Genomic DNA, 69,348 nt, shown 5'->3' on the forward strand with positions numbered 1-69,348 from the left:
TGTGACTCCCTCTCTCTCTGACCCTCCCCTGCTCACGCTGTCTCTCTCCCCTAAAAAAAAAAAAAATTAAAAAAAAAACACACACAAAAACCAAAAGGAATTCAGGCGTGCACAAGGGGTCCTCCGTCTACAGGAAGGTGTCTGCTGTTGCTCTATTTGGAAAATTAAAAACAGACACGGAAACCGTCCAAATAGGAAACAGTAGGAATCGGGTTTTTCCAAACAGTGTGTCTACACTTGCATTACTTCACCGGCATCTTTAAAGAGTCAGCTCTTGGACAAGTTTTTGATGATCTGGGGAAACGCTGACTGATGATCTGTCTCAGAGAGTGTTAAATGGGCCAAGGGAACAGCAGGACCTGACCAGTTTAAAAATGTCTGGAGACGCGTGCGCAGAGAAAGGCATGTGGAGAACGTGCCCCCGGAAGGCAGATCATGGTGGATTCTTCCCTCCTTCCCTACATCGCTTTTCTGTACCTTCTTCAAGGCCTCCGGGGCTCCTCACTGTGGGAGACGCCACGTGGGCCCGGGGGACCTCCGCACCCCTCGCAGCAGAGCCCGGGGACGGCGACTGGTCTCCCAGCTGACCCCCAAGTGCCCGGCGGCCACATTTCGGAGAGAGCTTGCGCCAGTGGGTGGAGCCTCCAGACACGTGGGCGACAGAGTAGACCCCTGGGTCACGGCCAGGACTGGGCGTCCCTGAACCCAGAGTTCCTGGCCTTGGCGGGTTCTGTGCTATCGTCCTGGGGTCACTCCTGAGGGCCAGCCCAGACTCCCACGGTGTTGTAAATATCCGATCCACACCCCCCGCCCGGATTAAATCCCTTCCTGCTTAAAACACCCACAGAGGCTTCAGTTTAGGCTTCGACCCCTGCCCCCCACAACCGTGCATTGCTGTTACACTCTGGCGATGAAGCCTGTGGGGAAAAGTTTGAACGCGTTGTCAGAGAAGAAATCAGGAGTTGAGCAGAGAGGTGGAGGGGTTTACACAAGGCCACGGGGTGTTGAAATTTGTCCTGTGCACTTTGTGTTTTACCAGGTGAACCACATTGATTGGCTTTCAAATGTTACAGTAGCGCTGCTGCCTGCACTAAACCCCACGTGGCCACGATGTACTTTACTGTGCTTTTTATGAACCGCTGACACGGAGTCGCTACACTTTTACTAAGGATTTGGTGGCTGCTCGTATGGGATACTGTAGTTTGCTTTCCTTTTTAAAAAAACTTTTTAATGCTTATTTATTTTTGAGAGTGAGAGCGAGTGAAGGGCAGAGAAAGAGGGAGACAGAGGATCTGAAGTGGGCTCTGTGTGACAGCGGGGCTCGAACTCACCAACCCTGAGATCAGGACCTGAGCTGAAGTTGGACACTCAACCGAGCGAGCCACTCAGGTGCCCCAGCAGTCTGTCTGCATTTTTTGGGATGTTCTGCCCTTTCAACAGAGCCGCAGAATTTACCAGAGTCAAGCGGTTCGCCACATCTCCCAATCGTTCTCATGTGTGTGGCGGGGTGGGGGCAGGGGCCCCAGGGGACAAGTGAGAGCCGTCATGGACCCCGCAGCAGGAATGGCCCTGGTGGCTGGGAGGGACATGGGCCCACGTCAGCGCTGACCCCCAACCCCCACCGGGCCCAGCTCTCTGACCGTGTAGACGGACATGCAGGCCTCCCTGGGGACAGGAGACAGCAGCAGCCACGGGAAGCCTGGGATCCGGAGTCCCTGCTTGGTCTCACCCGTCGCCCCGCCCCAGGACACCGCGGCTGGCCCAGGGCAGCGGGAAGCAGGGGGGCCACATGTGGGGGAGGACAAGGGGCCGCTGCCACTTTCCAGACGGGCGGGAGCAGGCCCAGGGGTCAGAGTCAGCACAGGAGACTTTATTCACTTCGCTCCCCTCTGTGACGGGGCCGGGCCGGACCTCACAGCCCCGGGCGGAGGCGGCGCGCTTGGACGGGAGTCCCTGTCCCCTCCCGACGGCCGGGCTCACACATGCTGCCTCCGGTGCCGCAGCAGCTCCGTGGGTGTGAACAGGAAGTCCTTCCCACAGGCCTCGCAGTGATAGGGCTTCTGCAGGACGGAAGTCGCCTTCGGGAGGGGCTCGGGGGCGGCCTCCTCGGCCCCTGGGGGAGGGGGGGAGAGGCTGTGGGGGGAGCTCCACAGTGGCTCCCAGCCCAAAGTGCAGGCACCTGCAGGGCCCAGGCTTCCCCCCGCCCGGGGAATCTGGCTGGGCCTCCTGCGGGGGAGCCTCCCTCAGTTCATACACGCACACAGGCAAGTCTTTACTGCGTCCCGCGCGGCGAGAGATGGGGAAGGAGGAGACAGAGCCCTGGGGTGGGGGGGGGACCAGTGCGGTGCACAGTGCTGGGGCCTGGCCACTGTGGTGTCCCCAGGGGTGACAAGAGGGTGGGTGTGGCTGAGACAGAGACAGCAGGACAGAGAAGAGAACAAGAGACACAGGAGAGGGAAGAAAAGAAAAGAGGGAGAGAGAGAGAGAGGAAGGGAGAAAGAGGGAGGGAAGGAGAGGGAGGGAGGGAGGGAGAGGGAGAGAGGCAGATCGAGGTCAGCACCACAGAGAGCCGGACACAAGGAAATGGGAGAGGTGGGGGTGAAGGCCCTCGCTCCCCGCCCCCCCCCCCCCCCCCCCCCCCGGCTCGGGGTCTCCGGGACAAAGCCTGTGGTGGCACCGACCAGGACTACAGCCATGGGGCCCCAGACCTCCAGCAAGCAAACGCCCGGGCCCACGGGAAACAGCCTTGGGGCGAGGGGGGGGGGACACGGTGCCCAGCACCCCCACACCCTCACCTGGGGGACTGTCCTGCGGGGCCTTGGGGCAGGTGTTCTCGTGCGCGATGCGCTCCAGGGGCGTCAGCGGCGTGTGCAGGCCGCAGTGGGGGCAGGTCCAGAAGGTACGGAGACAGTCGCTGTACAGGTCCGTGTCGCTCTGGGGAAGAAAGGCTGCGGTGGGATGCGGCCCCCTGGCAGCTCGCCGCCACCAGCCTGGGACCCGTCCCAGAATCCCCCGGGGCTGGCGGGGGGGCCCTCCCTCCTGAAACCGAATCCATGCACGAAGTGGGGGCGTGATTGGTGGGGAGGCGAAGACTTCCTTGAATCCCATCTTCGTGGCAGGGGGGAAGCGGTGAGGGGCCAAGGTGGGGTCCACGCTTACTGTGAGGCAGTTGTAGGTGAGGAAGTCAGTGACGGCGTAGCCCCCTTTGGTGGGGTGGGGGGACAAGGTGCAGCTCCCGAAGAGGCCAGGGAGACTGGGCGCAGCTGTGATGGTCTGGGGCCCCACATAGAGGTTTTGGACTTCCAGCCCCGTGAGCCGCCGGAGGCTGTAGGGGACCTGGGGGCGGGAAGACAGGAAAGAGGGGAGACAGACTCAGGGAGACATTGTTAGGGCACCCGGATCGAGCTGTACCTGAAACCCGACCCTGGATGGTTCAGTCACAAGGCCAGTTGCTAAGTCCAATCACAACGTGGTCTCGGACACTCCCGACCAAGGGCTTGTCTGAAACACGCCCGATGCCCGAGGCCCCTTCTCTGCTCCCTGGGGGACCACATCCGGACCTTCCATGGGCCACCTTGCCTGTCCTCGCCCAGCATGTCGATCTGTTCCCCTGGCCCTGGCTCCCTGGGCCTGCAGCTCCTCCAGAAAGTCACCCTGGCTCAAATAACGTCTCCACCCCATCCGCACGCAGTAGAATCAGGAGCAATTCGCAACTATCTGCTTAAGGGGTGGGGGACTGAACTCAAATCCGCTCGGCCCAATTCTTCCCAGACCCCCGTGAACGGACAGCTGCGTACAGCTTCCCTCGCTTGTCCCGTGCGCCTTTAACCGCTAACGAGGAGTAACACACGCCGGGAAACCTCTGCTGAATTCGAGCCTGCAGGGGCCAATGGGGGCGGGGCCTCTGGAGCCAGGCTCCTGGGGTCAAATCCCGGCTCCACCCCTCACCAGCCTTGAGACCTTGCCCTTGTCCTCAACTTGTCTGGTTTAGAAACCCACAAAGGTGTGACCCCGGAATGAGCAGGAAGCCAGGCCCTCTGGACTCTGGATCCGTGGGGCGGGCAGCCCTCTGGCCAAGGCGGGGGTGCCGCCCCGTGGGCAGGTACCTTGGATGCCGTGAACTTCAGCAGCTCCCTGCTCAGGTGGGCCACCTCCTTGCGGGCGACGGGATCCTCCTCCTCCTCTTCTTCTTCTCGGTCCACCTCCGGCAGCCGCCGCTGGGCCTGACGCGCCAGCTGCCGGTCCAGTGCACTTTCCCAGCGGGCACGGAGCCGCACGGAAGCCGCCAGGAGCCGGGCCGCGCTCTCACTGTCCGCAAGCTGGAGCTCCAGCCAGCCGTCAGCCACCAGGCGCGAGCAGTCCCCGTTGGTGTCCAGGGACCGGCTGAACAGCAAGAGGGACTGAAAGGGAGGACAGGGGACAGGGGGCGTCCACATGCCGCTCGCCTACTCTGTGCCAGGCACCCTTCCAGGTTCCGCTGTGAACGAGAGTCCCCGCGCCCACGGAGTGGACGTTCTACTTGGGAAAACAGAAGGACTGACATCAAAGAGGAAACTGCAATTCGTTCTAAGGGGCCAGGGCCGCCATCGTGCGTCAGAGGCTGATGGCCGAGGGAGACGCGCGTCCCCACGGGGTGGAGCCTACACGCACGGATGCCTCTGTCGACACTTCTCAGTGCACCTGCCGTGTGCACCTGTCGCTCTGCACCAGCTTCACCCTCGACACATATAAACACGTATCGGGTCCCAGTTAACGGGACGGATGTGGAAGCGTTTAAGGCTGAAAAGTACCGACGCCAGCAATTTACCCTGTAACTGTTTTTCATGTTTACTCATTTACTTTGAAAGAGAGAGAGAGAGAGACGAAGGGGCAGAGAGACAGAGACGATCCCAAGCAGGCTCTGTGCCGTCAGCGCAGAACCCAACGAGGGGCTCAATCCCCTGAACCGTGAGATCACAACCTGAGCCGAAGCCAAGAGTCAGCTGCTCAACCGTCTGAGCCTCCCGGGTCCCCCCAGCAACTGTCTTTAAAATGCATCAGGAGAACGAAAAAGAAAAGCCAATTAAAGAGCAGACTGACGGGTGGACAGAGGGACAGATCTATGATAAGGCAAAAAGACAGGAGGCTGTGTGTAGGCTCTCGTGAGCAGGAACGTCACGTGTTCACTGTTTGCTCCTTCCAACTTCCCATTTGAGAGCGGTCACGGCCATGGCCACGTATGGGGAAAATGCTACGGGGCGGGTGGGCCGGGTGCAAGCAGGTCCGGCCATGGTCAACGGTTTGGGGGCTCAGTGATGGAACAGGAGAGCTCTGTCTGCTATCTTGTGTGTGTGTTTAAAATTCACCATCAGAAACTAATGGTACGGGCAGGGGGAGGGGTGCTGGCTGGGGGGCTCAGTCGGTTAAGTGTCTGACTTTAGCTCAGGTCATGATCTCGTGGTTTGTGAGTCTGAGCCCCGCGTCATGTTCTGTGCTGACAGCTCAGAGCCTGGAGCCTGTTTCAGATTCTGTGTCTCCCTCTCTCTCTGCCCCTCCCCCACTCATGCTTGCTCTCGCTCTCTCAAAAATAAATAAGCACTGAAAGAAAGAAAAGAAAGAGAGAGAGAAAGAGAGAGAAAGAAAGAAAGAAAAGAAAGAAAAGAAAGAAAAGGAAAGGAAAGAAAGAAAAGAAAAGAAAAGAAAAGAAAAGAAAAGAAAAGAAAAGAAAAGAAAAGAAAAGAAAAGAAAAGAAAAGAAAAGAAAAGAAACCAATAATCCTACAGAGGAGAGGCCCTGACCAGGCAGCACCCTTGGCTAGTAAAGGTTTGCCTCCTCCCTGAGTCTACTAACCGCCACCACTCTGTCCCTGCACTGCTTTGTTCTTTCTCTCCAGCCGCGAGGAGAATCCGGTGTTACCGTTTCTATTTATTTGTGTTTCTGTTTGGCGTCTGCCTCCCCCATGCATACAGGGGCCCAGGAGTTGTGCGGATTCTGATCGCGACGGCACCCCCGGCACCCAGGACAGGAATTGGCGCCCTGTGCGAGGCACCCGCTCAAGAAATGTCTGAGCAAACGTGTGACTGGGCAGGTCCGAGTGAGCTGTCACGGGGCGGGTAGAAATGGCAGTGTCCCCCTCACTCCCTGGGGCTTGTCTTCTCCCCCACAAAGCGAGAATCACGGCAGCCCTCGAACCGCAGGGAGACACGCAGAACTCACGGGCCGTGACCGCTAAGACTGCCAGGGCTCCCGCTTCCAGGATGCAGACACACAGGCGAATCTGTCTGCAGCCTAAGCGAGTCCTCCGCTGCCACCCTCCCCCACCTGGATGGAACAGTCACTTCCTTGCTGGGGCTCCCTGCTTCCGCCCAGCAGGCCCTGACCCAGATCTGTCCCGACCTTCCCCGGGCTGGCGGCCCCAGTCTCTCCTACTCCTCTGACCTCATCTCCAGCCATTCTCCCCTTCACCAATGCTGGTCCAGCTGTTCCCTGTGTGGGGCCTGTGTGTGCCTCAGGGCCTTTGCACTTGCTGTTTCCTCTACGAAACTCTTCTCCCAAAGTATCCCACGGGTCCTTCCCTGCTCACCTTATTTCCTACTACAGCCTGTCCCCCGCCCTCAACCCGCCCCTCCCCAATCCCCTTACCCTATTCTTCTCATTTGCCCCAAGTACTTCTCACCCGCAAACACAGCATGCGATGCTTTACAGTCCTTACCGCCATCCGCTGTTCCCGACATGCAGCAGGTGCAGCAAGTGCTGAGGGAAGGTGACTCGCAGGCCCAGCCCCCACCTCCTGCCCTGGGGACACCCCTGCCCCGGCGACCGGGACACAGTCGCCACACCCCGGGACGCACCTGGAGAGCTGGGATGCGGACGCAGTTCACCAGGTAGGCCTTGTTGGTCTCCAGCAGAGAGACGAAGCTGAGGAGCTGGTGCCTGCTGCTCATCTGGTCCTTGTCACCTGCAATGGTCAGGACGACAGCTCAGGGCACCCCTGCTACCCCATCTCCCAGCCATGGCCCCCCACCCCATATGGGTCCGTTCCCAGGGGTGGCCGTCCCACCAGGGCATTTACACATCCGTGTAAAACACACATTCATGCAGAGCGCCTGGGGGGCTAGGTCAGTTAAGGGTCCGACTCTGGATCTCAGCTCAGTCATAATGTCACAGTTTGTGGGATCGAGCCCCACGTTGGGCTCTGTGGTGACAGCAAGGAGCCTGCTTGGGGTTCTCTGTCTCCCTCATCCTCTCCCCACTCCTGCTCTGTCTCTCAAAAATAAATAAACTCTTAAAACTTATTTACTGGGGCGCCTGGGTGGCTCAGTCGGTTAAGCGTCCGACTTCGGCTCAGGTCATGATCTCACAGTTCATGGGTTCGAGCCCCGCACTGGGCTCTGTGCTGACAGCTAGCTCAGAGCCTGGAGCTTGTTTCAGATTCCGTGTCTCCCTCTCTCTCTGACCCTCCCCTGCTCATGCTCTGTCTCTCAAAAAGTGAATAAACATTTAAAAAAATTTTTTTTAATTATTTATTTAGCGAAGGAGAGAAAGAGAGCATGAGTGGGGAGGGGCAGAGAGGGGGAGGGAGAGAATCCCAAGCAGGCTCCACACCGTCAGTGCAGACCCGGTTGCAGGGCTCGAATCCACATACCGTGAGATCATGACCTGGGCCAAAACCAAGAGTCAGATGCTTAACTGAGCCGCCCAGGTAAGCCAAAAATTAAACTTAAAAAATACGTGTGTCTATGTATACATATATATATATATAAGCTCAGATGAGTAGCGATAGAGTGTGACTTATATGTAAATACTTGTCATAATGAATATGACTTTCACTATTCATTATTAGATATTAAGCAATACTGGTTTTTGGTTTTGGTTTTTAAAGAAATACTGCTAATTTCATTAGAAGCGATAGCGGCATCGAAGTACTGCAAAAAATCAGCCTGTAGCGTTTTAGGCGTTTCTAAATGACACGACATCTGGGATCTGCTCTACATCCAACAGAAAGGAGAAAAACAGGAGGTGACGTAAGACACAGCGCACAGGGTGGCCGCGGGGGCCGGAGGAAGGTACGGAGGGTCGGTCCTACTCTCCACTTGGAAGACGTCTGGAATTTTCAAAATTAAAAAACAAAGAAGAAAAACAATAGAGCAGAAAGAAGGTTAAGGGGCCAGGGATTTACCGGCAGTGAAAGGCTTGAGACAAGTTGCAACTTCTGTCTTAAATGTGTCCCGTTCTCACCCTGACCCTTCAGGGGGACACGGTGTCCTACCTCACGGTACTTTACTCACAAACACGGGGAGAGACCGTTGTGTCCCAGAGCTCACACGGGGCGCGTGGCCATACCGCAGCCACCCAGAGACCGTGGGTTCTGCACCGAACGTTCTGGAGGGCCCCGGCCCGGCCCTGCTGACACAGCTAGTCCGAGAACGCTGCGACTTTCCCCACGGGGCCTGTGGCGCCCCCGGGCAGGACTGAGCCTGGGGGGCTCACAGAGCTCACAGGATGGGTCCCCCCTACTCACGAAAGGCTCTGGCCCGAGGAGTGGCCTCAGAGCCGCATCCGCCACCCCTGCAGCCCTCGGTCAGGAGGGCGGGGCTCAGCGTGGCCGGGGATTTGCCAAAGTCACCCAGGGAGGTCTGGCCCTTGGGACCTCCGTGCCTGCAGGTTCCGCGTCAGTAACCCCAGCAAAGGCAGAGTGTGAGGGGAGAAGGGGGTAACTGCGAATAGTGAGGGCCACCCTGAGGTCACCGTCCCTGCCCCGCCCCTCACACCCCAAGGGGTCGGCCCCTCCCCACCTGGACTCACGGTACCTCGGCTCCCTGCGGCGCCCCCAGCCTCTTGCTCCTGCGAGTGCAGTACCTCCGAGGTGCTGGCGAAGACGGAAGTGGGGTGCGGCACAGTACCCTGCTTGGACTGGGTGTGGAAAATCTGCCAGGGGACAGAGGTGCTCGGACCTACTCTCTCGCTGCCCAGAACCCTTTTCCTCCATGCCCTTGGCCAGATTCCCCCAGCCGTGTGTCCCCTCTGAAGTCTCCTCCTCCAGGAAGCTTTCCCTGACCGCGGCCCAGGCTGGCCAGGAACTCCCCCATGTCCCCCGATCCCAACCGCCAGCACCCTGGGACATCTGGGCACGGGTCTGCCCCCACACGCTGGCCTGCAGCAGGGCCAGGGCCGTTCCCATAACTGCTGCGTCCCCAGCACGGGGCAGGGAAGGGAGGGCGTGCTGAGGGACAAAACCCCGCCGGCCCGGTGAGCACGAGGAGACCCACCTGGTCCGAGTCCTTCCGGCTGCTGTTGAACGGGTCCGGGAAGGCGAACTGGGGGTAGAGGCCCCGGCCCAGCACCAGCTTGAGCAGGGCCACCTGGTCGCGCGTCAGGTCCTGGGCCGCGGTGGCGGCCGCCTGCAGCTGATCCAGGCTGTGCCGCAGCTTGAACTTGACATCCTGGAGGGAATGTTGCAGGGCAGGGTTCCTAGGGGGCCCACACCAATACCCACGCAGTTCGTGCTAGGACACGCGGAGCCAGGGGTGCCGCGCACAGCGGTGGCGGGCTCCTGAGGGAGGGAAGCACCTCCCCCCCACCCCCCACCCCCGCTCAAGTGCGCCCAGGCCGCCCCGGGCTCCCACCTGGATGTCCACACTGTCGCTGGCGCCCGGGTCCTCTTCGCTGGAGTAGCCGCCTGCGTCATCCTGCAGCCGCAGCACCTTGCGGCCGCGTCCCCCGCCCTCCTCGTGTTGGCGCTTCAGCCGGTGCAGGGCCCGGCGCTCCCGGCGCCGCTGCAGCCGGCTGTGGCTGTCCCCTGGCTGTGAGGTGTGGGCCCTGGCCAGCAGCCCGTGGTCCTCCAGCAGCTCCTGGGGGCGGCCGGGGCCGCGTGAGGCACGCAGGGCAGGGACATGGGCTCGGACTGGGGCCTGTCCCCCGCGACCCCTCTGCATCGGGGGCGCCACGTGGGTGTGTGACAGACATGAGGACCGCGCCTTCCGCTGCCCCCTGGGGGTCTGCGCGCCCGCGAGAGCGGAGCCTCTGCTCTAGAAGCCGGTGAGGCTGGGGGTGCTGAGAGCCATCAGGACGCCAGCGGTGCCCACTACGGGGACACCAGCAAGTGCACGCCGGGCCCAGGACACCCACGCTGGGCCTCCACATGCCCAAGTTCAACCACAAGGAGGGGGTTACTTGTCCCCACGGCAGCCGCATGGCCACTGGAAGGCGTGGCGAGGCACCCGTGGACAGAGGCAGGCTGCAGATCCACGTCACAAATGTGGCCAAGGCTCGTATCGCCCCACCTGTGCGCCTGGCCCTGTTCTAAACGCTCTACGTGGATTAACTCACTTAATCCCCCCAGGACGGCTGTTCCCATCGTCCCCATTTCCTCACTGAGAGCGGAGGCTCCGAGCAGCATGGCGCAGGGATCCACCATCAGGACATGCACGCGGGGGCCCCGCCCATCACCCCACGCTGCCTCTCAGAGCTCAGCCCGCGTGACCAGCTGGGCACCCCTGATCCAGGTGGTGTGGTTCCTCATGAGGAGGTAGCACGTGACTGCTAACCCTGGCCACTTCTACAGGAAGCCCTCCTGGATTTCTACCCCTTTGAGCCACCCAGGGCACATGACATCTGAGGGTGTGATGGGGGAGGGGGATGGGTGGGTGCGGGCGGGACCCCAGCGCATCAGAGAAGAAAGGTTGTGCCATGGCACGTGCTCACACGCACTCACTCTGCACCCTCCCCCCGGCCTCGCCAGGTCTGTTCCTGGCCCCCACCCCCGGCCCCGAGCCTCACCTTGAACTGGCGCCGTACGTTGGCCATCTCGTACAGCCGATGCTCCTCTATGCCACGATGGCGGCACCACCTGCGTGAGCTCCTGCTCCGTTCAGATTTCACCTGGTGCAAATCAGAGACCAGGGCGTCCAGGCCTGTCCAGCTGGGGGATGAGGAGGGGGCTGACCCACTGCCCAGACGCCCCCAGCGTGGGCCCAAACAGCAGCCCCCTGGCAGAATATGAGGCAGGTGGAGATCCGTCACGGCGCCCTCAGGGACACCTGCTCTCCTCCTCCTTCCACGTCTCAGACCCTCTGCCCCCTCCTGCAGGAAGCCCTCCCAGGCCACACCAGGTCAGACATAACCCTCTGGGCTCTCTCTCTCTCTCAGCTCTTTGGACTCCTCATCACAGCCCGTACTGAGTGGTCACTGTCTAAGTCTGCCTCCCTGCACTGGCCTGTGAGACCCAGGAGAGCAGGGCCAGGCGGTTTCAGCCACGACTGGGTCCCCAGCACTGCCCAGCACGGGGCCAGGCACACAGCACGGGCTCGGGGAGCACATGTTAGATATACAGGTACCCCCGAAGGGTGTGGGCTCTGTCCAGTGGGTAGTGGGTCCGTTCAGTGCTTTAGGAACCCCAGCCTCTCCTCGAGGAGGGGACCCAGCACGTGCTGGCCCCACGCCCCCCGGAATGAGTGGTGGGCACAGGGGCCGGTCCCGCCTGCAGAGGGCACAGTGGCCCTCCCTGGCGCAGCGGGCCTCCCCGGACCCTGGGCAGAATGACACACTCAGGGATGACGCCACCCCCAGCCTCACCTGCACCCAGGCATTGAAGACGTTGAAGAGCGTGAAGGGGTCGCCGTGGTCACTGTCCAGGGGCCGCCGCGCTCCCGCACTCTCAGGCTTGCTCTGGGCGCTGCGGGTGAAGGGCGACTGGACACTGAGCGCAGCCGCGATGGTGAGCACGGGCTCCGCCAGGTGGAACATGGAGCCAAGGATCAGCATCTTCCCTGGGGGTGGGGGGACGCCGAGCTGAGCCTCCTGGGCCCCCCACATCCTGCCCCAGCCCCTCTCCATCTTGCCCACAAGGGGCCCCGGGAGCCGGACAGGATCAAGTCCACACTCTGTGCTCTGCGGTCATGTGAGCCTGGGTGAGGCCTCAGTTTCCCCAGGTGTAGGCTGGAGGTCACTGCAGTTCCCGCCTCCTGGGGCACGAGGGGGGCACGAAGGGGTAGCTGCTACTAGCGGCCCCGCCCACCCGGCTCTCCTCCCTACAACTGGCTCCCCTGCACCCCGCCCCCTCCTAGCTTTATTTCCCTTCCTGGCACACACTCTGCCTCCCCGCCACGGTATCCCTCTCCTCCCTCTAGGATGGGAGTCCACGCGAGCGGTAAACGGCCTGCCTGGCACAGCACGGGCTCCATGTGCCACCTCAGGATGAACCCTGCCCTGCCATCCTCGTTTCACGCAAGGTGGAGATGATGGGGGCGGGGGAAGGGGGGTAGAGAGTGCTCTTCAGCAGGAACCGAGCCCTTCCCTGCTCTGGCCCCACAGTCAGTGGCCTGCATATCATGCATCTGACACCCTCACCATTCCCCTGGGCCGCCTTTCTGGAAAGTTCCAGTAACACGTCTAGCCTTGTACAATGCAGGTGGGCAATAAAACGAGGCTGTCCCAGAACCCTGTAGCTCTGTCCCTGAGACGAGCCACTCTACTTCTCTGTGCCTCCATTTCCCCGTCTGGGAAATGGGCCCAGCCCATCTGCCTGCCAGGAGACTGAACCATGGTCCTGTGAAACACGCGGTGCTCCGGCCGGCACAGAGTGAGAACGGCGATGGAGCCACCGGGCCCAGGGTTATCTGCACCTCCTGCCCCACAGGGCGGTGTGGCTGGGGAGCACCTCCCGGCTCTGCCAACCGCGTGACCCTGTGCAAGTGCGTGATCAAATCCAGGCCCTACTGCCTTGTTCCGTGCCCCGGAGCGTGTACCTCTGTCCCTGGCCAAGCGTCAACTCCCCCACCACAGAGCAGGTGACTGGAGGCCCTCCCCTCACCAGGTGAGCATGAAACCACAGAAGGCCCGTAAAGCCTTTCACTGAGACACAACCAGAGCTCTCGGAACATTCCCTTTCTTCTCAGGTCTGATTCCCCTGCTCTCGGCCCGTCTCCTAAAACAAATGATAAGAACCAGCTTCCCAACCACGAGAGGTCCTCGGGGTCGCTTGTATGCAGCCCGGCGTCCCCGCCACAGCCCCAGGGTGTGGCAGTGATGGGGACCTTCCTGACATGAACACAAGCAGGGGATTCTGTTGAAAATGGCGCCACGAAGAGCCATGCTCTGCCGGGGGATGGTCCGTGGGCCACAAGCAACGTCGCTGAGTCACAAGAATCAGACCACGAACCTCGGTCACGAACTTCTCAGAAACGAGCAGGAAGAGGTAGGAGGTACTGACACCCTTATGACACCCGCAGAGAGGACACCGGGGTGGAGCTGGGGACAGGCTGTGTGGAGGAGGGGTGCCCGTCCGTGGCCTCCTGAACTCCCGGGGCCCAGCACAGAACCAGGCACGGAGACCTGTGAAGGAACGCACTTGCCTACGGGTCACCCAGAGCGTGAGCGGTCCCCCGGCCGCTCGGGGGCCCTGCGTGATCGCCCCCAGAGGAGGTCCTCACCGATTACGACGTCCACAGGAAGCTGGGCCAGCAGAGAGCCGATGGGGGTGAGGGCCTCTGAGCTGTCCAGGGCGCCCTGGTCCCGGAGGTAGAGGATGGCCGTTTCCAGGCTGGCCGGTGGTGGGGGCTCGATGAAGGGGAAGGTTCGCGGGTCCCCCACGCTCATGCTCTTCATCTGGAATGACAGCGGAGTCCCCCGGGAACAGGGATGCAGGAGCCACTGTGGGGCACTGTCAGGGGGGCTCATGGATCACAAGCTCCTAATACCTCAAAACTCTCAATGTCAAGGCCCATCACACTGTCTGTCTGTGGACCCAATGCGGTCTTCTCCGAGACCCTGGCCACAGAGCCAGCCATGTGCCCTGAGCTAGACCCATGTGGGGTTCTTAGCCCCTCGACAGCAACCGGCGAAGAGGGAGCACGTGCCCTGAGCAGGTCCCATCGGGATCCTCCCCAGGACTCTGCCCACCGAGGCTGACAGAGGGAGGTCCAGCCATCATCCTCTCTGGTCGTGAAGGGCCAGTGTGGAAGCCCGGAGCTGCTGGGCCACTTGTCCAGCGAGGGCGCCCAGAGGTGAGCCCGCAACAGCGGACAGAGGAGTCCTTAATCGTTCCCAAGCCAGACCTCCCCCGACCCCGAAGGATGCGGCACCTCGTGAAATCCCCTCTCCTGCATACGGTGGCTTGAGCTGGGTTTCTCTCGCCGTGGACCAAAGAACCCTAATTCAGCAGCCCAGGGGGCGGTAGGCTGTGGGGACATTGATGCGAAACACCCGCCAGCCGCCGGGCCTGACAAGCCGTAAACCGTCAACCACTCTAGGAAGCAGGTGAGGGATAGGCTGGCACGGAGGCTCGCGTGGCCGTGGGAGAGGACGAGGAAAGCTCAGAGGGCCTGGGGGGCTCGGTCAGCCTCCCAAAGAGGTGACCTGCTCGCCTGGGCCTCTTCCGGGGCGCAGGGTGCAATACAAGCTCTGGGACACCCACCCGGCAACCAGCCTGTCCACCTTCCCCCCTGCTCCCCAAACCTTGATAACGCGTGGACAACACTCAGTTCTCATTTAAAAACCTTTAAATTAGGGGCACCTGGGTGGCTTAGTCGGTTAAGCGTCCGACTTTCGCTTAGGTCATGATCTCGCGGTTCGAGGGTTCGAGCCCCGCGTCGGGTTCTGTGCTGACTGCCAGCTCAGAGCCTGGAGCCTGTTTCAGTCTGTGACTCCCTCTCTCTCTGACCCTCCCCTGCTCACGCTGTCTCTCTCTCTCCTAGAAATAAATTTTAAAAAAGATTAAAAAAAAACACAAAACTTTAAATTAGGGGCGCCTGGGGGGCTCAGTCAAGCTTCTGACTTCAGCTCAGGTTATGAGCTCATAGTTCGTGGGTTCGAGCCCTGCATCCAGCTCTGTGCTGACAGCTCGGAGCCTGGAGCCTGTTTTGGATCCTGTGTCTCCCTGTCTGCCCCCGCTCCCCCCTCATGCTCTCTCTCTCTCTCAAAGATAAACATTAAAAAAAATTTTTAAATAATAAATTTAAAAAATGAAATGAAAAAGAAACTATCATAGTGCATCATGCACAGAAAGGGGAGTGGCCTGTGCCACTGGCCACTCCTGGGGGGGACCTGCTGTGGAAGCCATCCGCCCTCCCCACCTCGCTCAGCTTTTCGTCTTCTGCGGACCACAGAGCCTATGCTGGCCAGGGTCCCCAGGTGAGGTGTGGCCACAGGTCGCGGCGCTCACCAGGGCAAGGGGGACAGAGGGACCCGCAAACCCTCCCACGCCCTCACCCTCACCAGCAGGATGATGGTGGAGGAGCACAGGGAGGGGGCGTGGATCCTCTCACATAAAACTGCCCCCCACCCCACCCGAGAACTCCACCTCTGTGACCCTGGCCACTCCGTGATCACGCCCACTGCATCCAGCAGCCTAATCCAATCAAAGCTCACTAATTAAGAGTCGTGACATAAAACATGTGGCGATACCCCCATTTTACAGGCCACCTGTTGATGGGTTTTCTTTGACAGCTGAAAGCTCTCCCAATGGCATCACGAGGTTTCTCCCATGAGCCTGTAGATCCAGGGGGGGCAACCCCCCCACACACACTTGGAAGGGAAGAGCCCCCCTCCACAGCCCAGCCAGCCCTGCCCTTCCTGCTCCGAAACTCTGGCACCGGTCCCGTCAGGGTCCCCCCAGGCTCCTCCTGGCCCGCGCCTCACCTGCAGCACCAGCGCGTCCAGGGCCACCCTCCGGATCTCGGGGACAGGGTAGGGGGCGAAGGCATCATAGTCCGATTCGGCGTAGAGGCGGAAGCAGACGCCGGGGCCCGTGCGGCCCGCCCGGCCCTTGCGCTGCTCGGCGCTGGCCTGACTGATCCAGAACTCTTGCAGCCGCTGCAGCTTGGCCTGGGGGTCATAGCCCATCTCCTTCACCTTCCCTGGGGGGAGGGGTGGGAAAGGGGGGACACTGTGTGTGCGGTGGCCGTGCGGGCCCTCCACCTTGCCACCGGCTCCCGGACACCCGCGCTTCCTCCTTTACTCCATCAGCACCGACCCAGAGCTCACTGTGGCCGCGACCCTGACGTGTCGTTGACCTACCCTTTGTGTCTTCTTCCTGTCCCAGCCTCTGTGCCCTCGGAAGCCCAGCCATCCACCCGGTATTAGTGAGCACCTGCCAGGGGCCGGGCACGGGCCGGGCGTAGCCGTGAACAAAGTCCCCACCCTCACGGGCTGAACAGAACACAGTGCATCGATTCCCCGTCTCTGAGAGGGGGGCACCCTGAAGGCAACGGCATGTCAGTGTTCAACGAACACTGCTTCTAGGGGCGCCTGGGGGGCTCGGCCAGTTGAGCATCTGACTCTTGGCTCAGGTCACGATCTCACGGTTTGTGGGTTCGAGGCCAGCATTGGGCTCTGTGCTGACGTCAGCACAGAGCCACCCTGGGATTCTCTCTCTCCCCTCCCTGCCCCTCCCCTGCTTGCACTCCAGTACTCCTTTTCAAAAATGAATAAACGTTAAAAAGTGTTTTGAAATGTTTAAACTCTAACCCTCACAACCTGAAGGAGGCTCTGCTACTACTGCCTATTTTACCAACGAGCACACTGACGAACACGGCGTCAGTAAAGCACGACCCCGGTCACGCAGCCAGGCTGCTCCAGTGACTCCTCACCACTATGTGACGCTGATTTCCCAGAGAACAGAAGGCAAAAACTAAACAGATCAACGGATGTAAAATATCATGCCCGTACTCTGAGGGAAAACAGTGACTCGTAAGGGAGACCATGGCGGCAGGAGGAGAGGGAGATCACAAAAGTGGATGAGGTGGGTCTCTCTGATGGGGAGACATTTACACAGGCCCTGCAGTGAGATGAGGGAGTGAGCCCTGCGGACATGTGGAGAAAGATCACTCTCAGCGGGGACAACAGTAAGTGCAAAGGGCCCGAGGCAGGGACAAGTTTGGAATGTCTGAGGATTATGATGTTGCCACTGCTCTGCAGCCCTGAAGGCCAACTACTCCCCGCTTCGGTCTGGAGGTCCTTCACTACGTTCGCCCATCTCCGAACCCCACACTTCCCTCTAGGTCTGGGGGTGGCGGCCGGGAGCAGCCCTTACCAGAATCTACTACGAAACGTATCCCATCGATGGTGACTGAAGTCTCAGCGATGTTGGTGGAGAGGATGCATTTCCGGACTCCAGGGGGGGCCACATCGAACACCTTTGGGCAAAGGTGAGGCAGTGACAGCCCAGGCTACCTCAGCCCCTCCTGACCGGGGAGGGGGGAGGGCCTCTCTGTCGCCCTCTGGATGGGCCCACAGGCCCTTCACACCCACCCGCGATGTATAGAATAGCCTCTGCGGCTTCCACGGGACACTCCCTCTCCCGAGTCCCCATCTCGGAGGTGGCTTAGCATCCACCGTGCCCCGTGGGCCAGAAACCTAGGCTGTCCTGGTGTTCCTTCTCCCCTCCCCCGCCAGCCACACCCACACATCTCAAACATTTATGGAATGTATGTACTCCCCTCTCCCCAAAACCACAGCACTGCCCTGGCCTGGGCCCTTCCTCCCCACCCGGGTCCTGCTCCGGCCTCCTCCCCGCTCTCTGGTCCGGGATCACACACAGCAGAGGGATCTGCTGAAGCAAGCTGGCACTGCTCTCCACCTCGCTCAGAAGCCTCCTGTGGCTCCCAGGTGCCCTCGGGGCGAAACCCAGCCACCACACTGGGCCCTTAGGAGCCCTGTGGTCTAGGCCTGCTTTCCGCATCACAGCCTGGTCTCCCAGCGGCCCTGCCTCTCCCTCACCCACCGCAGGCCCTTTGCACGAGCACTTTTCTTGCGCCCAAGGGACAGTCAAGCACAGTGGTCAAGAGGGGGTCAGCAACTAGGCCTGGGGGCCCGATCCAGCCTCCTGCCTGTTGTAAATCAACTGTTAACACAGCACAGCCTCTCCTGTCAGTCTATGGCTGCTTTCCTACCCTAGCGGTGGAACTGAGTAGTTGAGCCAGAGACAAACCAACTCCCAAAACCTCCCACTCTGTACTCCCTGGTCCTCTCTGGTTCAGAGCATGGGCTCCGGTACCAAACCACTCAGTTCCAAAGCTGCCTCTGCCGCGCATGTGACTTTGCACAGGTGCCTTGGCCTCTGGATCCGCGTCTGTTCTGGGTAATAACAGTGGCAGCCGCAGCCGCTGGGAGGGCTAGATAAGGTGAGGAGGACGCCTGGGTGGCTTAATGGGTTAAGCATCCGACTTCGGCTCAGGTCATGATCTCGAGGCCTGTAAGTTCAAGCCCCACATTGGGCTCTGTGCTCACAGCTGGGAGCCTGGAGCCTGTTTCTGATTCTGTGTCTCCCTCTCTCTCTGCCCCTCCCCCGTTCACTAGTCTCTCAAAAACGGATAAAGGTTAAAAAACCAATTTAGACAAGGCAAGGCGCATGCGGAACTCAGAACTCCGGCCAGCACGCAGCAGCATTAGCTGGGGCGCTCTTCCCCCTGCCCCCTTCCTAGACTGGGGCTTTCTTGGGTCTCACTTTGGGAAACTGCTTCCTCCAGGAAGGCTTCCCTGAATCCACTAGGACTGTGCTCTCGCATATCCAGAGCCTTCCTCTACCACCTATAAATTACCGGCTGCTTGCCCTTTCCCCCAACAGCTACTGAGGGGAAGCCACATCGCGGCTCCCGGTGTGTCCCAAGGAGCCGCTGAGGTGCAAGGGAAAGCAGTAAGGAGGCGCTCACAGGTTGTTTCTTCAATCAGCAAACAACTGAGCGGGACCGAAGGGACTCAGGGTATGCGACCAACGTGAGGGTGGTGGTCGGCCTCCACGTGGGTCCCTATGCATCTCGCCTCCTGGGATTCACACCCTCAACCTGTGCCATGGACAGAGCAGACCAGGTTCTCGAACGGGCAGGCTACCGAGGGTTGTGACTTCCAAGGCGAGGCCCTAAAAGACGTTGCGGCTTCCGCTGTGGTCCCCTGGGGAGGGGCCGTGTTGGGAGAACGCTCAGCGAGCCAGGAGGGGCACTGTGGCCCCCAGCCAACAGCCCCCGAGCCATCTTGGAGGGGACCTTCCAGCCCCAGTCAAGCCCTCCGATGGCAGCGGCCCCAGCCACCATGGGACCTGTGCTCCTGGGAGGGCCCAGAGTGCCCTACGCCTCTCCCCAGGCCCCGCCCTTCAGAGACGACGCCAGATGGCCGATACTTACTGCTGCAAACGGCCAAGTTTGGGGGGGAGGTAATTTGTCACACAGCAACAAATAACTGACAGAGTGACCCAAAAGCCTCCTCCCGGCACCCCTCCCCACAAGAGGCTCGCCGATTCCCACCTCCACACCTCTGCTGGAGGTTGGGCCTCCCCCGCCCCCACCCCGATGGCCTTCCTCCCTCTCCTACCCAGAATCCTCCTGGTGTTTCAACGCTCAGCTCCGGGGCCTCCCATGGAGGCTCGCCCTGGCGTGTACTCCCCTCTCCTCCAGGATGGCGCGAGCACCCCTCTGGGCCCGCAGCCCTGCCCTGGTGGAATCACATCCCGGACACCCTCCTTCCCCCCCCAACCTGGTCAGACGCCGCCCGCCCCACCCCGCCGTACCTTGTCCTGGTCCGCCACCGAGAGGGCGCTGTGCAGCGGCAGCACCACCCAGCGCTGTGTGCGGCAGGCGTAGGTCTGGGCCGCCTCGAGCACCGCGCTGATCTCGGCCATGCCGCTGAGGAAGACGAGCAGGTCGCCCCGCTCCTCGGGCGGGTACTTGTTGTCGATGGCCTCCAGCACCCTCAGGAAAGGCCGAGGGTCCAGCTTCTCCGACTTGGGCGCCGGCGGCTCGGCCTCCTGTGGCTGGTACACGACCTGCGGGGAGAGACCCCGGGCAGGGGGCACCCAGTCACCCAAGCGCTCGGCCCGCCCCGGCCGCCAGGGATCAGTCAGGTGGCAGGCCGCACCCCCAACCAGGTCAATCTGAGGAGGGTGCCATCGAAGGGCAGAGCATCGAGGTAACTGGAAAGCTTCCAGGTGCTGGTCGTGTCATCCAGGCTACGTGATTTGGGAAAATCAGTTGAGCTTTACGCGTGGTGTGTGTGTATTCTTTCGGGTCTGGAGGGAAACTTCAACAACATCAGAGTTTCAAAGGGCAGAGCCAGGAGCGCAACCTGAGATGGGGGCGTCTGGAGGGCTCAGCTGGTTGGGCAGCCAACTTGGGCTCCGGTCATGATCTCGGGGTTCACGAGTTCTAGCCCCGGGTTGGGCTCTGTGGTGACAGCTCAGAGCCTGGAGCCCGCTTCCGATTCTATGTCTCCCTCTCTGTCTGCCCCTCCCCTGTTCACGGTCTTTCTCTCTCACTCTCTCAAAAATAAATAAACGGTTAAAATTTTTAAAAAACCACACACAAAAAGAGAGCGGGTGCAGACCGTCTTGAAGGGCCGACGGGACGCCAGACGCCAGGCGGGAAGCCACTCCCTGAGCTCTTCTGTGTCGGCGGCAGAGCACGCGGTCAGGCTCAGCCAATGTCAGCTGTCACCAGCTTCCCTATGATTGTTGAGGACATGTGTCCGCAAGCCCCAGCCAATACGCCGAGCAAATGGGGCAAAGTCCAGGGCAGAAGTAGCCGCCGGGAGATGGATGGAGAAAACCCATCCCGTGAGATGGGCGAACAGGAGGAAAGAGAAGCCCGGGTCCCCGAGCAACCGCACAGAACAGAGCTGCCCGCCGGCCTGGACCAGCACGGCTGTCACACGAGAGGGATGACCTGTGACCTTCCCCCTTCCGGTCCCCTGCAGCACGCGATGGGCACCCAGGGCAGCACTCAGGGAGCGTTCGGGAAATGGGAGCTTTGAGAGCGCGTGAGCAACACTGTCCTTAACTGCACGGTGGGAGTCTGAGCGGGACAGAGGGGACGGGATGAATCCGGGTTGGCCGGAGGGCGGGCGGGGGGTGGGGGGGTTGGGGAACGTGGGGGTGGCACTGACCGTGATGGGGAACAGCCTCCCTGGCACCTGCACCACAGGCGCCCCGCCGAAGTAGCTGGAGAAGAGCGAGATGTTGATGGTGGCCGACATGAGGACGACCTTGAGGTCAGGCCGCTGGGGCAACAGGCGCCGCAGGACGCCCAGCAGGAAGTCGTTGTGCAGATGGCGCTCATGGACTTCGTCCACAATCAGCACCTGGTACTGGGGCAGGCTGGGCTCCTGCTGCATCTGCCTCAGGAGCAGCCCCACCGTCAGGAACACGATCTTGGTGGCCGCCGTCCGCGTGCTCTCAAAGCGGATCTGGTAGCCGACCTGAGGGCGGGAGTGGCGATCAGGAGGGGAGCTCGGGCCCGGATCCAGAAAATCTGAGCCAATGCCCCGCCCCCATCCAACTCTGGAGCCCCGCACGCCGGGGTCCAGAGGCCACCTCGGACACTGAGTGCCACCGGCCCCAGGCGAGCAGTCCCATCCCTCAGAGACACCTCGTCCCCTAGGTAACAACAGCATGTGCTGACGCACATAGGTATTGGGCATAGAGCCAGGTGTACAGCTAATACCGACCGATTATAACGGCAACCGTTCCCCTTTCTCGGAGCCCCTACTCTGCCTGGAACTACTCGAAGCACTGAATGTGTGCCACCCTCACGGACACCCTGAGAAGCAAGAACCACTCTTCTCACCTCACCAGTGGGGAAACTGAGGTCACGCCTCCAAGGTACAACACAGTTAAAAAGTGGTATTGAGAGGACACGATCTGTGTGTGTATGTTCTAATATTTTATTTATGTTTTTGAGAGAGTGTGAGCAGGGGAGGGGCAGAGAGAGAAAGAGGGAGACACAGAATCGGAAGCAGGCTCCAGGCTCCAAGCTGTCAGCACAGAGCCCGACGCAGGGTTCGAACCCACACACTGTGAGATCGTGACCTGAGCCTAAGTCAGAGGCTTAATGGACTGAGCCCCCCAGGCGCCCCTTAAGAGGAAAATGACCTTAACCCCTACCCCACATCACACACCTGCACACGCACGTGTATATGCATGCACACACACCTCCATTTCTGATAAATTACGGCTTTAAGTGCAAAAATCTTTACGAAAAAATATAGGATGTCTTTATGGGCCTCAGAGTAGTAAAATTCCTTAAACAGAACCCAAAGAGTGCCAATCATAAAAAGAAAAGGACAGGGCTACCTGGCTGGCTCAGTCAATGGAGCATGTGACTCTTGATCTTGATCTTGATCTGTGCTGGTGGCATGGAGCCTACTGAGGACTCTCTCTCTCTCCCTCTCCCCTGCTCACACACACACGCACTTTCTCTCAAAATAAACATTTTTTAAAAAACAGCTTCTAAAAAACTATGACAGGGCGCCTGGGTAGCTAAGTCGGTTAAGCATCTGACTTCAGGTCAGGTCTCATGAGTTCAGGCCCTGCATCGGGCTCTACGCTGACAGCTCAGAGCCTGCTTTGGGTTCTGCATCTCCCTCTCTCTCTGCCCCTCCCCCTCTCTCTGCCCCTCCCCACTCGCATTCTGTCTGTCTTCAAAAATAAACATTAAAAAACAATGACAGACTGGATAACATTGAAATGAAAAGACGCCATCATCAAAAGACACCATTCAGAAAATGAAAAACAACTCACAGGGCAGGTGACGAGATCTGCAATACATAAACCCTACAAAGGACTCTTCTCCAGAATCTATAAAACCCTATACATTGAGAACAAAAAGACAACTAGGGAAAAACACTTGAACAGACACTTCAGAAAAGAGGATCTCCAAATGGCCAATGAAATGCAAATTAAAATCAACAACGCACAGGCTCTGAGCTGACAGTGCATAGCCTGCATGGGATTCTCTCTCTCTCCCTCTCTCTCTGCCCCTCCCCCACTGGCTCTGTCTCTCTCAAAACAAAAAAAATAAACCAAAAAATAAAAATAAAATAAAAGCAACAAATACAAATTAAAACATGACACCACTATGCGCCCACTCCAGAAAAGCTAACATGAGAAAGACTAACCATAACAAGTGTTGGGGACACTGTGGGACGTGGCCCCGTTTGGAGCACAAACTGGAATTTTTTATCTGGGTGCTGGTTACATCAATGAATTCAATCTGTGAATATTCACTGAGCTACATACTTAGGGTACGTACATTTTTCTGTTCAGAGTATTATAACTGGAATGACAATTTTTAAGTGGTACGGCCTGGATTAGAACCCTAGAGGGACGCCTGGGGGGCTTGGTTGAGTGTCCCACTTCAGCTCAGGTCATGGTCTCATGGTCAGTGAGTTCAAGCCCCGCGTCAGGCTCTGTGCCAGCAGCTCAGAGCCCGGAGTCGGCTTCGGATTCTGTGTCTCCCTCTCTCTCCACCACTGCCCTGCTCATGCTCGGTCTCTCTCTCAAATACGAATAAACATTAAAAAAATAATTAAAAACAAAAAAAGAAGAGTCCTCGTTCTTTTTTAAAGACACTTCCAATTTTTTTCCCTTGAAGGGGAATGCTAGGGGCTTTCTCATTTGAACCATATCCGGGTCCGTCTGTGGATCAATTTCTAGAAGACTCATCGCTGAGTCAAAGGGTATCACTGCTAAGTGCTCTGGGGACTCTTAAGGCTACTGCCTGACAGGCACCAACCTAAGCCTCGGCGTCAGGCCGGGAGGAGCCGGAAAGCCGGTCAGGTCCCACTCACCCGCGAACCATACTGACTGAGGCTCTCGAAGCTGACGCGCTTGGCCAGGGAGATGCAGGCGATGCGCCGGGGCTGGGTGCACGCCACGTGGCTGAAGCCAGCGGCCAGCAGGTACTGTGGCACCTGTGTGGACTTGCCGCAGCCCGTGTCCCCCGCCACCACCACCACCTGGTGCTCCTTCAGGGCCTGCAGGATGCGGGCCCCGTACTGGGCGATGGGAAGGGCCGCCCGCTCCTGCTGCAGCTTGGCCAATCGCCCAAACGCCTGCTTCTGGCTGAAGTCCAGGTAGTGCAGCAGGGCTCGGCGGAACTCGGCCACTCTCCCCGGGGGCGGCCGGCCCAGCCCCCGTGGGCCCCAAGCATCGGGGCCCACGATCGAGAAGTTGATGCGGTAACGGGGGTCGTAAGCGTGAGGCAGGTTGGCCAGCGCCGGGCTGCTGTGCCTGGGCCGCCCAGGGTCCCTGTCCCCCTTCCCGGAGCTCCTGAGGTTCTGGAATCTCTGCAGGCGTTCAAAGAAGGTCCAGAATTTCTTGCACTCTTCAGAACCCTGGCGGATATAATCCTCATCACGGAAGAAGGCGTCCTCGAAGAGGCGGCGGGTCTCTGGGCAGTTCCAGTCCCATTTCCCAGGGGCCTCCTCCTCACCGGGATCCCAGGGTCGGCCTCTATCATCCCTGCCCTCCGTCGTTCTGGGAGGCGGCATGTCCCGGGCATTCACGATGTGGTCTCAAAGGTGCAGTGAGAGCCCAATGCCCGCGAGGAGGAACCCTTTCTCTTCAAAAAGCCAAGTTTGCTCCGCACAGATGGCACGGGACGATGACAGGCAACGACACAGCAAGTGGCCAGGGGCCCAGGGCAAGCTGGTGACACACAGGGCGCCTCACGAGTCCTGCAGTGATCTGTGTGACAAACACAAGCCCATCCTGGGTCTTCCCGGCCCCGAATGCCTGGAGGAGAGAACAGAAGACATTCGTTTTTAGAAGCATCTCCTGAAAGGCTGTGGCTTCGCAAACATGGGGCACAGAGGATGGATGGTAACGAGGAAGGCCACCCTGAGCCCTCACAGGTGGTCCTGGTCCCATGCGAGGGACAGAAATTTCACCGGACAATCCAGTGACTGGGCTGTGGGAGCCCAAAGGAGCTGCCTGACCTTGCTTGGGAGTCAGGGAAGGGTCCCCAGAGACGTCTGATCTTCAGAGAATTCTGAAGGAGTGTAGGTCACTGGCCATCATGAGCCGCAGTAACACAAGGTGGGGTATAAAAACAAGAGTTCATTTTTTAAAATATTTATTTTTGAGATAGAGAGAGAGAGAGAGAGAGAGAGAGAGCGCAAAAGCATGAGTGGGGCAGGGGCAGAGAAAGAGGGGAACAGAGGATCTGAAGGAGGCTCTGCGCTGATAGCAGCAAGCCTGTTGCAGGGCTCGAACCCACCAACTATGAGATCATGACCTGAGCTGAAGTCGGACGCTCAACTGACTGAGCCACCCAGGCGCCCCTAGGCAGCAGTTCTTAATCTGGGGTCCACTGGGCTTCAGGACACCTAGGAACCCTTTGAAATCAAGCGCACAATTTTGCAAGTGTTCTCTTATGCCCTGCTTTCTGCCGGTCTGGCAATCTCCTCCTTCCTTTTCCGTTAACGGCACTCACCCTCCTTTGAAGAGCAGCCCTTCCTGGATCCCACAAAGGCTCTGACAGCCTTTAAGTGGGAGAACTCCTATTGATTACAGAAGCAACAAACATCTGGCCAATCACGGTCCCCTGCTCCTCCTTCACCCACTGATTGGTGTGAGACGTGGACTCGTGATCCGTGGAGAGCCAGTCATGGCTTTTCTCAGGAAGTTTACGGCTAGGTTGCCAGGAGAGAAAAGCCCTAGTGTTATCTATCCGGGCTCTGCAAGGATGATATAAACACAGAGGAGTCTGTGGCAGCTCTTACACAGGATTGTCTTTTCTAGAAATACGTCCTAGAGGAATGCCCACACGTGGGCACAGTAAAGCACACACCAGAATGGCCACTGAGCAACTTCAAACACAGAGGTGGGGGGAGGGAGAGCGGACAAGGCTGGCAGCGTCATTTCGTGCTGGAGACCTAGTTCCCTCCAGCCCTCATTTCCCGGCTACACGAGAAAACGTCTTTGCTCCAAATTCGGTTTTCGACTGGCAGCCGCAGAAGTCCTAATAACAGACGGCAACATCCTTGTACATACCATTTTCTGAAGTTCATCGCTTAGATTCTTAACGTTTATGACCTTCAAAGGATCCAGAGGCTTTGAAGCCTGATCTTTTGGGGTCAAGCAGATTTGGGTTCGAATGTCTGCTGCATCTTTAGGTGTGTGACCACTGGCAAATTAACTTTGTCTATAAAATGGAGACAATACCACCTTCCCAACACTGCAGCACTGATTGCCTAGCCTGGCATGGAGGAGCAAAATAGTAACTAGAATTCAAGTCCAGTCTGTCTTTCCGTGATGGCTAACAGAGGGAAAACAGCAAGAGGAATCAGGGGTCTGTCAGCGGGAAAATTACACTCAAGAGGCCACCACCGGCCTTCGTGTGGAATTAGCAATGCTTTCTCTTACTCTGCCTTGTCTCTGGGGGCCATCACGGAACTGATTCGACCGCTGCGGTCTCATGGGGCACTCAGGCCATCCCTGGGAGTTATCAGAGCCAAAGAGGGGTTTCTGCAGAGGAGGATGCACTTGCGAGCTGACAGAGTGGTTTCCCACGGGAACAGGTGCCTGGGCACATCGTAAACACCCGGGCTGGTGATGCTTGAGTGGCTCCAGATGGAATTCGTGTTGTCGGGGAGGCTGCAAACTCCCTGTGTGCACGTGGGCCCAACTGAGCAGAAACCATGGCTCTCCGGCGGTCTCTTCTCAGGGCGCCTGGCTGCCTCGGCCGATGGAGCACGTGACTCTTGATTTTAGGGTTGTGAGTTTGAGTCCCACATTGGATGGAGAGATTACTTAAAAATAAAATCTTAAAAAACAACAATTTCAGGGCGCCTGGGGGGCTCAGTCGGTTGAGTGTCCAACTTCAGCTCAGGTCATGATTTCACGGTTCATGGGTTCGAGCCCCATGTCGGGCTCTGTGCTGACAGCTGGCTCAGAGCCTGGAGCCTGTTTCGGATTCTGTGTCTCCCTCTCTCTCTGACCCTCCCCTGCTCATGCTGTCTCTCTCTCTCAGAAATAAAACATTAAAAAAATTAAAAACAGGGGCGCCTGAGTGGCTTAGTCGTTTAAGCGTCCGACTTTCGCTTAGGTCATGATCTCGCGCTTCGTGGGTTCGAGCCCCGCGTCGGGCTCTGTGCTGACTGCCGGCTCAGAGCCTGGAGCCTGTTTCTGAGTCTATGTCTCCCTCTCTCTCTGACCCTCCCCTGCTCACGCTGTCTCTCTCTCTCTCTCTCCTAGAAATAAATAAAAATATTTAAAAAAAAAATTTAAAAACAACAACCATCTCTTAGGCTACTTTGTAGATTTCTGGGATCCTTTGGCTGCTCCTAACTGTGTCTCCGGGCCTCTCGATGGTGACTTTCAGAGGTTTCCTCCTCTGGCTGTCCATCCTCACGTCTCAGCCCATCTCTTCCAGCTCACCACGCTCAGCCTTCTTCCTCTGCTTCAGAGCCTGGTCCCGTCTCTCGTTTCTCCGATTTTCTGGCCTAACATTCTCCCTAACCATCTTTCTCCCTTTGACCCTCTCCATTCCTCATCAGTTCTCCATCTGCGTTTCTCATTGGCTCTTCCTCGTTTCTGATGCTCCGTTTCGGTCTCTCTCCGGTTCCCAGTCTCTCCCTCCATCATGACTATTTCTTCATCTCCATTTCTTTTTTTTTTTAATTTATTCATTTATTTTTTTTTTGAGAGAGAGACACAGACACCGTGAGCAGGGGAGGGTCACAGAAAGAGAGAGACACAGAATCAGAAGCAGCCTCCAGGCTCTGAACTAGCTGTCAGCACAGAGCCTGATGTAGGGCTTGAACCCACAAACCGTGAGATCATGACCTGAGCCTAAGTCAGACGCTTAACCGACTGAGCCACCCAGGCGACCCTCATCTCCATTTCTCCACCTAATATTTTGCCTCCCAGTTGTCTGGCGCGCTTTAATAAGTTAGTGTTCGCTCATGTATCAGGTACTATTCTAAATCACCTGTGCATACGTATACGTGCAACTATAAACATACACGCACCTACAGTTTCCTCCTAACGTTCAGAAGGTGCTATCACCACTCCCTATTGTACTGAACCAAAGACAGGTTAAACACGTGGCAAGTCAGACAAGGAATTCAAATCTAGGGATTTGATTGAATTGAATTTCTCCCCCCCACCCCCACTGACGGCCCCCTCTGTGGGTCTGCCCTCATCAGAGCATCCATCTCACTCACTTCCCACCTCCGGCTCTTTCCGTCAGCTGGCTCTTCCCCTCTCAGTCCCTCTGTCAGCTCTTGCCAGTTTCTCTGTTTCCGCTTCTGCCATCTCTCTGGATCTGTATCAGTCTCTCCCCATGACTCAGTCTTGTGAATTAATGAAGAGACATCTCACTAAGTCGGAGTTGTGAGGCCACAAGGGTGAGGGAGAGTTCTCTGGGGGTACCATGCAAGGTCAGTCACGTGAAAGAATTGTTATTATAGGCTCCAAGAGAACTGTCCATAGCAAAGAATTTTCCGTGACAGGCCACCACAGGGAAGGAGGTTCGGTTGCATCTTCAAGAACTCCACCACCCAGGAGCCCCCAGGTGCCTCAGAGGGTTGAGCAACCAACTCTTGATTTCCACTCACGTCATGATCCCAGAGCCAAGGGATAGAGCCCCATGATTCTCTCTCTGTGTCCCCTACCCCGCTTGCACTCTCACTCTCTCAAATTAAAAAAAAAAAAAAAAAAATTCTTGTGCTTTAAAAAAAAAAAAAAAACGAAAACGAAAGAAATCGACCACCCTGGCAACTCAGCCAATGAGAAGCCATCATCACCCTGAATTCCTGCTTTCTCCAAATCAAAGGGCTTTCGTTCAAAACAACCCCTCCCCACGTCCTCCCTCTCCTCCATCAAATTCTCTTCTCCCTTGTTGGACTAGCCTGTGGCTTTTGCCGTAGCCGGCTTGTCTCAAATTGCAACTCTTGATTACCTCCAAGTGAACCCCATTTTTGCTAGTAAGATGACTTTTATTTTGAAGGCCAACACGTGTCCTAAGTCTCTCTCGGTCCACCTATTTCCACTCTGATCTTCCTACTCTTCTCCCACCCCCCACCCCCACCTCAAGTTCATGGTGCGACCACATTTCTCTGCAGTTTCTGCAAGGCGCTCTGGGGGGCCCCATCGGCTCCTCCTCTCCCCCCATCTCTCCAGTTTCCGGCTTTCATCCTCTCAACCTCCCCGTCTCTCAGTCCCTCAGCTTCTCCAAGCTTCTCCTCGTGATTCCCGTTTCCTCCAGTCTCGCCCCGGGACTCCAGGGGCGCTCAGGCTCCAGCTCCGTCCGCTTCTCTCGGCCTCTCTGTCTCCTCCAACACACTTCCTCGTCTTGGGCTTTCCCTCTCGACCCCTCGGCTCGCTCCCCCGCTACCCTACCCGGTCCCACTCGCGCCACCGTCGCCGCCACGGCCCCGCGCAGCCGCCACGCCCTCCTCACCTCACTAACCGGCCGCGTTCCCTTCGACTTCCGGTCCCCAGCGCCTCTCACGCGCCCGAAGCCTGTTCTACGCCTGCGCACGCCGCCGCGTTCAGGGCCCGGCCCCACCCCGCCGAGGGCAGAGAAGCCGGTGCGCAACTGTGAGCGTCCAAAACCCACTCTGCGCCTGCGCACAGCACGCTCCGGCTCCGCCTCTAGGCAAGTGGAGCCAGGAGTGACGCTGCGCCCTCTAGGGGCGAGTGGTAGCCGCAGTGGAAACTTGGAAGCGCCTTCTCCCAGCTCACTCTACCCTCCCCTTGACCGTCACTTGCACCTGGGATGCCATGACGCCAGGGAGAAAGCTAACAGAAGCCCAGACGCTATTAAACCGCTCCCGCGATTTAGTCACTATGATTCATAATTTTTAATGCATGATTCTGCTAACGTAAAATTGACCCTGGCAATGCACTAATAAATCAATCAGCTCAACTCCGCAGCCTCTTGAAGGCAGGGGGCATTCCAGCCCTGGAAGTCGCATAGGTCCCATGTTCTCCAGCGTCCACCACAAGGATCAGAGAGTCGGTAAATATCTGTTGAATGAATGACTAAATGACTAGTCCTAGGTACCCCAGTCATTGTGGGTTTGAGCCTCAGTTTCCCTATTTATAACATGAGGATAATATCTACTTTTCAAGACTGTTGGGGAAAGTAAGTGAAAATGTAAACATAAGGCAATGCATTGCTTTTTTTTTTACTACTGTACATAGTAGGCACTCAATAAATGTTAGAGCTTTCATTGTTATGTTCTCCTGTCATAAGATATCACCATTGAGAAGGTACAGCCTTCAGTTCTAGACCCAGTTCTAGACACTGACTGAGCATACAGTAGTGAACAAAAAAACAAAGCAGGAAAGGGGCAAAGAGTGCTGTGATTTTTTAAAAAATTTTTTTTAATGTTTTATTTATTTCTAGGAGAGAGAGAGAGAGCGTGAGCAGGGGAGGGTCAGAGAGAGAGGGAGTCACAGACTCTGAAACAGGCTCCAGGCTCTGAGCTGGCAGTCAGCACAGAGCCCAATGCGGGGCTCGAACCCACGAACCGCAAGATCATGACCTAAGCGAAAGTCGGACGCTTAGCCGACTAAGCCACCCAGGCGCCCCAAGAGTGCTGTGATTTTAAGTAGCGTGATCAGAGAGGATCCTCCAACGAAGTAGCATTTGAGCAGAGAGATGAAACAACGTGAGACAGCAAGCGAGCTCCCTGGAGGTAAAGGAAATAGCAAATGCAGAGACTTCCATGGCAGCAAAGCTGATAGTTCCAAGGTCAGCAAGCAGGCTTGTGTGGAGGCAGTGAGGGAGGGGGAACCAGCAGGGAATGAGGTGAGGAAAGAAGGAAGGGAGATGGGTACACTATGCTGAGGATTTTGGCTTCTCATCTGAGGGAGATGGGAGCCATGAGAGGAATTTGAGCAGAGGAGAGACCTGAGACATGATCTGACTTCGATTTTAACAGAATCCTCTGGCTCGTGGGTGAGAAACAGACTACAGGGTATTGAGATGAGGAAAGAGGACCACGGGGGGCCACTGACCCAATAAAGTAAAGATTGTGGGCCAAGATGATGACAGAGAGGATGGCAAGGAGTAGTCGGATTCTGTGGCTATCTTAAGGTAGAATGAGGCATACGGGATCCCGTGGATATCTTAAAATAGAATGAGCCATCAGGGATCCCTAATGTGCCTGGAAATATGCGGTTGCCATTAACTGAGATCAGGAAAATAGGAGGGCAGGGCTCAGAGAGAAAACCAGAGTTTCACTGCGAGTGAATTAGTCAGCTATGTGTTGGACGTCAAGTTGGGAGGTCAAGAGGGAAGTTGGATGTAATCATAAACCTTTGAAAACAATCTGAACACAGAGATGCCAATTCATGTGTCATTATCAAAAGAAGGGGAAGAAACTGACTAAGAACTTCTTAAAATCTGCAAAAAAGAACAATTTATTTTTTTATTTTTTTTTTAAATTTTTTTTTTAATGTTTTATTTCTAGGAGAGAGAGAGAGACAGCGTGAGCAGGGGAGGGTCAGAGAGAGAGGGAGTCACAGATTGAAACAGGCTCCAGGCTCTGAGCCGGCAGTCAGCACAGAGCCCGACGCGGGGCTCGAACCCACGAACCGCGAGATCATGACCTAAGTGAAAGTCGGACGCTTAACCAACTAAGCCACCCAGGCGCCCCAAGAACAATTTATTTTTAAAGAAAAATGGGAGAAAGTAAACAAATACAAAGTCAAGATGTGAGTCACAAAATACCGGCACTAGGAATGGGTTAGAAAACTTGGAACTAGTTCTTGGAAAAATAGTTTAAAACCTGGCTGATCAGAAATAAGGAAATCAACGTGTTCAAAGAACAAACAAGATTAAGAACAGAAAAGGGGATGTTATAAAAAACAAAAAGCAAGATTATTTTTAATGATCCGGTAGCACAGAAATACCTTTGAAGGCTTACGTGAAATTTATTCTTCTTTCAAAAAAAAGGAAAGCTGACACAGTAATCAATGACAATAAATTCCAAAAGCCACAAAAGTCTTTTGATGAACATGCCAAAGAAAATCTCTCCTAAATGGCACCTGGCCCCAGTGGATTTCCCCTAACTTTTCATGATGCTCTGTAAGTTGTCACAGGGCATAATTCATTTTGCAAGGGCATATTGGTCTTAATAACTCATGCATATCAGTCCTGAATGAAACACCAGCAATAAAATATGTATGGTTGAGGACCTACAGTGCCAGATAAAGAAAACAGAGACAGGAAGAAAGAGATCCTAATCACATTGGAGAGCTCACGGCCTGTTTGGAAAACAGGGTGTAGACAAAGATCATTTTGATGTTTCTAAGGCCTGGGGTGAGTGGAAGAGAAACAAAAATTAAAATGGCGCACTTGTTGCCCATTGGGGAATTCACAGTTTTCCTGGGAACTTGTGTTCTAGAAACTCAACTCAGAGAAGAGAACACTACCCCCTCATCTGGAGGAGAATGAATCAGAGAGGGTTCTCTTTCCGAGCATGGGCACTGGAGTCAAGGGAACGTGGGATCAAATCTCAGCTCTATAATTGCATTGCTGTGTGATCGTGGGCAAATGACCTCCCCTCTCTGGGCCTCAGCTTATAAAATGAAGCATCTCTGCTTCCTTCCTTGTGTTGTTGTAGGAATTGCCGTAAAGGAGAAACTATGTGTAAGAGGCTGTGCTAGAGTAATAACTCTTCATCTAAGTGCCACTACTTCAACTACTTCGGGACTTAAAAGACATGAGCAGGTGAGATTCTCGAGGAGCCCTGCCTAGTAAAACTAGTAGTGATGGAAAGGTTCAATATCCGCACCACACAATATGGTAGCCACCAGCGACCTGTGGCTATTGAAGCCAGTGCAACTGAGAAACTGAATTTTGTATTTGAATGCATTTGAATTTGAATAGATTGGGCACCACAGATGCAAAGGGCATTCTGGGCAATGGCACCAGCTTGGGGGAGAGGCCCAGATGCATGAGATAATCTAGCTCAGAGGATCTGTGTGAGTTTCCTGTGGCTGCTGTGAGAAGTGATCACAAATTTAGTGACTTAAAACCATACACATGTATTCCATACGTTTTGGAGGTCAGAGGTCTAAAATCAAGGTGTCGGCAAGCGCCTTCTGGGGCCACATTCTGTCTCCAGTCACTGCCATCTGCTTCTATTGTTACATCTCTTGCTACTGACTTTTACCGACCCCCCCCAACTTCCTCCCTCTGAGAAGGACCCTCATGATTCCCTGGGCCCACCCAGATAATCTGGGATACTCTCCCTGCCCCCAAGATCCTTAATCACATACGCAAGTTTCTCTTGCAGGTCACATAGTCACAGGCTCAGGGGAATTAGGATGTGGACCTCATTAGGGGCCATTATTCTGTCTGCTACAAGGGTCTAAACAGCTAGAATGTAGGCAGGTCCAGCGGTGGGAGAAGCCTCGAATGCCAAGCCAGGGAGCTCGGACATAGCCTTTCCTTCAAAATACACCCATAATGTCACCTTCTCACTACCTCTGCTCTCACCCTGACCCAAGTCACTGTCACTTTTTGCTCAGACTATTACAGTCGTCTCCACTGTTGCAATAGCTCCTCGTGTCCCTCCCCGCCCCTCCCCCACAGCCCCGTCTCCACCAGCAACTAGAAGGATCCTGTTAAAATCGAAGTCAAATCAAGACATTTCTCTGCTCAGAAGAGGGTTGCCTGATTTAGATTTAAAAAAAAAAAAATTTACAGGGGCGCCTGGGTGGCTCAGTCGGTTAAGGGTCTGGCTCTTGGTTTTCGGCTCAGCTCATGATCACATGGTTCATGGGATCAAGCCCCACAGCAGGCTCTGCACTGACAGCACGGAACCTGCTTGGGATTCTCTCTTTCTCTCTCCCTCTCTCTGCCCCTCCCCCGCTTGCACTCTCTCAAAATAAATACACAAATAATTTACAGAATGCTCACTTAAATTTGAATTTCAGGTAAACAACAAATCAACTCTTAAAGTATGTCTCAAATATTGCACAGGACATACTCATGCTAAAAAAAAAAACAACCTTTTTTAAAAAAACGTTTTTTAAAGACTTTATTTTTAAGTAATCTTTACACCCAGTGTGGGGCTTGAACTCACAACCCTGAGATCAAGAGTCACACGCTCCGCTGACGGAGCCCACCAGGTGCCCCTAAAAAAACCTTTTCTTATTGTTTACCTGAAACTCAGATTTATTGGGTCTTGTGTATTTTAGCTGATAAAACAGCTCAGAACATTCCCATGGATCCCCAAACACTTGCTAGGGCCTGAAAGGCTTTCAAATCCGGCCCCCACTATCTCCCTCCCTTTGTCTCACCCCACTTTCTTTCCCTCTTGCTCCCTCCACACCGGCCTCTTTATCTTCCTGGAATAATGCCAAGCACAATGTGCCTCAGGGCCTTTGTACTTGCCGCTCCCTGTGCTTAGCATGCTTTAAGCATGACCTCTCCCTCCCTTCCTCAGGTCTTGGCTAAAATATCACCTTACCCAACGGGTCTTGCCTGGCTGACCTATATCCCTGCCCCACTCAGCCCTTTTTGTCCCCTGTAGATTTCTTAACATTTATCACAACTTGATATAGTCCATATTCACTTTTCCTTTGCTTATTGTCTGTCTCCGTCCATGAGAATGTTGTCTGTCTTCGTCCACTAGAATGTCAGCTCCCTGAGGGCAGGGATTGGTGTCTGTTTCCATCACTGCCACTTCCTCGGCACCTATAATAGGCCCTCACACATAGCAGGTGCATAACGAATGAATGTTGAATGAATACAGAAAATAAACGATGATATCATTGAGCCCCTGGATCCAGCCATGCCTGAAGCTAGCGCTGTGAAATTGGACAGAAGAACACAAACCCGTCTCCTTCTAGCCTACACCTCCGCCTCCGAGACTAGGTCATGGCTGGTGGATTTCTTGCTGGCCACACTTGCATCCTTGCTCTGCGACTCTTTCAGGGCCCAGCGACATGCGGCCGGCAGTGACCTGCGCAGCTGAGTCCTCCCGAAATACAGAAAGAGCATGGGATTGAGGCAGCTGTGAGCCAGAGCGAGGCCGGTGACCAGGGGCTCGGCCCGCAGGGCCCGCGCCAGGAGCCTGGAGTGTGGGGCCGCCACGGTGATGACCAGCCCCAGCGCGTGGTAGGGGGCCCAGCACACAAAGAAGCCCACCACGACGGCGGTGCCCAGCAGCCAGCGGTGTCGGGCCGCACGGCACAGAAGGGCGCCGTGGCAGGCGGCCACCACCACCAGCGGGCCCAGGAAGCCGAAGATAAAGCGGGTGGCGGTCACTGTGTTCTCAACCGCCGCGGAGCCGCCGTAGTCCAGCACGCACTGCAGCCGGCGAGGGAAGTGCTCCTGGTGCAGCCGGCGATAGAAGGCCGAGGGCGCGGTGAGCAGCACGGCCACCGCCCAGGCGCCCCCGCAGGCCACGCGCACCCCGCGCGCCCGCCCGGCGGCCGCCCCCCAGCCGGGCCTGAGCGCCCCCAGGCACAGGTCTACGCTGAGAGCGGCCAGGAGAAGCACGCCGGCGTACATGGACAGCAGGATGGCCGACGACAGGGCCCGACAGCCCAGCGCCCCGAACGGCCAGTGGCCCCCGAGGGCGAGGGGCACCGCCAGCAAGGGGAGCGACAGACAGCAGAGCAGGTCCGCCACCGCCAGGTGGAGGAACCAGGTGGCGCCGGCCCTGCGGCGGGCCTCTCTCCCGGCCACCCAGGCCACCACTGCGTTGCCTGGCACGCCCACCAGGAACACGGCCGCGTAGAGCAGGAACGGGGCGGTGCTCAGCGGGTGGGTGGAGCCGCAGGGGGCGTCCACGCAGTCCACGGGGAGGTCCGGAACCCCCGCGTAATCCCCGTACTCGTAGCTGAGAGTCGCGTTCTCCATCCAGGCTCCAGACACCTGAACAGGAGAGAAAGGCGTGGAAAGTCAGGAGAGCAATCAGGCCCCTGGAACCCTCGGGTGTGGGACCCCCACCCGCGGCTTGGAAACCAGCCGACGTTGAGACCTCGGAACTGCCCCGCGGTCTGACCTTGGACCTCGCGGGGTAAGCCTGTTGGCCTTCGAGAATCGTGCAAGGTCAGAACGCCAGCCGGTTAGCACCCTGGAATTCTAGAACGCCCCAAGTGTTAGGACGCTAGCTCCGAGCATCCTGGGGTTCCAGAACATCACAGTGTTGGAATGCAGGCTTCTTAGCATCCTGGGATTCTAGAACAGTACAGTGTCACAACATGATCATGATCGTGGCGCCTGAGTGGCTCAGTCCGTGAGGCGACGGACTCTGGACCTCGGCTCAGATCGTGATCTCAGGGTTCCCGGGTGCCCTGCGCTGGGCTCTGCACTGACAGTGCAGAGCCTGCTTGGGATTCTCTCTCCCCTCTCGCTCTGCCCCTCCCCCACTCACACACACACTCTCTCTCCCTCTCCCTCTTTCTCAATAAATAATCATGGTTAACTGCTACCCGGTCAACAGCAGCTACTGGAGAATTTGAAATGGGGCCTGGGGGGACACACCAACATTTTCAACTTTACTTAAATATAAATAGCCACACGTGGCTAATGGCTATCTTATCAGGGGGTGCCATTCTAGAGCACCCAAGGAATGAAATGTTAGGACACTGGCCAGTTCTACAGTTTAAAATATCGGAATGTGAATACCCATCAAGAGGAAGAAATGTTCATACGTTTCCACAGCAAAAGGGCTGATTTTGGTGTTTCTTCACCAATATTATTGAATCTGGGCACAGCAAAAAGGTACCTCAGGAGAAATGCCATTTCGTTGTTTACGTAAACTAGATCATAAATATAGACAGCAACGTGCGCCCATCACACATGGGAACAGCTCGCAGGGCTTCGTGACCTGAATGCAGCCAGTAACAGGCACCCAGATTGAGATGGAACATTTCTAGAACACTCCTAGAACAAATTTTAAGTTTTTTAAATGTTTTTTATTTGTTTTGTTTTTGAGAGAGAGAGGAAGCAGGGGAGGGGCACAGAGAGGGAGAGACAGAAGATCCAAAGCAGGCTCTGCACTGATAAGCTGACAATAGTGACCCCAATGTGGGGCTCGACCTCACCAACCTCGAGATCGAGACCTGAGCGGAAGTCAGACGCTCAAAAGACTGAGCCCCCCCCCAGACGCCCCCTGATGGAGCAATTTTGTAAGGTCATGATAGTGTTAGGAAAACAGGAAAAATAGAATGTGAATTCTCCAAGGAGATTCATTCATTCATTCATTCATTTCATGCATTCATTCATTCAAGAAAGCCCCTGAGTACGCTATCTGTTCCAGGCACTGAAGGCACAGCAGGGGAAGAGGCAGATAAAAACCTCTTTTCTCTTGGAGCTGACATTCTAGGTGGACAGAGTCAGACAGGGACGGAATAAGTCACACAAGGAATAAAAGAAGCCAAATACAGTATCTTAGAAGGTGATAAATGCTATGGCAAAAAAAAAAAAATCACACAGGGAGGTTTTTAAATGAGTGATCAAAGAGGGCCTCTCTGAGATGGTGACATTTGAGCAAAGCCATAAAGGAGGCGAGAGGGATGAGCCGTGGGGGGATCCGAGAGAAGAGAGTTCCAGGCAGAGGAAACAGCCAGTGCAAAGGTCCTGAGGTGAGAACATGGCCGGTTATGTTCAAGAAACAGTGAGGACGGACGCTGGTGTGACTGGAATGGAGTAGGCAAGGGAAAGGGAAAGGTAAGAAGGGAGAGGGACCACAAGGAGGCATCACAGGGACATTTTCTCCCCCCCCCGCCCCTCCCCTGCAGGAAGGTGCTGAGAAGCCAAGTGGTGCAGCAGAAGAAATAATAACTATTAGTAGTAGCAGTAGTAGTAGTAGAAGCCATCGAACACTTTCTGTTATGTGTTGGACGTTGCTCCAAACACCCTTAAACCTTACATCATTTGATCCTTATAACAACCCTCTGATTCTACTGCTGTTATACCCACTCTGCAGACATGAAAACCGAGGCACCGAGAAGTAAGCTCCTTAAGACCATTCAGCTAAGTTGGGGCGCCTGGGTGGCTTAGTCGGTTAAGCGTCCGACTTTCGCTTAGGTCATGATCTCACGGTTCGTGGGTTCGAGCCCCGCGTCAAGCTCTGTGCTGACTTCCAGCTCAGAGCCTGGAGCCTGTTTCAGTCTGTGACTCCCTCTCTCTCTGACCCTCCCCTGCTCACGCTGTCTCTCTCTCTCTCTCTCCTAGAAATAAATAAAAACATTAAAAAATTAAAAAAAAAAAAAGACCATTCAGCTAAGCAAGTAACAGAGCTGAGGCTTGAACTGTGTTAGTCCCACTCCGGAATTCCGGACCCTAGATTATATTCACCCCCAAATCTTAGATTCAGGGAGACTCCGAAGGCAGGGCAGCCCCTGGCCCAGACCAGACCCGGGCTCTGTAACTGAGTTTCAGCTGGCTTTCTCTCTCAGTTTCCTCATCTGAGAAATGAGTCACAGAGGTGAACCTACCTCACCAGTTTGGGGCGGGGTGAGGCCTTGAGGAGTTGATGGGTGTAAATCACGTGGCCCAGACAAAGGGCTCAGGTAGATGGATGGTGGGCCGTCCCCCATAAGGTCAGAGTGATGTAACCCTGTGGCAGGGTCTGCTGACCCTCAGGGGCTGGCTGGCGCTACCCCGAGCTCCATCTGGCATTGATGCAACAGGAAGAGCAGAGGGGAAGTTGGGACACTGCCTTCTGCCCCCTCCACCCTGCCAGCTAGCTGCTAAGAGGCCTGGCCACTGTGTGTGTACGTGTGTGTGTGCTTGTGTGTGTGTGTGAGTGCGCGCGCGCGTGCACAGTTTGGCCCACCGTTTGCATATTATTTTCATCACTAGAGTAAAATATGTGCGGGCTTTAAAAATTCGAACCCTAGGGGCGCCTGGGTGGCTTAGTCGGTTAAGCGTCCGACTTTCGCTTAGGTCATGATCTCGCGGTTCGTGGGTTCGAGCCCCGCGTCGGGCTCTGTGCTGACTGCCAGCTCGGAGCCGGGAGCCTGTTTCGGTCTGTGACTCCCTCTCTCTCTGACCCTCCCCTGCTCACGCTCTCTCTCTCTCTAGAAATAAATAAAAAAAAAATAATAAAACCTTAAAAAAAAAAATTCGAACCCTAAGGGGTGCCTGGGTGGCTCAATCAGTTGAGTGTCCGACTACAGCTCAGGTCATGATCTCATGGTTTGTGGGTTTGAGCCCCGCGTCAGGCTTTGCGCTGACAGCTAGCTCAGAGCCTCGGGCCTGTTTTGGATTCTGTGTCTCCCTCTCTCTCTGACTCTCCCCTGCTCACGCTGTCTCTCTCTCTCTCTCTCTCTCAGAAATAAATAAAACACTTAAAAAAACTGAAAAATTCGAACCCTCACCAGCTGTGTGGCCTCGGGCGGCTCACTTAACCTCTCTGTTCCCCAGCTTCCCTGTCTGTAAAACGCGAATAATAATATTCCTACCTTAGAGGTATCGTGAGCCTTCAGTCAGTGAATCAGAGCAAAGAGCTGAACGCAGTGCCTGGTCCACAGTGAGCGCGTGACATGTGTCAGCTGCCGGTCCGCGCACCCTCTCTCCCATCCCAAGACCCGCACCCTGCCCAGCTTTTCCTGGTTAAAGTCTGCAAAACATTCTGCGTGCTGGCAGCTCAAGCAGTCTGGGCATTTCCCTTTTCAGATATCAGACAGAAATGGAAACTTCCAGCACCCCTGTTTCATCTCTTAATCTTCATGAGACGTGATTTCGATCTGGGTCCCTATCTGTACACACATCAACCCTGTCCTAACAGTAGCTTCAGAATCGGCCCCGTGGCTGGACGGGTCGGGCTCGTTAACCAGCCTTAGACTAAATAAAGGACATTTTAAAAAAAAAATTTTAAGTGTATTATTTGAGAGAGAAAGAGTGTGTGAGCACAGGAGGGGCAGAGAGAAAGAGAGAGAGAGAATCAAAAGCAGGCTCTGTGCTGCCAGCAAAGCCTGAATCGTGACCTGAGCTTAAACCAAGGTTTGGACACTTAACCGACTGAGCCACCCAGGCGCCCCAATAAAGGACGTGTTTAATGATGATCATGAATAGCCTGACAATTTTATCATCTTTTGTACAATAAACTATATTCACAGAGCTATATCTACATGTAAAACATAATTACCATTATTATTATTACTTTATAACAATGAAGATAGCAGATAACATTTATTAAGCACCTACTATGTAGCAGGTATAATCCTATGATGACCCTATGAGGTACGTGCCATTGTTATGCCCGGTTTCCCAAACTGTCAGCTCCTTCAGGCCCCAAATGTCCCCGGCATCTAGAATGGCAACCGGCCCACAGCAGGTGCTTAGGGGATGTTTGGCGAGTGAAAGAATGAAGAGGGAAACTGAGGCACAGAGAAGCGAAGGGGCTACTCTGCTTTCTTCTGGTTCCTTGAGATCCCGAGCACCTGCGTGAGTGCTCTTGGCATGTGCGGGCTTGTAAATCAGCCAGTCGTTCTGCCCGGGGGACCACGGGGCAGAAGCGACTGAAACCCAACATGGGACACCTAACCCCCCGGCCCCCAGAGAAGCCCACATATGCTTCATGTGCCTGAAGAGACATGTTGACAGCAGCCCGTGATGGACAAACCGCCCAAGTAGTCACCCACAGCGGAGCAAATAAACAGAGCTGGGTATATTCATGCGGTCGAATGTTCTAGAACAATGAAAATGAACAAACCACATGCGCAAAGGTGGACGGATCTCATACACATGCGGCTGAGGGGAGAGATCCAGGTAGACGCACAGGACAGTTGACTGAGTGGTATCGTTCTGACAAAGTTCAAAAACGAGCAGAAGAATTCTGGGGGGGGCGGGTACTGATTGGGGAAGCAGGAGGAGAGCCCTTCAGGACCGGGATTGTGCTATTTCTTTTTTTATTTTTAATATTTCTTTTTTTGAGGGGCGTCCAGGGGGCTCAGTTGGTTAAGCGTCCGACTCTCATTTTTGGCTCCAGTCATGATCTTGTGGTTTCATGAGTTTGAGCCCCGTATCGGGCTCTGGGCTGACCGTGCAGAGCCTGCTTGGGATTCTCTGTCTCCCCCACCCCCCACATCTCTCTGCCCCTCTCCCACTCACATTGTCTCTGTCTCTCTCAAAGTATATAAACATAAAACGTTTTTTTCCTTTAATTGTGAGAGGGAGGAGAGGCAGAGAGAGACGAAAACAGAGACTCTTAAGCAGGCTTCATGCTCAGCGAGTTGCCCAACGCGGGGCTCGATCTCACAAACAGGGAGATCATCGCCTGAGCTGAGATCCAGAGTCTGACGCTCAACCAACTGAGCCCCCCAGGCGCCTCGGGACTGTGCTGTTTCTTGACCCAGGTGCTCAGTACCTGTACAAGCTTGGTTCATGGAGAGACACAGAGCCATGGTTCTGACGTGCCCACTGTTAGGTGCATATGTTTTTTGTGTTGTTTTTTTTTAATGTTTTATTTATTTCTGAGAGAGAGAGAGAGAGAAAGAGAGAGAGAGAGTGAGCAGGGGAGGGGCAGAGAGAGAGGGAGACACAGAATCTGAAGCAGGCTCTAGGCTCTGAGCCGTCAGCACAGAGCCTGATGCGGGGCTCGAACCGTGAGATCATGACTTGAGCTGAAGTCAGACACTTAACACTAGGCACCCCTGGGTGCATATGTTTTACATGAAAATAAAGTTAAAGACTCTTCCTTAAGAAGTGGGATGGCTGAGTCAAAGGGCTAGGTCACTGGACACATTGCCACTTGGTGGGTTCCCCAGACACTGCACAGGATCCTGGAGGTTGAAGAATGACTATTCCTGGGGCGCCTGGGGGGCTCGGTCGGTTAAGCGTCCAACTTCGGCTCAGGTCACGATCTCATTGTTCGTGAGCTCATGCTCTGTCTCTCTCTCTTAAAAATAAATAAAGATTTGGGGGGCGCCTGGGTAGCTTAGTCGGTTAAGCGTCTGACTTTCGCTTAGGTCATGATCTCGCGGTTCGTGGGTTCGAGCCCCACGTGGGGCTCTGTGCTGACTGCCAGCTCAGAGCCTGGAGCCTGTTTCAGTCTGTGACTCCCTCTCTCTCTGACCCTCCCCTGCTCACGCTCTCTCTCTCTCTCTCTCCTAGAAATAAATAAAAACAAAAAAATAAAATAAATAAATAAATAAAGATTTAAAAAAAAGAAAAGGAAAGAAAAAAGAATGACCGTTTCCTCTACATCTGAGTGTGACAGATTTGTGGGTCCTTTGCCCCAAGCTTTTCTGTTGGGCTGCCTGAGTCAAGTCCAAGACTCTGGAATTGCAACGGGGAGGTGATAAGATTGCATCTCTCGAATCCTAGGACCGAGGCCCAGCTTCTGAAAGTAATGCGTCCGAAAGGCCGCCCTCCCCACCTTCCCTCTGTCCTTACCGTCTCCTGTAAGAGGGTCCTCATCTCGACCAGATGCCACGAGCTGGGCTCACAGCCAGGACCCGGGAGGTCTGGGGCCTCTCTGGGTGTCTGGCAGCCGGTGGCTTCCTGGCAGCCTGTCGCCTTGGCCGAGGGCTCCTACGGGATGCCGCTGGACACTGCCACTCACAGGCCCCAGCAGATCTCCATCACCAGGGAGGACAGGAGTGGCTTCGTCTGCTCTCCGGGTGTGTTTGTCCTGTACTCTTCCCATGACTCACACATCCCAAAATTACCGGGCAGCACATAAAGGCGGAGAGAGCTTGGGTGGGCGGAGGGCTGACCCAGCGTCACCAACCCCAGGGTCACGGTCACCAGTCACCGATTCCTGGAAGCCACACCTGTATGTGGTTTCACCTTCGGGGCCTAGGGGGGCATCTGGGCCTGGCCCAGGCACTCAGGGCCGCTCCCCACCTCCCCACCTCCCAGCCTCCAGCCGTGTGCCCAGCCCCTCTCTCCTTCCCTCTGCAGAGCCCAGAGGGACAGATCAACTTGCCTCCCGCCTTCTGTGTACCGAGCGGGACAGCTCAGGGTCTCGGTCTCCACAAAAAGCCCGAGACCACCAACCATAGGGCCTGAGGGCTCAGAGCAGCCAAAATGCAAACAAATCCTATCCCTCCTGTGAGCCTCAGTTTTCCATCTTTAAAATGGGAAGGTGGAGACCATTGCCGTCCTGAGCCTCCCTCCCAGCACAGCCGCAGAGGCTGAGAATGTGGGCGTGAGAGCCGGAATGACAGACGAGATCCGTATTCCAGGTCCTCTGCTAAGGAGTTTGGGGGCCCCTGCCTCTCCGAGCCTCAGTTTCCTCACCTGTGCGGTGGACTTTCTGCAGCAAGCAAGAAAGGGGGCAAAGAGATTTAAAACCCATACGGATACAACAGTGCCCGGCGCATCGGATATGGCTGCACACCTGGCAAATCAGCAACAACAGAAAGACAGTAACAGAAATTCTTAAAATTTTACATTGTAAGAACGGAGGCTTTGGGGCGCCTGGGCGGCTTGGTCGGTTACACATCTGGCTTTGGCTCAGGGCGTGATCTCACAGCTCGTGGGTTCGAGCCCCGCATTGGGCTCTGTGCTGACAGCTTCAGATTCCGTGTGTATAGCTCTGTCTCTGTCTCAGAAATAAATAAACATTAAAAAAAAAAACAACAACCTTAGCAAGAGGAAGTGCCTCTCTGATCTCAGAGCCCCTATTCAGCAGTTTTGTGTGTTTGTACTTCTCCCCGAGTGCGAGTGCAAGTGCGTGCGCTTTAGGGGTGGAAGCAACGTATTTACGTTTCTTCGGCTGTTGTTTAGAGAATAAAATCCGGTTGTTAGAGAGGAAGTTGTTCTGAGTCAACAGACTGCATGGAACTCACTCTGTGACTTGGGGCGTCTCCCGGCCCCTCCCTGGGTGACCGTGTCTTGCCAAACCTTGTCGTGGCCCCAGCCCCCCCCCCAAGAGACAGACGTCCCCTCCTTCCCCTCCTGGCTTGCTCCGGGAGGCCTCCTCATCTCCCACATCCTGTGGGAGTCCATCCTGGTCAGAAAAGACCCAGGACTGTCTGTTATCAGCCGCTCACATCATTACATCCTGGTACGCTCCACTGCTGGTCTCCGGTGCACAGATCTGGGGGGCTGGGGTTTTCTGGTGTCCCTGGCATCGGGGGCTGTCTGCTGGGGGCGTGAGGGGTGCGGTGAGCGAGGGCAGTGTCTCCACAGGCTGCAGAAGGCCAGGGGCGAGGAATGAAGGAGTGGGGAACACAGATTTATAAAAAGTGAGGGGCCATTCTGGGGGTGGGGTTCCTTTTAACAGCCGGCCCACCAGATGCCAAGTACCAGCCCCTCAACACAGGGGAGCTAGAAGCAGGACACTTTAGAAGGTTAAGTTGAGCAGGGCATCTGGGCGGCTCGGTCGGGTAAGCATCAGACTCGACTTCGGCTCAGGTCGTGATCTCACGGTTCGTGAGTTCGAGCCCCGCGTCGGGCTCTGCCATGGCAGCGTGGAGCCTGCTTGGGGTTCTGTCTCTCCTTCTCTCTCTGCCCCTCCCTCTCTCTCTCACTCAAAAATGAATAAACATAAAAGAAAAAGGTTAAGTTGACATAGGAAATTGCCATGTTGCGGGTCAAAATAGGTTGTGTTTCAACAAATCTGTAGTGAGAAAGCAGGTTAGCGGTTGCCAGGGGCTGGGGGGCAGGGAAGGGCTCCTTTGGAGGTGACGAAAATGTTCTGGAACCAGACCATTAATGGTGATTTTTACGTGACTTGTATTTTGCGATTTTTTAAAATAGCAAATAATAAGCTGTCAACACCCCCTCAACCCCAAATGGGATGAAGTTTGGCAATTTCACAGAGTTCAACCTAACATGATGTTTTAAATTCACTTATTTATTTAAAGATTTAATTTTTTTATTTTTTAAATATTTATTTATTATTGAGAAACAGACACAGAGCATGAGCAGGGGAGAGGCAGAGAGAAGGGGAGACACAGAATCGGAAGCAGGCTCCAGGCTCTGAGCTGTCAGCACAGAGCCCGACGTGAGGTTTGAACCCACAGACTGTGAGATCATCTGAGCTGAAGTTGGACGTTTAACCAACTGAGACAGCCAGGCACCCCTAAAGATTTTATTTTTAAGTAATTTCTACTCCCAACGTGGGGCTCGAACACACAACCCCGAGATCAAGAGTCGCAGGCTCTACCCATGATGCCAGCCAGGTACCCCAACCTAACACAATTATAGAAGCCAGAAAGGGTGAATGCCTAAGATGGGGAAACGAGTGTGTTTCAAACAATGGATATTGTGACGTGATATCTGATGCACGTGAAAGAGCGCAGGTAACATGCATAAGCTGAAAAGAACAACAATCAAATGAATGTCTATCTCTAAAGTCACCATCCATCTTAGAATCATTGAACATTTACATCAAGTGTCAGCAAACTTCTTCAGGAAAGGAATAATATTTTAGTGTCTGCTGGTCGCAAGGGCACTTGTGGCCTCTGCCACAACTATTCAGTCTGCCTTGGTAGATTGAAAGTGGCCACAGACCAAATGGACATAGCTGTGTTTCAATAAAACTTTACTTACAGAAACAAGCAGTGGGCCGGATATGGCCCCGAGGCTGGAGTTTGCTGACCCCTGGTCTATGTCAAAGACTGAAGTGTTGGAATCACTGACTCTTACAACATCGGAATCATAAGCTATTTGGCCCAAGGTATCTGACAGATTTAGTCGCAGACTATTTGAATCCCAGACGGAAAGAGCTCCAAAAGCCCTGAGTCTGGGCGGCTCAGCCCGTTAAGTGTCTGACTCTTGATTTTGGCTCAGGTCATGATCCTACGGTTCACGGGGTGGAGCCCCAAGTTGGGTTCTGTTCTGACAGCAAGAGCCTACTTGGAATTCCCTCTCTCTCTGCCCCTCCCCTGCTCACACACAAGCTCTCTCTCTCTCTCTCTCTCTTTCTCAAAACAAATGAATAAACATTTTAAAATATAAATAACATTCAAATTAATTGTATCTGATTCTTTCTGTCTCTCTTTGCTTGCCCCGTGCCCGGCCACTGAACAGAACGTACGATCACGCGTGTGGCTCACACTGGGCTCCTATGAGCTGACGCTAATCTGAGCAATACCTACCTGGGGGGTAGACGTGTGGTGCTGCGGGGGGGGGGGGAAGGTCACATGGCACAGGTGCAGGGAGGAGGCTTTGCCCCGGGCCTTGGGGAGCCCAGTCTGAGGAATCTGGGGGTGGGTGCCGGGGGACTTGGTGGTGCTGACTGGCAGGGGACGGGGGATGGACAGAGCCAGCTCAGCCAAACCGAATCATCCATTTCCTTTCCCCACCACTTCCTCTTCAGAACTTGTTGAGCCCAGCAGATCCCCCGAGCCCCAGATTTGGCAATGGCCCAGCCCTTCGGCCCACTTCCCTCCTGGGCAGGGCGGCCCAGCACCTCAGAGAAGCCACCTGGATCGCACTCGTTAAACTCCAGGTGATTCGAGAAGACAGTTGCGGGGGCCCCAGCTCCTGGGATGACATCTCCTTCCCAGATCAGAGGGAGGCAAAGACCTCACCGCCTGCAGCCGACTCCCCCAAACTGGGAAAGCTGGCCGCTGGCTAGGAACAAAGAGAGAACGAGGGGAGAGGGAAGGGGGGAGGGGAGGCAGAGGAGGAAGTCAAGCAGGACTTCCTGGAGGAAGCTGCACCCAGATGAAGGTAAAATAGGCACAGGGACGATTTTTTATTTATTTTTAATTTTTTAATGTTTATTATTTTCGAGAGACAGAGCGTGAGTGGAGGAGGGTCAGAGAGAGAAGGAGACACAGAATCTGAAACAGGCTCCAGGCTCTGAGCTGGCTGTCAGCACAAAGCCCGAAGCAGGGCTCGAACCCACGAACCGTGAGATCATGACCTGAGCCAAAGTCAGATGCTTAACCAACTGAGCCACCCAGGTGCCCCTGATTTTTAATTGTTTTAACTTTTTTTTTTTCTGAGACAGAGAGAAAGAGCACACACACATGCACGCAGGCACGTGTGTGTGCACAGAGGGAGGGGGTAGAGGGAGAGAGAATCTTAGGCAGGCTCCATGCCCAGCTCAGAGCCCAAGGCCAGGCTTGATCTCATGACTATGAGATCATGCTCTGAGCCAAAATCAAGAGTCAGATGCTCAACCGACTGCACCGTCTAGGTGCCTGACAGGATGATCTTTTGAAAACAGGCCGGTTGGGGTGGCTAGATGGCTCAGTCGGTTGAGTGTCTGACTCTTGATTTGGGGTCAGGTCCCAGAGTCATGGGATTGAGCCCCATGCTCAGCGTGGAGCCTGCTTACGATTCTCTCTCTCTCTCTGCCTCTCCTCCACTCTCGTTCCCTCTGTCTCTCAAATTAAAAAAACAGTTATAGGAGGAAAAAGGGGAAAAAACTATAAAAGAAATATTTTGGATATATTGTTTGGCAAAATATAGTATTGACTGCATGCATATTTTATATATTAAATGTCATTATATATAATAATATAATAAGTATCTTAATAGTATTCCTATTACTATAATATATTGGTATAAATTATATACATTAATATAATGTTAAAATGTGTGCTATATCCTCTATATTATATAATATGGTTATGTATTTTTATTTCGTCGAATCATAAATACAATTATTATAGGGGTGCCTGGCTGGCTCAGTCAGGATCTCAGAGTTGTGAGTTCACGCCCCACACTGGGTGTAGAGATTACTTAAAAATAAAATCTTTGGAGAGCCTGCGTGGCTCAGTCAGTTGAGGCTCCAGCTCTTGATTTCGGCTCAGGTCATGATTTCACGGGTTCGTGAGTTCGAGACTGACATCAGCTGACAGCACAGAGCCTGCTTGGGATTCTCTCTCTCTCTCCTTCTCTCTCTGCCCCTCCCCTCAAAAGTAAATAAATAAAATTTTAAAAATAAATAAATAAAATAAAATCTTTGAAATATATACACAATTAGTATATAACATCCTGATAGTCATATAACATATAATTGTATAATATATAATATTCATATGCTATCACTAATATCCTATTCATATAATTGTTGTTAATATAATAATAAAATACATTACTATTATTTCATGTTTCTTTTTTTATTTTTTAAGCATATTTATTTATGTAAGCTCTACCCCAACATGGGGTTCAAATTCACAACTCTGACACCAAGAGTCACACGCTCTTCTGGCTGAGCCAGCCAGGTGCCCCTGTTTCTTCTTACCTTTTTAGTGCGGCGACGGAAAATTGGACCCTACGTATGAGACTCACAGCATATTTCTGTTGAATAGTGCTGGTCTGCACAATCTCTAGCCCAGCCACACACACGCACGCACGCACCAAACTCTAAACAGAAGTGTTTTACAGTCGATTCTAAATAGCACAGCATTTCAACATTTATTGTTTTTTATGTTCATTATTCACGTGCAGCAGACAAGTTTTTTCAAAAGGCAGCAGGTTACACGCTGTATGAGTCCCTTGATAAGACATTTCTGGTAAGGACAAAATTGGAGACAGGGAGAAGAATCGCGGCTGCCTGGGTCCCTGAGACCAGGCAGCGGGGGGGATGGAGGGTAGTGGAGGGGGGCTGGAAAAGGGCATTATGAAGGACTCCCCAGGGTGATGAAAACGTCCTGCCCCTTGAGTATATCAATGTCAACATCCCGGTCAAGATCTTGCAACGTCGTTTTGCAAGGCGTTCCCGGAGCGAAATAGGTCAAGGGCATGCAAGATCCCTCTTCGATAATGCTCACAGCTTCACGTGAGTCTACAATGATACCAAAATTAAAAGTATTTTGGGTTTTTTGCTTTCTTTTTTCCTTTTTCTTTTCTTTTCTTTTCTTTTCATTTTTTTTTAGAAATGCAAACAAAATAGCAGTTTACAAAGTAAAAACACATATTCCTCCTTCCCCGGAAGGGTCCAACAACTCTTTCCCTACATGCCCCCCCCCCTTACAACAGCCCTCCCTCACACTTGCTTTTCACCAGGACCTTCTAACATCTTTTTACTTAAGGCATTTTTTAAAAACCACAATGGAGTAACATTTTAACTTCCTGTTTTTCTTTAAATCAACACACTTAGGGTTTTTTATGTTTATTTTATTTTTGAGAGAAAGAGAGAAAGAGCATGATCAGGGGAGGGTCAGAGAGAGAGGGAGACACAGAATCTGAAACAGGCTCCAGGCTCTGAGCTGTCAGCACAGAGCCAGATGCCAGGCTGGAACCCACGAACTGTGAGATCATGACCTGAGCCAAAGTCGGACGCTCAACTGACTGAGCCACCCAGGCGCCCCTCGCTATTTTTCAAAGGTTAAAATATTTCTCTCTGTCTGTCTTCTATGCAGCGGATGTGTTCTAGTCACAATCTCTGCCCACGCAGACAGAGAGCCGTTTGGGGAGAGGGGACTCCCAGTATTATGAGTTTCTGCTGGTTTTTCCAAAGTCCTTGGGTGGAAAGAAAGGACGGGATCCCTAGAGGGACGTGTTAGTCCTGAAAGCGAGGGAGGACACGTCTGGGAGAGACGGAGGGAACGGAGGGCAGCTGGCGGAAACGACAGCTCCATGGGCCCCGCGAATGAGCAGAGAGAGAATGGACAGGTGGGAAGTGGGGGGGCCGGGCGGCAGCACTCCCCTCACACCGCCTGGCTCTTCTGGGCCGGGGTGTCCGCCGTGGACAGGGTGTAGCTCTTACTGTCCCGGGACACGGACTCCTCGGTCAACACGTTGCGGAGCCTGGTGGGAAGGGACTTGAGGAAGCGAGCGTGGAAGCCTTGCGCAGCAGCCACGTAGATGATGGGGTTTATGCAGCAGTTGATGTACGCGAAGGCGATGCACAGGGCGTCCACACTGGACGCGAATATGAAGATCTTTGAGTCCCAGGGGAGCAAGGCCAGCATCATCCCTGTCACCTGGTAGGGTAGCCAGAGCACAAAGAAGCTGGTCACCACCGCCACCACCACCTTGAGCGTCTTGGTGGAGCGCGTGGCTCTGCGGCTCCAGGTGCGAATCAGGAGGAACGTGTAACAGATTCCGAGCATGACCAACGGCCACAGGAAGCCCACCACCAGCCGGATCACGGCCACCGCCCTCTCGATGGGGACCCTGTTTTGGCCGTAGTTGACGACACACTTTATCTTGAACGGAAAGTACTCCACGTAGACCGCGCGGTAAAGGAAGGAGGGGATGGTCAGCAGCAGGGCCACGACCCAGGCCACGCCGCAGGCCACCCAGGCCAGGTGGGGCCCCCGGTAGTTCTGGCACCAGACGGGATTAAACACAAGCATGAAGCGGTCGCCGCTGATGGTGGCCAGGAGCAAGATGCTGGCGTACATGTTGAGCAGGATGAGAGAAGGCAGGATGCGACAGGCGACGTCGCCGAAGGGCCAGTGGCCCTGCTGAAAGACGGAGGTGAACATGATGGGCAGCGCCAGGCAGGAGAGGAGGTCGGCCGCCGCCAGGTTGAGAAACCAGATGGCGTTGATGTTTCTCCGGACCTCGAAGCCCGTCACCCAGAGCACCAGGGTGTTGCCCGGGACCCCCACCAAGAAGACCACCACGTAGATTAGCAGGGCAAACACCTCCGGAAGAGGCAGCCTGGAGGTTCTCGAAGGCTGGTCCACCGGCACGTTGGGGTCCCCAGTCCAGTCATATAGGGGATACTCAGTGGCGCTGTAATTCAGGGGGTCCTGCGTGGAACCAGAGAGGCGACAAGGGACCATCAGAGCTGCGTGGCCGGAAGCCCGTCACATCACTTCTCGGAGCCCCAGGATTCTCCCCGGGGAAACGAGGATGTGGGGGGCCGAGACCCAGCTGGGGCGTCACGCCCGCCACCCTCCCGGCTCGGCACCTCCCGCTACCATCCCTGGACATCCCCAGGACCCAGTGACCAAATGAGCAAACCCTAGCCCTGCTTCAATGTTGTGATCACTATCCACTCTTCCTGGGCCGTACCCACGACACTCTGCTTGTTAGCTATTTTTCATGTCACCAACACGCTTTAGATGATATTCCCCAGGTACATCCCCCACCGCCACCCACCCCCACCGCTGCCCCCTTTTGCTGCCTCCCACCCACTGAGACAGCTCTGTGCTCTGAGCAGCTTCCTGGAGAAGGGAGTGATTCGGTGTGATATTTAAGCAAGGAGCGAGGCGCCTGGGTGGCTCAGTCGGTTAAGTGTCCGACTTTGGCTCAGGTTATGATCTCACAGTCTGTGGGTTCAAGCCCTCCGTCGGGCTCTGTGCTGACAGCTCGCTCGGAGCCTGGAGCCTGCTTCAGATTCTCTGTCTCCCTCTCTCTCTCTGCACCTCCCCTGCTCACGCTGTCTCTTTCTCTCTCAAAACTAAGTAAAGATTAAAAAAAATTTTTTTTAAGAATCAAAATCAATGCCCCCCCCCCAAAAAAAATCAGAGGCGGGGGAACATCCAACTTGTAAATAAAGACAAATTGTCTTTGTTTTCTGCCCTTGCATGACTGTGCAGTAGGAACTGTCCAATCAGACCACAGTGCTCTCCAGGACAGCAGGGTCTCTGACTTGACTGTGGCAAGAAAACATATCAGGCAATGCGGGGCGTTATGTACAGTCCCCGCTGCTGGGACTTGTGAGAGTTTTTTTGTTTTCCGGGAGCTTTGAGTAGCGCTGTATTTATTTGTTCCACTTGGTTCAAACTACGGGAGGCTATTTCGCTAAGTGTAGAAGGGCACACATGTGCCCTTGTGCTCTGGGTCCCCAGATAGCTCAGCACGGCGAGGGGCCAGATCCCAACTGTCTTCCCTGAAGCCCGCCCGGCCCTTTGCAAGTTCCATTGCTGCTCGGTGCGTCTGTTTCTTTCCTGCTTGGCTCCCAGCCTTTCGTCACCTTTAGCTTAAGTCATTCCAAAACCTCAGTCTCAGAGCAGAGAGAAAATATTGGGGGACAGCAAGATGAAGAATGAGAAATGGGAATAAGAAATAGATGTTTGCCTTGCAAGAGGAAGGACAGAGGGATGGCAAGAGGAAGGACAGAGGGACGGCAGGAACAGAGAAAGATATCTGTTCGAGAACAAAGAGGACCTTACCAATCAGATTATGGTCTTTAATGGCCCTCTGCCCTTCAAAGAGCCCAGGGTCGGGGCACCTGGGGAGCTGTCAGTTAAGCGTCCAGCTTCCACTCAGGTCATGGTCTCAAGGTTTGCTGAGTTCAAGCCCCACCTCGGGCTCTCCTCTGTCAGCACAGAACCCACTTCAAATCCTCTGTCCTCCTCTCTCTCTGCCCCTCCCCTGCTCGTGCACTCTCTTGCTCTCTCTCAAAAATGAATAAACAGGGGCGCCTGGGTGGCTCAGTCAGTTAAGCGTCCGACTTCGGCTTGGATCATGATCTCACGGTTCATGGGTTCAAGCCCCGCATCAGGCTCTGCGCTGACAGCTCAGGGCCTGGAGCTGCTTCAGATTCTGTGTCTCCCTCTCTCTCTGACCCTCCCCTGCTCACGCTGTCTCTCTCTCTCTCAAAAATAAATAAAACATGAGAAAAAGTTTTTTAAAAAATGAATAAACATTTTTTTAATAAAAAAAAAAAACCCAAAACCCAGGACTGATTCCCATTCTGGGACAGGAAATATACAAGATGAGCCCAGAACATCTCATACAAGAAAGTAAAGAAACTTAAAAAAAAATTTTTTTAACGTTTATTTATTTTTGGGAGATAGAAACAGACAGAGCGTGAGCAGGGGAGGGGCAGAGAGAGAGGGAGACCCAGAATGTGAAGCAGGCTCTAGGCTCTGAGCTGTCAGCGCAGAGCCTGATGCGGGGCTTGGACCCATGAACCGTGAGATCATGACCTGAGCCGAGGTCAGACGCTTAAGCGACTGAGCCACCCAGGTGCCCCAAGCAACTTTTAAAGAATGATGGGGACATGTCAAAAGGACAGAAGAGGCATCCTGCAAGGGGGTCCTAGTCAGAGATGAAGCACTTTCAGGGGCGCCTGGGGCACTCAGTTGGTCAAATATCATGATCTCACCGTTAAGGACTTCGAGCCCTGAATCCGGCTCTGCACTAACAGTGTGGAGCCAGTTTGGGATTCTCTCTCTCCCTCCCTCTCTGTCCCTCCCCCACTTGTGGGTGCTCTCTCTCTCAAAATAAATAAATACACTTAAAAAAGAAGGAGGAGAAGAAGGAGGGGGAGGAAGAGAAGAAGAAATAATAAACACTAAGGTATATAAGAGCCAAAGGGTATGATGCCTACAACTTACTTTCAAATTGTTCCAAAAAAAAGATGGTAGATAGATGGATAGATAGATAGATAGATGATGGCAAAAAGCTAAGTCATTGAATGATAAAGCAAATTTGGAGAATCTGGGTAAAGAGTCTTACGGGAGTTCTTTGTATCATTCTTACAATTTTTCTGTAAGGGGGATAATATTCAAAATAGAAAGCTCATCTTGTCGCAATGTTTCTATTGGTAAATAGTCCCTGCTGGGAGTCTTACCCTTACCATTTCCACACACCCCCCCCCCCGCCATGGCATACCCCCCTCCCACCTGTCTCCCACCCTGGCTTCTTCCCATTTCCTTCTGGGACCCACTCATCCCTCTCCTCCCTCCACTCCCCCACCCCCATCCCATGCTCCAGTTACTAAAGGGTTAATGCCAGGCACAGCAGAAGGCTGGAGACCTACTTGGGGTGGGGGGGTGTCTCTGCCCCTTGCAGGTTGTTAAATACTGTGACTGTTCGCTTTGGATGCAAAGCATGAAGCCAGTAGCTTTGCAGCTGCTGGTTCCCCCATCCCAGGCCTCCTTGGCTACAGTGTGACTCAGACTCCAAAAAGGGAGCATCTCTACGTCCGCCACCCCCCACCCCTGCTCCCAGGCTCCTCACTCCAGCTATCAGCTGACCAAGCTTCTTCCGGCTGTGAGCTCACCGTGTAAAAACTCCCTTGGGCCAAAAGGCGAGGGGCATGCAAATAGGAAGTACCAACCATTGTTTGATCTTAACCTCTATTCGGGTAAAAGGGGTAAAAGGTCAGGGGTTGAGCAACCTGGCTCCTCCTGGCTGCCCCAGGCCGCCCCCCCCCCCCCAGATGGAAATGTTTGGTGAACATTGTGATTAGAACGGTCAAACATGTTCTTCAAGCATCTGTTAAGCAACCCCCAACTCTAACCGCAAAATTCTCGCTTCTGCACACTGGCTTCGCCCCTCTCCCTATATAAACCCTGAGCTATGGCTCAGCGGGGCGCTCTTCCGATGACTCTTCGGGGTCTTCGGGTGTTCGGGACTAAAATAAGCCAGAATAACCAACTCTTTTTGTGTTTTGTGGGCTTTGTTCTCGGTGATTCTCCTTTGGGAAGGGAGGCCTAACACTTCCTTTCACTGACTTCATAAGGGCAAGGGGTATTAAAAAAAAAAAAAAAAAAAAGGAAGTGCCGATGCGAATGCCCTGTGGCTTCCAGAATCCTCCAGGACAAGTGGCTGGGAAGAGCTTTGCCTGCAGCACCCCGACGCAGATGGGAAATGACCAGCGTGTGCAGCAAGGCCTGGCTAATGGTGGCACATCCGGGCAACAGAACACACCTGCGCAGCTCCCCGGGAGGATGAGGAGTTTATGTCCTGAAGTGCCGGGGGCCCCAAGAGCTAGGGCGACGCATAAACAGCAAGGACAGGGGGCACCTGGCTAGCTCAGGTGGCGGATCATGCAACCCTGGATCTCAGGGTTGTGAGCTCAAGCCCCAAGCTGGGTGTAGAGATGACTTAAAAATATGGGGCACCTGGGTGGTTCAGTCGGTTAAGCATCCGACTTAGGCTCAGGTCATGATCTCACAGTTCGTGGGTTCGAGCCCCGCATTGGGCTCTGTGCTGACAGCTCCAAACCTGGAGCCTGTTTCAGATTCTGTGTCTCCCTCTCTCTCTCTGCTGCCTCCTATGCTCATGCTCTGTCTCTCTCTCTCAAAAATAAGTAAACATTAAAAAACCCCACACATTTAAAAAATAAAATTGTTTTTAAAATAAATAAATAAATAAAAATATTTCAGGGGCGCTTGGACAGCTCAGTCGGTGAAGGGACCGGCTCTCGATTTCGGCTCAGGCCCTGATCTCCCATTTGGTGAGATGGAGGCCCGCATCAGGCTCTGCACTGACAGGGTGGATGGAGCCTGCCTGGGATTCTTTCTCCCCCTCTCCCTCCCTCTCCCCTCACTCATGTTCTCTCTCTCTCTCTCTCACAATAAATAAACATTTTTTAGAAAATAAATATTTTAAAATAAATACATTAAGTAAAAATCTTAAAATAATTAAGAATAATAAGCAAGGGGGGCGCCTGGGTGGCTTAGTCGGTTAAGCGTCTGACTTTCGCTTAGGTCATGATCTCGCGGTTCGTGGGTTCGAGCCCCGCGTCGGGCTCTGTGTTGACTGCCAGCTCAGAGCCTGGAGCCTGTTTCGGTCTGTGACTCCCTCTCTCTCTGATCCTCCCCTGCTCACGCTCTCTCTCTCCCTCTCTCTCTCTCCTAGAAATAAATAAAAATATTTTAAAAAAAAAGAATAATAAGCAAGGACCAGACAGTGTGTCAGGCAGCCCACCTGTGAAAGAAGAGTCTCTCTCTTCCTCTCACTCTCTCTCCTTCCCTCTCCTGTGTGTCTGTCACAGAGATCTATCACTGCACCTGTCTCTCTCTGCCAAGAATCCCCAGAACCGACAGAGGAAGCTTGTATGACTGACTGGCTGTCCCTGCGAGCTGGTTATGGGGGGCGGAGGGGGGGGAGGAATGGGCCCTGGAAGGAAGGATTTCCCTGTATATGTTTTGTTCCTCTTGTATGAGAAACCAAAGTAGTGGTGCACTGCCCATTCCCAAACCCGGATGTTTTACAGAAAACGTAAAAGAATTTGTGATTCCACAATTCCAGGACAATTCTTTTTTTAAGTTTACTTATTCATCTTGAGAGAGAGAGAGAGCATGTGAGATGGCTGCTGGGGGGATGCGGGGGTGGGGGAGAAGGGGGGAGAGAGAGAGAGAGAGAGAGAGAGAATCCCAAGCAGGCTCCTGGCTGCCAGCACAGAGCCCGATGCAGAACTCGATCTCACCAACTGCGAGATCACAACCTGAGCTGAAATGAAGAGTCATGACGCTTAACGCCCTGAGCCACCCGGGCACCCCCTTCTAGGACAATTCTAAGCTTTTCGTTGTTGCGATCGTGTTAACCGGCGACAGGACTGCCGCGGAGAGCCTACAGCCCACGAGGAGAGAGAGATTAAGCACCAGTGATGAGAACTGGGTGCCCGATGGAGAGCCCAGCCAGGTGTGGGATGAGGACAGCCTGCAGCCCCAGCCAATAGAACTTTCTGGAATGCCAGCGCATGTCCCGGAGGGTGGCCACCAGCCATGTGCGGCTCCCAGGTGCGTGAAACGTGACCGACATCTCTGAAGCACTGAACTTTGAATTTTATGTCAATTTAATTAAATTTCAAAACCACATGCGGGTAGTGGGGACATGATGGTACAGCGCGGGTCAGGGGCCCCAAGGGGACCGCTCGGTGCCAGGTGCTGTTCTAAGCGCCTCCCAGGTGTCATTAATTAACTGATAACAGCATTTATGTCCCAACAGCCAGTGGGGTCCTAGGGCTCCTAAGTTCACAGATGCAGTTTGTACCCCAAGATTTTATTGTTCAGTAATCTCTATGCCCAGCATGGGGCTCGAACCCAGAGTCCCATGATCAAGAGCTGCACGTTCCACCAACTGAGCCGGCCAGGCGCCTCTCACAGGCTCATTTTAAGGGCCGATTGCAACATCCATTTCACAGCTGGGACAACTGAGTTTTTCCCAGAAATCCTGAGCCTTAGAGCCCTCCAGGACGGTGGGAGTGGGGGTGTGCACCCAAAGCTGCACGCTGCGGGCGAGGGGATGAAAGACCGCCCTGTAGCTGGCAGGTGACCAAGACGAGGCGGGAAGGTCCACCCGTGCCGTGTTAAAGAATTTGTATTTTGGGGGGCGCCTGGGTGGCTTAGTCAATTAAGCGTCCGACTTTCGCTCGGGTCATGAACTCGCGGTTCGTGGGTTCGAGCCCCGCGTCGGGCTCTGTGCTGACTGCCAGCTCAGAGCCTGGAGCCTGTTTCAGTCTGTGACTCCCTCTCTCTCTGACCCTCCCCTGCTCACGCTGTCTCTCTCTCTCCTAGAAATAAATAAAAATATTAAAAAAATAAAAATAAAATAAAAAGAATCTGTATTTTGGGGCGCCTGGGTGGCTTAGTCGGTTAAGCGTCCGACTTTCGCTTAGGTCATGATCTCGCGGTTCGTGGGTTCGAGCCCCGCGTCGGGCTCTGTGCTGACTGCCAGCTCAGAGCCTGGAGCCTGTTTCAGTCTGTGACTCCCTCTCTCTCTGACCCTCCCCTGCTCATGCTGTCTCTCTCTCTCCTAAGAAATAAATTAAAAAAAAAAAAAAAGAATTTGTATTTTATCCTTGGGTAATAGGGAGTCATGGGCGGTCTTGGATCCGCAGAGGGACTAGATTAGCGTCCATGTAGAAAGATCGCTCCGGCCACTGTGAGAAGGTGAAACACAGAGGTGAAGACGAGAGGCAGCAGGACCAGAGAGGAGGTGAGGAGGGGCTCAGCCCACTGAAGATGGGAGCTCGGATGGGGGTCACGGTCAACGGGAGGAAGAGAAGGAGGAGGATTTGAAAGCACAGAGAAGATGCGTGACTTGGACACAAAGGTGCAGCTGGTGCAGAGTAAACACTGTCCCAGCCCCTCGCCTCTGTCTCTTGGCTTGTTTCCCCAGCCTTCCAAGCAGGGGAGATCCTGTGGGCGGCGGCCTCATTAAAGTGGAAAGAACCGGAGCACCTGGGTGGCTCAGTGGGTTAAGCGTCCAACTTCGGCTCAGGTCATGATCTCACAGTGGTGGGTTCGAGCCCCGCGTCGGGCTCTGTGCTGACAGCTCAGAGCCTGGAGCCTGTTTCGGATTCTGTGTCTCCCTGTCTCTCTGACCCTCCCCTGATCACGCTGTCTCTCTCTCAGAAATAAATAAAACATAAATAAATAAATAAAGTGGAAAGAACAGACCCATTGAGGAATGCCATCAGCGCCTTCTGTATACATACGCAGCAGGCAAGGTCTGCTTCCCCCCTCCCTCCCGAACACCCCCCTCCCTGCTCCTGCATGGACACGACATCTTTAGATAATACACCCACAGAAACACACTGAGCCAATAGAGGTCGTGTCCTCTGAGAAATGGGATATGAGAGTGAGAGTGGGCATCCTGACTTACAAACACTCACATTTTTTAAACCACATAAAAAAAACACACAAACCTCTCAGGCTGGCAAAAGTAAAAAAAGTTTGATGTAATAGTGCAGGTGGGGGAGGGGACGGGGCTGGGGTGGGAAGGAAGACACTCTCCTGCACTGCAGATGGGAAGTGTAAGTTGGTATAACTTTTGGCGATATCTGTTAAAAGAGAAATTGCCCGTGGACTCCATATCTGCAGTTCCGGAACCCCAGACTTGGGTCCAAAGATGTAACTTTGGTTTTAAAGACAAAATGTAGGGGAGGGGGGTGCCTAGCTGGCTCCGTTGGTAGAGTGTGTGACTCTTGGTCTCGGGGTCCTGAGTTCAGGCCCCACATTGGGGGTGGAGATTGCATGAAAATTTTTTTAATATATTTAAAATTTTTTTTAGCATTTATTCATTTTTGAGAGATAGAGACAGAGAGCGAGTGGGGGAGGGGCAGAGAGAGAGGGAGACACAGAATCTGAGCTGTCAGCACAGAGACTGACGCGGGGCTCAAACCCAGGAGCTGTGAGATCATGACCTGAGCCGAAGTCACACGCTCAACTGACTGAGCCACCCGGGCACCCCTAAAAATTTTGTTTAAATAAAATTAAATTAAAAAAATAAAGACAGGGGCACCTGGGTGACTCAGTCAGTTAAGTGGCCGACTCTTGATTTGGGCTCAGGTCACGGTCTCATGGTTCATGTGTTCAAGCCCCACATCACGCTCTGTGGTGACTGTGTGGAGCCTGCTTGGGATCCTCTCTCCTTCCCTTTCTCTCTGCCCTTCTCTTTCTCGCTCTCTCCCTCTCTCTCTCTCAAAGCAAATAAATAAACTTAAAAATTAAAAAAAAAAAGACAAAACATGGGACACAAACTAAATCTCTATTGACAGGGGACAGACCCTCCTAGAAGACTGGGACACAGTGGATAAAAAGAAAAGAAGAAATTCCCTTGAAATATACAAGGATCCCAATAATGTCTTCCTTGTAGATGGAAAGTGCACAGGACAGCGCCTGGCATGCAGCAAGCGCTCAATAAATACTGATTAATAACACTATATGTTACTCAAGAAACAAAGCAAGATGTAGGCTAATGCATAGAACGTACTTCTATTTGCAGGGGGAAGAAATGATAGACATGTCACATGCATTGAGCACCTACTGTATACCATGCACATAAGAGCTCTCCGTGTATCATTTAATTCTTTCAATGGTCCTACGTTGTAGGCTTAGGTTCTGTAGGCTTGTAGGATTGTTATCCCCATCTTATTTTTTTTTAATTTTTTAACATTTATTCATTTTTGAGAGAGGGAGACAGAGCACGAGTGGGGGAGGAGCAGAGAAAGCGGGAGACACAGAGTCTGAAACAGGCTCCAGGCTCTGAGCTAGCTGTCAGCACAGAGCCCGACGCAGGGCTCGAACCCACAAACCATGAGACCATGACCTGAGCCGAAGTCAGATGCTTAACCAACTGAGCCCCCCAGGCACCCCTGTTTTCCCATCTTAAAGGTAAAGAGAAGGAAGCTCAGGAAAGAGGAGTCTGCCTGTCTATCGCACAGGAGAGACAGAAATTGAAGCTTATTTCGACGTGACCCTCACGTCAAACTACCCCCTCCTATATTCCCCACACATCTGTCCCTGAGCACCTGTAGACTGTTTCTGGAAGGATCCAACACAAAGGGGTGCCTACCACTGCCTCAGGGGGGCCGTGACGAGGAGTCTGAGGCTCTGGGCTGGGCAGGGAGAATGACGTTTCACTGAATCCACTTTGGTACTTGGGACCGTTTTATGGCCAGAAGAAGTCGAAGCCAGCAATCGGTCCTATTCGCAAAGTCCCGTTGGCGTCAGCCAGGTCTCAAAAGTGGGGTGAGGCAATGCCAAGCCCCTCCCTGGTCAGCTAACGCATCCTCCGTTTCCTCTTTCAGCCAGATGAGGCAAGACCAGAACCCCTAGCGAGGCAGGTGCTAAATCACAGCCCGGCTTCTCTCAACCCCAGCACTGGGCGCACAAGGGGGCAGGGGCGGGGGAGCGGGGAGCCCTCCCAGGGCCTGGGGACAGTCTCCCTTTGACACTCATAGAACCCATGGGGCAGCCTGGGCCTGCCACCAACCACTGAAGGACCCGGGCCATCTCTGCTCCTCCCTGGGCCTCAGTTTCCCTGTGTCTACAATCCAGAACACCTATAAGCCCGGGTGAATAATTCCCTTCCTTGCAAGCTGGCTCCTTGCAGGCTCCCAACATTTGCTCCTGCCGTTCTCTCCTAGATCTCTCCTCTTGAGGATCTGGTCATCTAACCCGGTCCAACACGCCAATTTCCTGCCCTGGGGACCTCTTTGATCCCGGCCCTGCGGACTTGCAGATAATCCCTTGATCTTACTTTTTAGCTGCTTCCCAGCCCTGGAGAGTCTGAATTGAGGGTCAGGGGAGAAGAGGGGAGACGGAGAACCCAGAGAGGAGGAAGGAAAGGGAGAGACAGCGAGAAGGGGAGAGGTGGGGAGAGAGAGACCCAGCAAGGCGAGAGGGAAGGGAGATGATTCCTAAACCCACGATCCTGCCCTGGGAGGGGCGGGGAGGGCAGAGCGGGGAACTCACCATATTCAGGTCTCCTGGGCTCCCCGCTGATCAAAGGTCCCTCCTGCCCACAGACCGTGGTTTTTAAACCCCAAGGGAGGGTGCAAACAGCAAGGAGGAAATGACCAGTCTTTCCCCTCTGGGGTTCTCATTGGTCTGCACTGGGCACCCCATCTGGGGCTACTTCCGTCGGGCCCTCACCCAGAGGGCTCTGAACACCCCCTTCCAGTGAGAGGAGGGAGGCTGGGCTCACAAAACTGAGGAAGTTCCTGGACTGAGGAGGGTGGAATCCAGATAAGAGACCCCCCCACCCCCAGATCTAGGCTCAGCGCGTCTCTTTGCCTTGGTTTCCCCCATTTGGGACCTTCTAGGGCCCCAGGTAGCTGCAGAAAAGCTCAGAGACCCAACTGGATCAAATTCCTTTGGGGTCCCAAAGAGGCCCGGAGAGGTTGCTCTGAGGCCCAGAGAGGTCCATGGAGGTGGCCCGGCACTTGGGGACTGTTAAATCCTCTTTCCTGGCGTTTTGACATCAATCCCCTAAACACAGCCATCCTTTCTGCCTTCTTTCGGGGTTCCCCCGGAAACACATTGGAGCCTGGGGTGAGGGGGGACCCTGTATTGGTTTCCTGTGACAAAAAGCCACAAACCAAGAGGCTTAGAACAACAGAAATAGGGGCACCTGGCTGGCTCAGTGGGGAGAGCACACGACTCTTGATCTCAGGGTCGTGAGTTCAAGCCCCACGTTAAATGGTGAGTTTACTTAGAAAAGAAATGAGGGGCATCTGGGTGGCTAAGTCACTGAAGCACCTGACTTCAGCTCAGGTCATGATCTCACAGTTTGAGCCCCGCATAGGGCTCTGTGCTGACAGCTCAGAGCCTGGAGCCTGCTTCGGATTTGTGTCTCCCCCTCAGTCTCTCTCTATCCCTCCCCCACTCACGCTCTGTCTCTCTCTCCCAAAATTAAATAAATGTGAAAAAGAAATACACTCCTCCTACCAAAAGAAAAGTTGAAAAAGAAAATTAACCGATCTCCACTGCCAGGCTTCTGAAGGTCTTATGGAGTTCAGAGTGTGTTCACCTAGACTTTTACAAGTGTGGTATTTGTGTTTGGGGACCGACAGGAGGGGGCACAATGTTGGGCAAGTTTTAGTGCCACTGGTCTACCGGTACTCAGCAAGGATTTAGAAGGGCCATTTTGTGAAGATTTGGTGCCGGTAGCGAGGAGGTGTTGTTATACTGACCCTGACCTCAAGGGGGCGCTTGAGTTGTGAGAGACTCAGAAAGCCAGGCCACACTCCCTTGATTTTGCTTTTTTAGTTTTGGACCAAAGTTGTGTGTTGCCTTAAATCACGGCTTCTTCACGTTTTCTTTTCTTTTCTCTTATGTTTATTTCTTTTTGAGAGCGAGAGCATGAGCAAGGGAGGGGCAGACAGCCAGAGAATCCCAAGCAGGCTCTGCACTGTCAGCACAGAGCCTGGGGCGGGGCTGGATCCCAGGAACCAAACAGTGAGATCAAACCAGAGCAGAAGTCAGTTGCTCAACTGACTGGGCCACCCAGGCACCCCCATGGGTTCTTAATGTGTCCTATGCCCTAGAAGAAGGCACGAACTTCTCAGAATTTTTCTTTCTTTTTGCAACTTCTTATTTTGATGTAATTTGCAACTTAAATGAAAGTGGCAAGGAGAATAAAAGTAATTCCTGTATGCCCTTCACCTGGATTCACTCACTGTTGCATTTGCCCCATGTGCTGTGCTGTCTTTAGTATGCTCCCACTGGGGCGCCTGGGTGGCTTAGTCGGTTAAGCGTCCGACTTTCACTTAGGTCATGATCTCGCGGTTCGTGGGTTCGAGCCCCGCGTCGGGCTCTGTGCTGACTGCCACCTCAGAGCCTGGAGCCTGTTTCGGAGTCTGTGACTCCCTCTCTCTCTGTCTGATCCTCCCCTGCTCACGCTGTCTCTCTCTCTCCCTCCTAGAAATAAATAAAAAAACATTAAAATAAAATTAAAAAAGTATGCTCCCACTGTATGCTTCGAAGCGCCGCAGGTAATCAGTCAGGGTTCTCTAGAAAAACAGAATCAAAGGATAAAGAGGGGGGCACCTGGCTGGCTAGGTCGGTTAAGCATCCGACTCTTGATTTCAGCGCAGGTCATGATCCCACGGGTTCATGAGTTCGAGCCCTGCACCAGGCTCTGCGCTGACAGTGGGGAGCCTGCTTGTGGATTCTGTGTCTCCCTCTCTTTCTCTGTCCCTCCGCCACTCTCTGTTTCGCTCTCTCGGAATAATTTATTTTTTTATTTTTTTAATGTTTTATTTATTTCTGAGAGAGAGAGAGAGAGCGTGAGCGGGGGAGGGACAAAGAGAGAGGGAGACACAGAATCCGAAGCAGGCTCCAGGCTCCGAGCTGTCAGCACAGAGCCTGACGCGGGGCTCGAACCCACGAACCGTGAGATGATGACCTGAGCCGAAGTCGGAGGCTCAACCAACTGAGCCACCCAGGTACCCCAGAATAATTTTTTTATTTTTAATATTTTTTTTATTTATTTCAGGAGAGAGAGAGAGAGACAGCGTGAGCAGGGGAGGGTCAGAGAAAGAGGGAGTCACAGACTGAAACAGAATCCAGGCTCTGAGCTGGCAGTCAGCACAGAGCCCGACGCGGGGCTCGAACCCAAGAACCGAGAGATCATGACCTAAGCGAAAGTCAGACGATTAACCGACTAAGCCACCCAGGCACCCCAATAATTTTTTTAATAGGATAAAGAAACGGAGAGGAGAGGAAGAGAGAGAGAGTGAGACAAGGAAGGAGGAAGAGCGGGATATTTGTCTTCAGAAACAGGCTTCTGGAATTGTGGGGGCTGGCAGGCCGTGGGAACTTGATGCAGAAGTTCTACGTCTATGTAGGTACATATATCTATATCTTTGCATTTTCCCCTTAATCACTAGAGAGTGAGCTGGGAATCCCATGCCTCTTCACCACAGAGCAAGTAGAAAATGTAATACCGATGGAATCTGCAGTTCTTATTCAAATTTCGTCAACTGTTCCAATAAGGTGCTTTTACCATTTTTTAAGGTTATTTATTTTGAGAGAGAGAGAGAGAGAGAGCAGGAAAGGGGCAGAGAGAGAGGAAGAGAAAAATCTCTCAAGCAGGCCCCGTGCTGTCAGCGTAGACCTCCATGCAAGGCTCCATCCCATGACTGTGAGATCATGACCTGAGCCAAACCCGAGTCAGATGCTTAACCGACTAGAGCCACCCAAGGGCCCCATCACTTTCATTTTCTGAATGATGTTTTTGTAAATACACTTTAAAACACCTCTATTTCCCCCTTTCAACAGCATAATAAATCCATTCTTGGCTTGAAACCCGTTGATTTAATCATTTCCTGTGGTTATTAGGTGGTTTCTGACACTTTTGTTCATACCACAGTGAGCACCCTCATAAAGAATTAAAAAAAAAAAAGGCAACCCAATAGAAAAATGGGCTGTGGCGCCTGGGTGGCTCGATCGGTTTAGCATCTGACTTCGGCTCATGTCATGATCTCATGGTTCGTGGGTCTGAGCCCCGCGTCGGGCTCTGTGCTGACAGCTCAGAGCCTGGAGCCTGCTTCGGATTCTGGGTCTCCTACGCTCGTGCTCTGTCTCTTTGTCTCTCAAAAATAAACAAACATTAAACACAATGTGGTTCTACTACACACCCACCAGAAAGGCTCCGATGAAAAAAGAAGGAAAATATCAAGTGCTGATGACAATGTGGAGCAAACTGAAATCTCGAACACACACCAGAGAGAATGTAAAACGGTGCAGCCATTTTAGACAACTATTGGATAGTATCTCCAGATACACACCTAACCTATGACCCAGCAATTCCACTCCTAGATATTTTCCCAACAGGGGAACAAACATGTCCGGCCAAAGAACATACCTAAATATTCATAATAACCAATAAGTAGAAACCAACCAAAAGTCTATCAACAGTAGAGTTGATTAAGAGGGGCGCCTGGGGGCTCTCAGCACGGATCCACTGCGTTGGTGAGGTCTGGGAGTCCGAGCTTAAGCCTGAATAAACGCCCTTTGCTTTTGCAAAAAAAAAAGAAAAAAAAAAAAAAAGAGGGACGCCTGGGTGGCTTAGTCGGTTAAGCGTCTGACTTTCACTTAGGTCATGATCTCGCAGTTCGTGGGTTCAAGCCCTGCGTCAGGCTCTGTGCTGACTACCAGCTCGGAGCCTGGAGCCTATTTCAGAGTCTGTATCTCCCTCTCTCTCTGACCCTCCCCTGCTCACGCTGTCTCTCTCTCTCTCTTAGAAATAAAAAAATATATATATTAAAAAATATATTTAAAAAAGAGAGATTAAGAAATTGTATATTCACACCGTGGAATACTATATAACAGTAAAAAAAGTAATGCATACATGCAACAAACAACATGGCTAGACTCAAAGCCATTCTGTTGAATGACAGGAGCCAGACACTCAAGTGCACATATATGTTTATATAATCTATTTATATAATCTGTTTATAAGGAGTTCAAGGACAGGGGCGCCTGGGTGGCTCAGTCGGTTGAGCATCTGACTTCGGCTCAGGTCATGATCTCACAGTCTGTGAGTCTGAGCTCTGTGTCAGGCTCTGTGCTGACAGCTCAGAGCCTGGAGCCCACCTCTCCCTCTGCCCCTCTTGACCTCTGTCTCTCAAAAATAAAAAAATGTTAAAAAAAATTTTAATAAAAAATAAAATATTTTTAAAAAAATTTTAATCACATGTGATTTTGAATCCTACTTAATCACGTCTTATTTTGATTTCCTACTACTCATGCAAAGCAGGTGGGCCAATCCTGCGGCTGAACCACCACACCCCAGAGAACAGCAGCTGAGGCCCGCCACCCCCTGCTGCCTGTCACAGGAAGCCCAGAGCCAGACAGACGCTGGCCAGCCTCAGTGGTGACCACAGGATGTTATGAGACAGGATGTGGTGGGCCCAGCCCCAGCAGTGGTTGGGTGGCACAGTCTTCTAACCCTGGCCACACAGACTCCCGGAAGTTCCACCCCCGGATGAACCTGGAAACCAGAGGGCAACAAGAAGCACCAGTGCGAGGCTGGGAGAAAGAAGCCAGAAGACGCGTCAGGCAGAGGGTCCCCTAGATGGCTCGTGGAAAACACCACCACCAATAACAAGTACAAGACTGGGGCGCCTGGGAGGCTCAGTCGGTTAACCGTCTGATTTCGGCTCAGGTCATGATCTCGTGGTTCAGGTTATGATCTCGTGGTTTGTGAGTTCGAGCCCCCTGTTGGGCTCTGTGCTGACTGCCCGGAGCCTGGAGCCTGCTTCGGATTCTGTGTCTCCCTCTCTCTCTGCACTTCCCCCGCTCACATGTTCTCTCTCTCTTTCTCTCAAAAATAAATAAACGTTAAAAAAAATATTTTTTAATAAATAAAATTGCACAGATACGAAGACTATGAGCATCTCTGATCCTAAAATGTCAGTTTTAAGATTTAAAAAAAAAAATTTATTAATTTATTTTGAACTCAATACAAAAATGCCCATGGGGGGGGGGGGGTGTAGTCCTATACATCTTTAGAAAAACGCCGAGGTGGGGACGCCTGGGTGGCTTAGTTGGTTAAGCGTCCGACTTTCGCTTAGGTCATGATCTCGCGGTTCGTGGGTTCGAGCCCCATGTCGGGCTCTGTGCTGACTGCCAGCTCAGAGCCTGGAGCCTGTTTCAGAGTGTGTGACTCTTTCTCTCTCTGACCCTCCCCTGCTCACGCTATCTCTCTCTCTCTCTCTCCTAGAAATAAATAAATAAATAAATAATAATAAAAATAAAAAATAAAATAAAATATAAAAAAAAGAAAAAAAAAAACGCCGAGGGGTGGAAGCACCACCACAAATGAGACCCGGAAGAGTCTCATCACCCCCCAGAAAATTCCCTCCGAGGCCTCTTTGCAGTCAGCCCCTCCCCCACCCGTAACCCCTGGCAACCCCTGAGCTAGGCTCCATCGCCAGGTTCACCTTTTCCAGAACGTTCTATAAATGGAATGATACTGTCCGTAGCTTTCTGAATCCGACTTTTCTCCCGTAGCGTAATACGTTTGCAATTCATCCCCGTCACCGCGTGTGGAGCAGAAGTCCCTGTTTAATCACTGAATGGTATTCCATCGTCGCACGGCTCTTGACCTCGGGGTTGTGAGTTCGAGCCCCACGTGGGGCGCAGAGACTCCGTGCAAATAAAAGCTTTCAAGGTTTTCATTGCAGCAGCGTGTCTGTTAAGGGCACATTAATGTGTGTTTTCATTTTATAAGGAACCCACCGTGTGCATTTTCTGTAGCTGCTGTAACAAATGTCCACAAACCGCGTGGCTTAAAGTGACAGTAGTTTATTGTCCCACAAGCATGGAGGGCAGAAGCCTGAAATCGGGGCGAGGGCAGGGCCATGCCCGCCTCCCAAGGGTGCAGGAGAGGATTCATCCACCCATCCTGTCGCTGCTGGCGGCTTCAGACACTCCTGCCTCGTGGACGCCTCCAGTCTCCGCCTCCGTCTTCACATGGCCCCTACTCTGTTCTAAGTCTTCTGTCTCTCTCCTTTCTTTCAATGTTTATTTATTTTGAGAGGGTGCGAGCAAGGGAGGGGCAGAGAGGGAGGGAGAGGGAATCCCAAGCAGACTCTGTGCTGTCAGCGCAGGGCCTGACGGGGCTCAATCCCACAAACCCTTAGATCGTGACCTGAGCTGAAATCAAGAGGCAGACCCCTAACCCACTGAGCCACCCAGGCGCCCCCTATGTCTTCTGTCTCTTACAAGAACACTTGTCATTGGGTTTAGAGCCCACATGGATAATTTAGGATGACCTCATCTTCAGATCCCTGATTACATCTGCCAAGACCGTTTTTCCAAATAAGGTCACGTTCACAAGTTCCCGGTGGCTGTTATCTTTGGAAGGGACACCAACTTACTACAGCAACAAAGAGTTTTCCAAAGTGCCCGCCCCATTTTGCATTCCCACAAGCGAATTCTCTCTCTCTCTGTCTTACGTAAGCTTCACATCCAGCATGGAGTCCAACGGCAGAGCTTGAACTCACAACCCTGACATCAAGACCTGAGCTAAGATCGATAGTCAGATGCTCAACACACTGAGCTGCACAAGTGCCCTGAATTCTCTTATTTTAAAGATCCTACACTGATTTTGGAGGGACTGAGGGGGAAATGGGTCAGGTGGGGTGGGGTGGCACCTCCTTGGGTCATCCATCTTTTAAAAAATTTTTTTAATGTTTATTTATTTTGAGAGAGAGACAGAGCATAAGCAGGGGAGGGGCAGAGAAAGAGGGAGACACAGAATCCGAAGCAGGCTCCAGGCTCCGAGCTGTCAGCACAGAGCCCAACGTGGGGCTCAAACCCACGAGCAAGCTCATGACCTGAGCCAAAGTTGGACGCTCAGCTGACTGAGCCACCCAGGCACCCCGCTTATCCATCATTACCACCGATTCTAATCCCGTTATTTCCCAAAGAGCACCAGTCCCCAGGGCCAGGGCGTCCTGGGCAGGTAAGAGATGAAAAATCCCAGCCCTGCCCCCACCCTGCTGAATCATAATGTATATTTTAACAAGGTGCCTCCTGGGCACCTTCAAGGCTAAGTGCTGTACCCAAGCCTCACTGGACAAACTGGCCAACTTTCCTGTTCTGCCCTCATAGATGCCGTCCTGCTATGGGGATGTTTTAAGCCTTTTCCTTTTTAGGGTCTGTGTTTGGTCACAGTTAAATGCACTTTTTTTTTTTAAGTTTGTTTATTTTTTAAATTATTTTTAATCTCTCCACTCAACATGGGGCTCAATCTCACAGCCCAAGATCAAGAATCACCCACTCTTCAGACCGACCCAACCAGGTGCCCTGGAACCAGACGGAACATTCCACAGGACCTTCCCAAAGAAGCAGTGGGGAGCCAGGCATTGCTGTCACCATTCTATTCCCCTTTTGAGTATGGGTCGTCCCAGCTTGGAAGATAGTAAACTCCTCCCACGTCGGGGGCTGGTCCCTGGAGTCCCAATAAGCGATGCCAGAAAAAGCCGTGAGGAGACACCCCCCTGTGTGCCGAGCTGGAAGGCCGGCCATGTGCCAGAGACTGTCAGCCCCAGTGCAGGTGAACCCAGGGAAGGAGAGGCACACAGATGCTCCTTGACAATTTCTTGTTTTTTTCTTAACCAGGAAATTGTCTCTGCTCTGGCCAGAAGCTGTAACTCACTTTCTGTCCACACTTTTTTTTTTTTAGAAATCAGTTTCTCTGCCTCATGTCGAAATCAATGCTCAAAGAAAAATCGTGTAAAACTAGCAAGTTTAAGGAGCACTTAATTGTTACCTTTGCTGCAGCGCAAAATTGTCGGCATTCCCTGGGAGGCTCAGATGTCTCAGTCAGGCTTGGAAGAAACCATACCCAATGAAGTGGAGCTAATAAGGCGTGTAAAACAAGCATAATAAATATCCTTGGAGAACCAAGGGAGGATATTGAAAATTTGAAGCAAGAAGAAGACGTTATGAAGTAGAACCTAACTGGAGACAAGGGACATGAGCGGTATAATTACTGAAATAAAGAACTTAATGGGTGAGTTGAATGGCAGAATAGATACAGAGAAAGAATACATGAGCAAGCTGAAAATACTATCTGAAGAGGCATCCTTATGGGACAGAGAGAGACAAACTCTAAGGGAAAAAATTAAGATATATGGATGATATAAATAACAGTTCTAGGGGCGCCTGGCTGGCTCAGTCAGTAGAGCATGCAACTCTTGATCTCAGGGTCATGAGTTTAAGCCCCACATCAGGTGCAGAGATTACTTAAAAATAAAATGTTTAGGGGTGCCTGGGTGACTCAGCCGGTTGAACATCTGACTCTTGATTTTGGCTCAGGTCATGATCCCAGGGTCGTGAGATCAAGCCCCACATTGGGCTCCATGCTGAGCACAGAGATCAAGATTCTCTCT

The 69,348-nt window shown here is 53.6% G+C and overlaps 3 protein-coding genes across 7 annotated transcripts; all 3 read right to left on the reverse strand.

Moving 5' to 3' along the window:
- Positions 1-1,326: 1,326 nt before the first annotated feature.
- Positions 1,327-29,230, reverse strand: DHX34 (DExH-box helicase 34). 2 transcript variants are annotated; one of them, XM_039247959.1, is made up of 17 exons: positions 29,148-29,230; positions 23,530-24,475; positions 20,848-21,159; positions 19,478-19,732; positions 17,009-17,111; positions 15,616-15,833; positions 13,410-13,584; positions 11,554-11,747; positions 10,759-10,860; positions 9,606-9,830; positions 9,249-9,422; positions 8,790-8,907; positions 6,831-6,937; positions 4,107-4,400; positions 3,160-3,336; positions 2,796-2,934; positions 1,327-2,113 (listed from the first exon to the last, which is right to left on the reverse strand). In XM_039247959.1, exons 2-17 carry the CDS (start codon positions 24,229-24,231, stop codon positions 1,977-1,979), a joined length of 3,432 nt encoding a protein of 1,143 aa, XP_039103890.1. In that variant the 5' UTR covers positions 24,232-24,475; positions 29,148-29,230; the 3' UTR covers positions 1,327-1,976. The 2 variants fall into 2 exon arrangements, with proteins under 2 accessions (XP_039103890.1, XP_039103895.1); XM_039247964.1 differs by having other exon boundaries at positions 29,157-29,227.
- A 4,581-nt stretch (positions 29,231-33,811) lies between these two features.
- On the reverse strand, positions 33,812-43,090 carry C5AR2 (complement component 5a receptor 2). Of its 4 annotated transcripts, none has more exons than XM_039248739.1 (2): positions 42,063-43,090; positions 33,812-35,588 (listed from the first exon to the last, which is right to left on the reverse strand). In XM_039248739.1, exons 1-2 carry the CDS (start codon positions 42,084-42,086, stop codon positions 34,560-34,562), a joined length of 1,053 nt encoding a protein of 350 aa, XP_039104670.1. In that variant the 5' UTR covers positions 42,087-43,090; the 3' UTR covers positions 33,812-34,559. The 4 variants fall into 4 exon arrangements, with proteins under 4 accessions (XP_039104670.1, XP_039104678.1, XP_039104662.1 ...); XM_039248747.1 differs by having other exon boundaries at positions 43,065-43,086; XM_039248731.1 differs by lacking the exon at positions 42,063-43,090 and adding an exon at positions 38,159-38,527.
- Positions 43,091-48,859: 5,769 nt separating this feature from the next.
- C5AR1 (complement C5a receptor 1) lies at positions 48,860-60,494 on the reverse strand. The gene is made up of 2 exons (XM_039248766.1): positions 60,416-60,494; positions 48,860-50,281 (listed from the first exon to the last, which is right to left on the reverse strand). The coding sequence occupies exons 1-2, from the start codon at positions 60,416-60,418 to the stop codon at positions 49,229-49,231; spliced, it is 1,056 nt and encodes a 351-aa protein (XP_039104697.1). The 5' UTR covers positions 60,419-60,494; the 3' UTR covers positions 48,860-49,228.
- Between the last annotated feature and the right edge of the window lie 8,854 nt (positions 60,495-69,348).

This window comes from Hyaena hyaena, unplaced genomic scaffold (assembly GCF_003009895.1).
Source record: "Hyaena hyaena isolate Hyena2069 unplaced genomic scaffold, ASM300989v1 scaffold_9, whole genome shotgun sequence".
NCBI classification, from domain to species: Eukaryota; Metazoa; Chordata; class Mammalia; order Carnivora; family Hyaenidae; genus Hyaena; species Hyaena hyaena.

Bases quoted from the DNA above. Each gene is read 5' to 3' on its own strand.
- DHX34 (XM_039247959.1), bottom strand. From the start codon at position 24,231: ATGCCGCCTCCCAGAACGACGGAGGGCAGGGATGATAGAGGCCGACCC. The intron at 11,748-13,409 runs GTGAGGACCTCC...CCCCACCCCCAG, and splicing joins TCCTGTGGACGTCGTAATCG to GGAAGATGCTGATCCTTGGC. The intron at 3,337-4,106 runs GTACCTGCCCAC...TCCCGCCCCCAG, and splicing joins TGAAGTTCACGGCATCCAAG to GTCCCCTACAGCCTCCGGCG.
- C5AR2 (XM_039248731.1), bottom strand. From the start codon at position 38,260: ATGGGGGACGGCCCACCATCCATCTACCTGAGCCCTTTGTCTGGGCCA. The intron at 35,589-38,158 runs GTAGGTTCACCT...TCTCCTGTTCAG, and splicing joins CCCCGCCCCAAACTGGTGAG to GTGTCTGGAGCCTGGATGGA.